Here is a 72089-nt window from a genome sequence, read left to right on the forward strand (position 1 = left end):
TTTCAATAACATAAATCCAGAGTTTAATTGAACATTGGAAGCTCTATTTTCAATACACACAAAGTGGTAGAAAGAATATGTGATTCTTTTCAGCAAAATCCTTTGTTTATGGTTTGAACTTGTGCCAGTTCTTTCAGTGTCAAATAAACAAAACGTTTTTTTGCAAAAATGACCTGATTAACCAATACATGATTTCAAGTAGCGAGCCCCTCTCCTGGGTACTTTCAATAGAAGAGTGTACAGGGAACTTGCTAGTATGTGTTGTACTGTCCTGCAAGGGGCTGGCGTGGCAGTTTGTTTTCAGTATATCTGTGCTGTAACAGTCCTAATGTTACGTTGAACAATCTTTGAAATGAGCTGCACCCTGTATCTGTCCTGCACTACACTGCCTAGAGTTTACTTTAGTTTAGTTTAGAGATACAGCGTGGAAACAGGCCCTTCGAGTCTGCACCGACCAGCAATCCCCGCACACCAACACTATCCAACACACACTAGGGACAACTTACACTTTTACCAAGCCAATTAACCTACAGTAGGTAGACCTGCAGTACTCCCCCCCCCCCCCCCCCCACATCAGTCTGAAGAAGGGATTCTGCCAGGAACGTTGCCTATTTCCTTTGCTCCATAGATGCTGCCTCAACCGCTGAGTTTCTCCAGCACTTTTGTCTACCTTTGATTCAATTAACCTTCCTCAGCCCTCGGGCTCCTCCTCCTCCTTTTTCCTTTCTTCTCCCCGCCACCCCCCATCAGTCTGAAGAAGGGTTTCGGCCCGAAACGTTGCCTATTTCCTTCGCTCCATAGAAGCTGCTGCACCCGCTGAGTTTCTCCAGCATTTTTGTCTACCTTCAATTAACCTACAAACCCGTACGTCTTTGGAGTGTGGGAGGAAACCGGAGATCCCGGAGAAAACCCACGCAGGTCACGGGGAGAACGTACAAACTCCATACAGACAAGCCCCTGTGCTCAGGATCGAACCCGGGTCCTTGGCGCTGTTAGGCAGCAACTCTACCGCTGCGCCACCCAGTGTTTGAAGGCACTTCACCGCAAGTTTATTATTTACTCCACATTATTTAGTCTGATTCACCACTTCAAGTGAAGCAAGTGCAACAATGCAGTTTGGGAGGGACTTCCAAGATTTAGACCCACAATGGTAAAGGAGCAGGAATATATTTCCTACTGAAGATAGACTTGGAGGGGATGATGTAGATGATGTTCCAATGCGGTTAGAAGGTCCTTCAAGGAAGAGGCTCCAGTCATGGTACCTTAACTACATCTTGTATATATTTGTGAGGCTGACTAGCTGAGTTCCTGATCAACGATGACTCCAAGGATATTGATAGTTGGGAGTCATGATAATGTCTTTCAAGGAAACATGATGTGTGGGAAGGAACTGCAGATGCTGGTTGACACCGAAGATAGACACAAAATGCTGGAGTAACTCAGTGAATCAGGCAGCATCTCTGGAGAAAAGAAATAGATGACGTTTTGGGTCGAGACCATTCTTCAGGTCTGAAGAAGGAAACATGATCCATTCCGAATCCGACCTTTCTGTCCTGGGCCTGATCCATGGCCAGAGTGACGGCCACTGTAAATTGGAGCAGCATCGAATTATTTCGCTTGGGCAGTTTGCACCCCAGCGGTATGAACATTGACTTCTCTAATTTCAGGTAGTCCTTACTTACTCCTCCCCTTCTCAACTCTCCCTCAGCCAGTTGGCTCCTCCTCTTCCTTTCTTCTCCCCCCCTCCCTCACATCAGTCTGAAGAAGGGTTTCGGCCAGGAACGTTGCCTATTTCCTTCCCTCCATAGATGCTGCCTCACCCGCTGAGTTTCTCCAGCATTTTTGACTACCTTTGATTTTCCAGCATCTGCAGTTCCTTCTGATACATGATCTGATTGTTGTTGGGGTGGTCATTGCTTAGCACACACTGCGGCCACTCCTCGACGGTGGGGATAGGATTCAATGTTTCAGATAATGGATAGAATGGCAATCAAAGGGTTGCTTATCCCTGGACTGAAGTAAGGCCTCTTGACTGTTGTTGCAGCTGCTTTACCCGGGTATCCCATCACTTACAGGGGCAGCAGAGTGGCGCAGTGGTAGAGTTGCTGCCTCACAGGGCCACAGGCCCGGCTCCAATCCTGACCACAGGTGCTGTCTGTACGGAGTTTTACGTTCTTCCTATGACCACGTGGGTTTTCTCCGGGTGGTCCGGTTTCCTCCCACACTCCAAAGGCGTACAGGTTTGTAGGTCAATTGACTTTAGTAATATTATAAATTGTCCCTAGTGTGTGTAGGAAAGTGTAAGGGTGCTGGGATCGCTGGTTATAGACAATAGACAATAGACAATAGGTGCAGGAGAAGGCCATTCGGCCCTTCGAGCCAAAGTCGCCATTCAATGTGATCATGGCTGATCATCTACAATCAGTAGGCCGTTCCTGCCTTCTCTCCACTCGGAGAGACTCAACTCGGTGGGCCGAAGAGCCTGTTTCCGTGCTGTATCTCTAAACTAAACTAAACTAAACTAAACTAAACTAAACTCTCCTGTCTTGCATCAGAGGATACCTTTCCTCTGACTGCATCTTGAAGCTGTTTAAGAAGCTGGGCCAGTTGAGATTCTGATTAATAATGTTCCCAGGATATTGATGGTCAGAAACAGCCATGATGGTGCCAATGAATTTCAGGGGCAGGTGATCAGACTTTTAGTTTAGTTTGGGTTAGTTTAGAGACACAGTGCAGAAACAGGCTCTTTGTCCCACTGAGTCCTTGCCGATCACTGACCACCCCATATACTAATCTACACACACTAAACACAATTTTACATTTTACCAAAGCCAATTAACCAACAAACCTGTACGTCTTTGGAGTGTGGGAGGAAACCGGAGCACCCGGAGAAACTCACGGGGTCACGGGGAGAACGTACAAACTCCGCTCAGACAGGACCGAACCCGGGTCTCTGGCGCTGTTATGCAGCAACTCTACCGCTGCGCCACCGTGCCGTCCCGTGGTTGACCATTGTACATTGCCTGGCAGATTTGTGGCGTGAATCTAGGCAGGTCTTGATCTCACCAGGAGTGAATTGAATTCGCTAAAGGCCATCTCTGTGTTGTGCTGGAGAAACTCAGCGGGTGAGGCAGCATCTATGGAGCGAAGGAAATAGGCAACGTTTCGGGTCGAGTCCCTTCTTCAGACTGATGTAGGGTGGGGGGGGGGGGCGGGAAGAAGAAAGGAAGAGGAGGAGCCAGAGGGCTGAGGGAGAGCTGAAAAGGGGCGGAGACAGCAAGGGCTACCGGAAATTGGAGAAGTCAATGTTCAAGCCGCTGGGGTGTAAACTGCCCAAGCGGAATATGAGGTGCTGCTCCTCCAATTTATGGTGGGCCTCACTCTGGCCATGGAGGAGGCCCAGGACAGAAAGGTCGGATTCGGAATGGGAGGGGGAGTTGAAGTGCTGAGCCACCGGGAGATCAGGTTGGTTATTGCGAACCGAGCGGAGGTGTTGGGCGAAGCGATCGCCAAGCCTACGCTTGGTCTCACCAATGTAGAGCAGCTGTCACCTAGAGCAGCGGATGCAATAGATGAGGTTGGAGGAGATGCAGGTGAACCTCTGCAATGTTTCTTGGTGAACATAATTATAAATGTTTCTGACTTATGGTGTACAATCTTATACTGGGCCCACCATCAATGACGTGTTCTTGGGGACAAATACCTGCAGTTGGCTGCTTAACTACCCCTCACTATTCATGACAGACACAAAGTGCTGGAGTAACTGAGCAGGTCAGGCAGCATCCTTGGAGAACATGGGCAGGTGATGCCTGATGCTGCCTGACCCGCTGAGTTACTCCAGCATTTTCTATCTTTCCCTGTTAAACCAGCATCTGCAGTTCCTTGTTTCACCATTCATGACGGGGCACGGTAAAGGGCCTGTCCCACTGTACGAGTTCTTTCAAGAGCTCTCCCGAGTTTAAAAAAAAATCAAACTCGTGGTAAGCATGTAGAATGTACGTAGCGGGTACATCGGAGCTCGGGACGTCTCTTAGCTGCTCGTAACGCTAACGGCAGGTACTGGGGAAACGCGGTAAGCTCGTGAAGACTCATAGAGACTCGTGAAGATTTTTCAACATGAGCAGCTATCACCGTAATTCTCCGAGTTCGAATCAGGGGAAACTCGGTAGAAGTCTTGAATTAGCTTGTACAGTGGGACAGCCCCTTAAGACTGCAGGGCTTTGTTCTGCTCTGTTCCATCTGAAGATCGGTCTCAACCCGAAGCGTCAGTCACCCATCATTCCTTCTCTCCAGAGATGCTCCAGCGTTTTGTGTCCGTCTTTGTCCTGCTCTGTGAGTTGAGGGATTGCTCAGGCCCTTGCTCTGCCCTGCCGTGTTTATTCTTTGCAAATGTGTAGCCTTTCAGCGACCTGGCACATCCAGTGCTCCTCATTGAACCTGGCCTGATCACCGGGCCTGATAGTAATGGTGGAGTCAGGAATGTGCCCCTGACTGTGGAAGACATCCAGGGAAAGGGGTTCCCAATTAGCAGAGGGATATGTCCTTCCCCTCGGGCCCTGCCATGTCTACGATTCCACGGCACTGCCAGCTTTATTGGGTTGACGTTAGATGGCCCAGCCTGCCGTTAAGTTGCATGCTCTGTTGTTTAAGCTGAGTCTTGGCATGGGTATATCGTACCTACCTTTGAACAGGGGCTGTTCTTTGTTTGCAGTGTGATAAGTCCAGACGGTCGTGCTGACCAGGGCTGGATTAAACAAACCTCATCCATGCACTAGTGTGCCTCTGTCTTTTTGGTGCTGGGCACGACACAGACACGGATGTCCATTTTAAAGGCTCATGTCCGTGTTCTGAAGCATTCTCAATAGGAGTTTCCAGAAATTGGCTGTGATGTATCGCAGAATCCCGACCTTCTGTAAATCCAGGCTGGTGTTTCTGTTTTTGATTCTGATCAGCCTGATTCTGCACGTCCTGATCGCCCTGCTGCCGGCTCAGGAGGTGTACGTCAACGTATGCGCCCGCGACACGCAGCACGAAGATCACGCGGGCCACGCGCTCCCAAAGCAGCCGGCGTTGAAAGGCAGGACGCCGAAGAAGAACAGGGATCTACAGAATGTTGCCGGCAGCGAGACCCGGAGCCGTGCGTCCCAATCCCTGGAAAAGGCGCGGCGCTCTTCGAGTGCCAGTGGGCAGCCGTTCACCAGCAAGTGGTCCTCAAAGTCGGGCTCCGGGCCCGACAGTAACCTGCAGAGGGACGGCTACAGGCTGAACACGTCCAAGCTGGCAGCACTATTTCAGCACCCGCTCTACAAAACCCCTCCTCCCCCTCTCACACCGGACGACCAACTCTTCTCAGTAAACTCAGCAGAGAGGTTCACCGCCAGGAGCAGCGACAGTGACGGCTGGTGAGTTGGACATTGTTCAGTCAAGATAAGACACAAAAAGCTGCAGTAACTCAGCGGGACAGGCAGCATCTCTGGAGAGAAGGAATGGGAGACGTTTCTGGTCGAGACCCTTCTTCAGAAGAAGGTTCTCGACCTGAAACATCTGAAGAAGAGTCTCGACCCAAAACATCACCCATTCCTTCCCTCCAGAGATGCTGGGTCTCGAGAAGAAGGGTCTCGACCTAAAACGTCTGAAGAAGGGTCTCGACCCGAAACGTCACCCATTCCTTCTCTCCAGAGATGCTGCCTGTCCCGCTGAGTTACTGCAACATTTTGTGTCGATCTTCGGTTTAAACCAACATCTGCAGTTCCCTGTCCCACGGTAGGAGTTCATTCCAAGAATTTAAAAAAAATCAAACTCGTGGTAAACACGGAGAATGAACGTGACGGGTACGTCGGAGCTCAGGGACGTCTCTTAGCGCTAACGGCAGGTACTCAGGAAGACTCGCTAACGGCAGGTCAGCTCGGGAAGACTCGTGAAGATTTTTCAACATGTTGAAAAATGTCCACGAGAGCCCCGAGTACCGACGAGTGGCCATTACCGTAAATCTCCGAGTTCGAATCAGGGCAAACTCGGGAGAGCTCTTGGAATGAACTCATACCGTGGGACAGGGGTTTAACACACTGTTCAGTCAATTCCAGGGATCACCAGAGAGGAAGGGACAGCAAGTCAAGTCTACTGTTAAGTGCACGTATGGTGAGGTGCGGGTACAATGAAAATCTTGCTTGCAGCAGCATCACGAGCGCTTAGATTCAGCCAACACGCAGAACGTAAATTATTTAAAAATTACATGTAGATTTTACAAAACATGGCAAAGGAAAAGATTGTACAACAAAATAATCAGGACATTAGTGCAAAAATACAAACTAGAAACAATTTAGTTTTAGAGATACAGCGTGGAAACAGGCCCTTCGGCCCACTGAGTCCGTGCCGACCAGCGATCAGCCCGTACACTGCTTCTATCCTGCACACACTAGGGACACTTTACTGAAGCCAATTAACTTACAAACCTGCACGTCTTTGGAATGTGGTGGTAAACCGGACGCGGTCACGGGGAGAACGTACAAACTCTGTACAGACAGCACCTGATGTCAGGATCGAACCCGGGTCTGTGGCGCTGTGAGGCAGCAACTCTACCGCTGCACCACTGTGCCTCCACAATGGACTATGGTAATGTAAGAGATGTTCCTCTTCACCAATGTTCCTTCACTGAGGAAGAACGAGGGTTGTGCGGGTCAGTTGAAAATCCAGCGGCGACCAGAAAGACGCTACGACTCTTTGGGCGACTGAGGAGACGACTCACGACCGTACAGGCGACACCCCGGCAACCATATAGTCGCCTCAAAAATCACAAGCCCTTTAGGCAGCCAACATTAAATGATACCTGTAAAACAAAGCACACAGATATCATATTTCACCGTGTAACCCAAACTCCATTTGAATGCATATCCTGTACAATGGACTATACAATACAGTAGAGAGCTGGTTGAATTGGTTATATATTCTGGACAATACCCTAAAGTAGGGACTGCTTTAATACAAAGACTGTACAATACTCTCAGGGAACACAAAGCACTCAGTAATACGACAAGCTGCCAAATATTCGGATCCACATTCCACACAGTACATAAACTGTACTCTATTTCAATTGAGATTATAGCAAACTGCAATTAAACACAAGAAATGTAAAATAATATTAGCCTGGTGGAATTCTTTGTGCCATCTACAACAGTGGACTAACTATTGTATAGTGTGTAATGCTGTAAGATATTGTACACAGATCATACTGTGAACCTATGATGCAAGATTCCAAGATGGACACAATGGGTAGGAAGGAACTGCAGATGCTGGTTTACACTGAAGATAGACACAAAATGCTGGAGTAACTCAACGGCTCAGGTAGCATCTCTGGAGAAAAGGAACGGGTGACCATTCAGCTCGAGACCCTTCTTCAGAGTGTATTCCATTCAGCTTCAAGCAATATTCCAATCTGGGCATCATATCAAACTCCGAAGGAAGACCAAAATGCTGGAGAAACTCAGCGGGTGAGGCAGCATCTATGGAGCGAAGGAAGAGGCGACGTTTCAGGACGAGACCTTTCTGAGTTTCTCCAGCATTTTTGTCTACGATTTTTTCAGCATCTGCAGTTCTTTCTTAAATATATCAAACTCCGATATACACATATTGTAAAATGCATTCTAATGTAATAAACACTGTAATATATTAAATTCACAGATTTAATATTCAGTTCAGTTCAGTTTCGTTTATTGTCACGTGTACCGAGATACAGTGAAAAGCTTTTTGTTGCGTGCTAACCAGTCAGCAGAAAGACATGATTACAATCGAGCCATTTACCATGTACAGATACATGACAAGGAAATAGCTTTTAATGCAAGGTGAAGCCAGCAATGTCCGATCAAAGATAGTTCGAGGGTCACCAAAGAAGTAGATAGTAGTTCAGCACTGCTCTCTGGTTGTGGTAGGATGATTCAGTTGCCTGATAACAGCTGGGAATAAACTGTCTCTGAATCTGGAGGTGTGTGTTTTCACACTTCTGTACCTTTTGCCTAATGGGAGAGGGCAGAAGAGGGAGTGGCCAGGGTGCGACTCGTCCTTGATTATGCTGCTGGCCTTGCCGAGGCAGCGTGAGGTATAAATGGAGTCAGTGGAAGGGAGGTTGGTTTGTGTGATGGTCTGGGCTGCGTCCACAATTCGCTGCAATTCCTTGCGGTCTTGGATGGAGCTGTTCCCCAATGAGGTATAAATGGAGTCACTCACACTCTGCACATTATAAGTAGACGTATAATATTCAAATAATATACACCCCTTTCAATAATTTTAATATGATGGAACATTAAACCTCCACCCTCTGTCTTGATCTATCGTTGAACTGCTTGCATTTTGCTCTCTCAGGGTCAGCCATGAGCAGGAGTATGTCGTGCCAGACGGTGAGTCTCCTGCAGATACATACCCCAACTGGCTGAAGTTCTACATTGGAATTAACCGATATGAGCTCTATGCACAGAACAGCAGCCTCCTAGCTTCCATGCTGAACGAGCTTGCAACCTTGAAGATAGTCCGTGTCGGTAAGGAGGTTTTTATTTCTCATCTCTCTTTTGTGTATTTGGTTTTATACCTGCAGACGTTCTAGGAGCAGAATCATGCTATTCGGCCCATCAAGTCTACTCTGCCATTCAATCATGGCTGATCTACCTCTCCCTCCCAACCCCATTCTCCTGCCTTCGCCCCATAACCCCTGACGCCCTTAAAAGGCCTGTCCCACTTTCACGACCTAATTCACGACATTTTTACTCGTGGACATTTTTCATCATGCTAGAAAAAACGCCCCGACCTACTTGATGCCACGAGTACCTACGACTAGCATCACAACCTGCTACGACCTACCTACGACCTCCTACGACTTCCTATGACCTCGTGATGACCATGCTGCGAGTATGAGTCAAGGGCAAACTCGGCAGAGGTTGCGAATTATGTAGTGAAAGTGGGACAGGCCCTTAATAATCAAAAATGTGTCAATCTCTCCACCTTGTATATATCCATTGACTTGACCTCCACTGCCTTCCATAGCAATGAATTCCACAGATTCATCTCCCTCTGACTGAGGAAATTCCTTATCATCGTTTTTCTATAGGCACGTCCTTTTATTCTGAGGCTATGGCTCTGATCCTAGACTCTCCCACCCGTGGAAACATCCTCTCCACATCCACTCTATCCAAGCCTTTCACTATTCGAGCAGACGTGATGTGTACCATTTCAGACAGGTGTGTCAAGGTGCACAGATATGCACCTTGTGGAAGGTCCACACCATGGTGTATTTGATGGTGTGTACACAAAGGATGGTACATGTTTGCAGGTGTGTGCCAAGAAGAATGACATAGAGCATGGGACACATGTCTTTGGCCCTACTCGCCCATGCCGATGAAGATGGCCATCTATGTTAGTCCCATTTGCCCGCATTTGACCCAATACAGTAGCTGCCTATGTAGAAGCAAAGAACTGCAGATGCTGGTTTATACCAAAGATAGACACAAAGTGCTGGAGTAACTCAGCAGGCCAGGCATGGTGTTTAAGAAGGAACTGCAGATGCTGGAAAATCGAAGGGAGACAATAGTGCTAGAGAAACTCAGCGGGTGCAGCAGCATCTATGGAGTGAAGGAAATAGGCAACGTTTCAGTCTTTGGAGAAAAAGGATAGGTGAAGTTTTGGGTTAGGACCCTTGTTCAGACTGAAGCTAAAAGAAGGGCCCCGACCCAAAACGTCACCTGTCCTTTTTCTCCAGAGATACTGCCTGACCCGCTGAGCCACTCCAGCACTCTGCGTCTATCGACAGTAGCCGCATCGATGTGCATGGAACGGAATGGAAAGCACTGCTTCAAGAGTATACACTCGTGTGCACTGGATGGACCATGTGCAGAGTTGTGCACCCTTCGGGAACTAGTGTGCAGTGTAAGGTGTATGTGTATGTGCTGAATGTGTAGGTGTGCTCTTGGCACAACTGCCTTGCTCAGGAGTGAACTGCATGCATGGCATGCTGATATGTGTCCGATGTTGGGGTGTAGATGGATGGCGTGTAGAAACATAGAAACATAGAACATACAGCCCTCTTTGGTAGAGAATCACAAAGGTTCACCAGCCCCTCAGTGGAGAAAAATACATAGAAACATAGAAAATAGGTGCAGGAGGAGGCCATTCGGCCCTTCTAGCCAGCACCGCCATTCATTGTGATCATGGCTGATCGTCCCCTATCAATAACCCGTGCCTGCCTTATCCCCATACCCCTTGATTCCACCAGCCCCCCTAGAGCTCTATCTAACTCTCTCTTAAATCCATCCAGTGACTTGGCCTCCACTGCCCTCTGTGGCAGGGAATTCCACAAATTCACAACTCTCTGGGTGAAAAAGTTTTTCCTCATCTCAGTCTTAAATGACCTCCCCTTTATTCTAAAACTGTGGCCCCTGGTTCTGGACTCGCCCAACATTGGGAACATTTTTCTTGCATCTAGCTTGTCCAGTCCTTTTATAATTTTATATGTTTCTATAAGGTTCACCCCTCATCCTTCTAAACTCCAGTGAATACAAGCCTAGTCTTTTCAATCTTTCCTCATATGACAGTCCCGCCATCCCAGGGATTAATCTGGTGAACCTACGCTGCACTGCCTCACTGTGTACATTACATGGCGTGTACTTTAGATGGTGCCAGTGCCCATCAGATGTAGCTTGTTCACCCGATGGGGCTCATGTGTGTCTATACACCGAGGAAGCATGGGCGCTGGATGTATGTTTTGTAATTGAACTAGGTGTTTACTTTAGCTTTGTTTAGAGATACAGCGGGGGAAACAGCCCCTTTATCCCACCGAGTCCGCGCTGACCAGCGATCCCCGCACACTAACACTATCCCACACACATTAGGGACAATGTTTTACAATTTTACCAACCCAATTACATTCTCCACGCAATCCCATCAATTTCAGCCAGATCTGAGTGTTTCGTTTTGTTTAGTTTAGACACACAGCGAGGAAACAGTCCCCTTGGCCAACTGAGTCCGTGCCGACCAGCGATCCCAATACACTAGCTCTATCCTACACACTAGGGACAATTTACAATCTTTTACCAAAGCCAATTACCCAACGACCCTGTAGGTCTTTGGAGTGTGAGAGGAAACCGGAGCTCCTGGAGAAAACCCACGTGGTCACAGGGAGAACGTACAAACTCTGTACTGACAGCACCCGTAGTCAGGATTTAAGCCGGATCTCGGGCGCTGCATTCACTGTAAGGCAGCAACTCTATTGACATTTAGCTTGACTTTGACATTTTCAAATTGACATTGAATTTGAATTCCACGGAGCATTTTGAACGTGTGTGTAGATTGTGAGCTGAGGCGTCGGGATTATTTAATTGATCCACTGCACCATCATTATCCGCATGTGCGTGTTGGTGTGTACCAGACAGAGTGTGTGCGCAGCTGTACACGGACTGGTTTGCATGTGTATGTGTGAACAAGATAGAATGTGCGCACAAGTATACCTTGTGTGTGCATGCGATGGAGTTTGTACGTAAGTGTGAACCATTTTGTTGTGTGCTCTTAGTGGACTGTGTGTGTGTGTGTGTGTGTGTGTGTGTGTGTGTGTGTGGGTGTGTGGGTGTGTGGGTGTGTGGGTGTGTGGGTGTGTGCGGGTGTGTGTGTGTGTGTGTGTGTGTGTGTGTGTGTGTGTGTGTGTATGTATGCGTGTGTGTGTGTGTGTGTGGGGTTGTGGGTGTGTGTGTGTTTGGGTGTGTTTGTGTGTCTGTGTGTTTGTGCGTGTCAGATTGTGCACGGACCTGCATTCTGTGGAATTCTCTGCCTCGGAGGGCGGTGGAGGCAGGTTCTCTGGATGCTTTCAAGAGAGAGCTAGATAGGGCTCATAAAATAGCAGAGTCAGGGGATATGGGGAGAAGGCAGGAACGGGGTACTGATTGGAGATGATCAGCCATGATCACATTGAATGGCAGTGCTGCACGAAGGGCCGAATGACCTACTCCTGCACCTATTGTCTATTGTCTATTGCATTATTAAATGGTGCATGAGGTGGTACGTGGCTGCAGATGTGCAACAGTGTATGTGAACGTGTGCATGTTCATGTGTGTCGACATGCATGACCTGCTGCACCGGTAGAGACAGTGCGTGTGGTTGTGTGCCACAGTAGTGTGTTTTGCACGGGTTATACTGGTGAGTGGCTGCACGGATTTCTGCAACGGATCCAAAGTGCTGGAGTAACTCTGCGGGTCAGGCAACATTTCTGGAGAACATGGACAGGTGATGTTGCAGGTCAGGGACCTTCTTCAGACTGATTGTGGGGGGGAGAGGGGGGGGGGGGGGGGTAGAATGTTGGGAGAGAGGAGAGGCAAGATTAAGCATGGCAGACCATCGGTGAACACAGGTAAGGGGGGGGGGGGGGGGGGGAGTTGATATGCAGATGATTGGATCAAAGATCAGAGACTAAAACAGAAGGTGTGAGACAAACGGATTGAAGAGTTGCAACTTGTGAAGCCAGTGGAAGAAATGTGTGTGGAGGGAAAGAGTTTCTGCACACATAAATTCTGTGAAGTTAAGGGCCTATCCCACTTTCACGACTTCATTCTTTCATCCAGACCATTTTTTAACCCGTGGACATTGTTTATCAGGTTGGAAAAAACGTCCCGACTTACCTGATGCCACGAGTACCTACAGCTGGCATAACGAGCCGCAAGGAACTCGTACGACCTCGTTACGAACATTCTGCGAGTTTGAATCAGGGGAATTACTCGGGAGGATCCGTGAATTACTCGTGAAAGTGGGACAGGTCCTTTAGTGTCCTCTAATGATACAAAATTGTTCTATTTTGTTCAACAGAACACTGCAGAATATGTGTTTAAGAAGGAGCTGCAGATGCTGGAAAATCGAAGGTACACAAAAATGCTGGAGAAACTCAGCGGGTGCAGCAGCTTCTATGGAGCGAAGGAAATAGGCAACGTTTCGGGCCGAAATGTTGCCTATTTCCTTCGCTCCATAGATGCTGCTGCACCCGCTGAGTTTCTCCAGCATTTTTGTGTACCTACTGCAGAATATGTACCTTTCTGCCGATGGCTCAATTTCTTTCGCCAGAGGGGAGTGAATCTGTGGAACGTTGCCACAGGAGGCTGTGGAGGCAAAGACATTGGGAAATTTGAAAGCAGAGATTGAAATGTTCTTGGATAGTAAGGGAATCAAAGGTTTTGGGGAGAAAGCAGGGGAATGGGGTTGAGAGGGAAAAATAGATCAGCCATAATTGAATGGTGGAGTAGACTCGATGGGTCGAATGGCCTGTGTCTTATGATCTCACCTCACGAGCCCTCCTCACTCACCACTTCTAATGGGCAAGGTTACAAGACTGGTGGCCTAACCGCCAGACCACTAGGCTTGCTCCTTTCACTGCATGGCTACAGTGTGTATTTGCTACAATCACATCACTGCAGCACCAACCCCAACCCTCTACTCTCTTCGGGCAGCAGGGTGGCCTAGTAGTAGAGTTGCTGCCTCACAGCGCCAGAGACCCGGGTTCAATCCTGACTACGGGTGCTGTCTGTACAGAGTTTGTCCATTCTCTCCGTGACCTGCGTAGGTTTTCTCTGGGAGCTCCAATTTCATCCCACGCTCCAACGAATGCAGGCTTGTAGATTAATTGGCTCCGGTAAAGATTGTAAATTGTCCCCCATGAGTGTAGGATCGTGTTAGTTGGCGGGGATAGATAATAGACAATAGACAATAGGTGCAGGAGTAGGCCATTCAGCCCTTCGAACCAGCACCGCCATTCAATGTGATCATGGCTGATCATCCACAATCAGTACCCCGTTCCTGCCTTCTCCCCATATCCCCTGACTCTGCTATTTTTAAGAGCCCTATCTAGCTCTCTCTTGAAAGCATCCAGAGAACCGGCCCCCGCTGCCCTCTGAGGCAGAGAATTCCACAGACTCACAACTCTCTGTGTGAAAAAGTGTTTCCTCATCTCCGTTCTAAATGGCTTACCCCTTATTCTTAAACTGTGGCCCCTGGTTCTGGACTCCCCCAACATCGGGAACATGTTTCCTGCCTCTAGCGTGTCCAAGCCCTAATTCACAACCTAATTCACGACCTTTTTTACTCGTGGACATTTTTCATCAGGCTAGAAAAACGCCCCGACCAACTTGATGCCACGAGTACCTACGACTAGCATCACGGCCTGCTACGACCTCGTGACGACCATGCTGCGAGTATGAGTCAAGGGCAAACTCAGCAGAGGTCGTGAATTAGGTCGTGAAAGTGGGACAGGACCATATGTTGCCCTCTCATCCTTCTAAACTCCAGAGTGTACAAGCCCAGCCCCTCCATTCTCTCAGCATATGACAGTCCCGCCATCCCGGGAATTAACCTTGAGAACCTGGTGGGCGCAGAACCGGTGGGCCGAAGGGCCTGTTTCCGCACTGTATCTCTAAAGCAAACAACATGAAAAGCACACAATATCACTCGCAGGATCCCCTCTGAAATGAACCTGGCTACTTTGAAATGAACTGTTTTTCCCCATCAGTCGGTCTACTACTTGGGACATTGTTCGCCAACAAGTTCCCTGGAGCATCTTCACTCAAATGACAACACTGGTCCCAAGGTATTTGGGGATGGATCATACTACCTGGGCTGGCATCTTGAAGCTGGGTTTGAAATAATCAAAGTTCACCGGACAGTAACTAGTGACATTTGTTTCCTTAGTTCAGAAACTCGGTGGGACCCAGTTGAAGCTGATGATGACGTTGAACAACTTTGGCAAGGCCTTGTTTAAACCATTAAAGTAAGTGTGAGATTCTGACACTGAACTCATTCTCTTATAGGGAGCGTTTAAGAAGGAACTGCAGATGCTGGAAAAATCGAAGGTAGACAAAAATGCTGGAGAAACTCAGCGGGTGAAGCAGCATCTATGGAGCGAAGGAATAGGTGACGTTTTGCGTCGAGACCCTTCTTCAGACCAATGGTCCCTGTTCTGAAGAAGGGTCTCAACCCGAAACGTCACCTATTTCCTTCGCTCCATAGATGCTGCCTCACCCGCTGAGTTTCTCCAGCATTTTTGTCTACCTCTTAAAGGGAGCAATGGGCAGGAGCATTCTTCTGATGGTGTTCTTCAGATTTTGTAGAATAAAAGGAGATTTCATTGAAACAGCAAATTATTACAAGTTTCAACAGGATGGAGGCAAAGAGGAGGTTTCCCCGGTGAGGTGGCTGGAGAAAGGGGCACTGCCCCAGGGCATTTAGAACTGAGATAAGGAGAATTTTGAGGAAGGACATCCTTGTGATTGAGACAGTGCAGCGTAGGTTCACGAGATTGATCCCTGGGATGGCGGGACTGTCATATGAGGAAAGATTGAAAAGACTAGGCTTGTATTCACTGGAGTTTAGAAGGATGAGGGGGGATTCTTATAGAAACATATAAAATTATAAAAGGACTGGACAAGCTAGATGCAGGAAAAATGTTCCCAATGTTGGGCGAGTCCAGAACCTGGGGCCACAGTCTTAAAATAAAGGGGAGGCCATTTAAGACTGAGGTGAGAAAAAACTTTTTCACCCAGAGAGTTGTGAATTTGTGGAATTCCCTGCCACAGAGGGCAGTGGAGGCCAAATCACTGGATGGATTTAAGAGAGAGTTAGATAGAGCTCTAGGGGCTAGTGGAGTCAAGGGATATGGGGAGAAGGCAGGCACGGGTTATTGATTGGGGACGATCAGCCATGATCACAATGAATGGCGGTGCTGGCTCGAAGGGCCGAATGGTCTCCTCCTGCACCTATTTTCTATGTTTCTATGTAATTTTCTCCACTGAGGGGCTGGTGAGCCTTTGTGATTCTCTACCAAAGAGCACCTATTTTCTATGTTTCTACGTTTCTACGTAATTTTCTCCACTGAGGGGCTGGTGAACCTTTGTGATTGTGGCACGGACTAGAAGGGCCGAGATGGCCTGTTTCCATGCTGTAATTGTTATATGGTTGTTATATGGTTATATTCTCTACCAAAGAGGGCTGCAGTAGTTGTGTTGGGTTCACCTGAAGCCGAGTTTGACATTGAGGAAGAAGCGGGCACTGCAGGAACATGGAGCTGAAGTCGAAGATCAGCCTGTGTCGTGACGTCAGATCGAGCAGACTTGGGTGGGGGAGGGGATCAAATAGCCCACTCCTGCTCCCTGCTCCTGCGTCCGTATTGCCTCACTTGTCCTCCCTTCAGGTCCATTAACGAGCTTTGTCACCCAACAGGCAGACCCGGGAAGAGGAAACGTCCCCAGATCTCTTCTACTTCTCTGATTTTGAGAGGCACAACGCCGAGATCGCGGCCTTTCACTTGGATCGGTGCGTATACAAGACCAACGTCGTGAGCTGGGAAATCAAACATCTTCAGTCACATCCACTGAACTTTCACTCTTGTTGCCTTCAGTATTAATCAAGCTGTCCTGCCTGCTATAAAATCAATACTGTGATATCTTCTCTTCTAGCACCTAGTTCACAAGTGATAGGAGCAGAATTAGACCATTCGGCCCATCATGCCTATTCCGCCATTCAATCATGGCTGATCTATCTTCCCCTCTCAGCCCCATTCTCCTGCCTTCTCCCCATAACCCCTGACACCTGTACTAATCAAGAATTAGTCCATCTCTGCCTTAAAATTATCCATTGATGGCCTCCACAGCTGTCTGTGGCTCGTCTCTCCCAACTAGATAAGAGGCAACTGTAATTTAATGTTCCTACGTTATACTGGCGTATCCATGCCTCTTTCTGAAGAGACGTGCCATTTGGCAAGCTGATTGTAGAGTGTTTTTAGTTTTTAGTTTTAGAGATACAGCGAGGAATCAGGCCCTTAGGCCCACCAAGTCCGCACCAACCAGCGATCCCAGCACACTAACACTATCCTACACACACTAGGGACAGTTTACACACACACCAAGCCAGGGGTGGGGAACCTTTTCAGGTCGGAAGGCTGCATTAAGTTAGCTGTAATCTAACAAGGCCGCATCCAAGAAACCTCAATTAGATATACTTCAAAATGTTCATTATTGTGTTAAAATAGCCCTCATGACTTACTAATGTTTTAATTGTGGCCGTCAGTCGGGGAGGATTATTTTGTTGAATCTTATTTTACGCTTTGGTATTTTAAATACGTTCATTTTAAGATTAAAATAAAAATAATAAAAGATGAACAAAAACATATTAATAAAAATAAAAGGATGATTTGTTCTACAAAATTTGGATTCATTCAAAAGGCCGCACTTAATGGCCTAGAAGGCCGCAGGTTCCCCACCCACCGAGCCAATTAATCGACAAACCTGTACGTCTTTGGAGTGTGGGAGGAAACCGAAGATCTCAGAGAAAATCCACACAGGTCACAGGGAGAACATTCAAACTCCGTACAGGCAGATGGAACCCGGGTCTCTGGCGCTGCAAGCGTTGCAGCTCTACCGCTGAGCCACCGTGGCCATTACAGTGCTTGCTTTTCCTTTCCCTTGTGTACAAACTGTCAGGACTAAGTAAGTTATCCGTCACGTTTATAATCAATAGACAATGGACAATAGGTGCAGGAGTAGGCCATTCGGCCCTTCGAACCAGCACTGCCATTCAATGTGATCATGGCTGATCATTCCCAATCATTCCTGCCTTCTCCCCATATCCCCTGACTCCGCTATCTTTAAGAGCCCTATCTAGCTCTCGCTTGAAAGTATCCAGAGAACCGGCCTCCACCGCCCTCTGAGGCAGAGAATTCCACAGACTCACAACTCTCTGTGAGAAAAAGTGTTTCCTCATGTCCGTTCTAAATGGCTTACTCCTTATTCTTAAACTTAATCAGACTGGGCACTGAATATCCTGCACCTTACTCCAGCGATTCCTTCAGCTTTCCCATGGTAAGGTTTCTTAACCTTCTCAGTTCAAGTTCAAGTTCAAGTTGCATTTATTGTCACATGCCCCAATTAGTACAGTGAGGAATTGGAAGCTGCCACTTCAATTAATCCCACACTATTTTTATCTCTACTTGCTTTATCTAATTACAATCAATGTTCATTCTATTCCAGCCCTTCTGATAATGATGACATGCAGGGTTTTATAATGTTCCATTTCATGCTGTTGGCAGCATCGTTCTGTTCGTTGACTGCTTTTTCCACTAATATGGATAATTGCCCATTTTATCTCATCATAATTTCTCTCCACATGCCTGAAGTGTTTATCCTTTTGTGTAGGAGGGAACTACAGAGGCTGGTTCACTCCGAAGAGAGACACGAAAAGCTGGAGTAACTCAGCGGGTCAGGCAGCAGCTGTGGGGAGAAGGAATGGGTGATGTTTCGGGGCCCAAAGTGTTTCAAAGCTCAGTGTGAAGAAGGGTCTCGACCCAAAACGTCGCCTATTCCTTCTCTCCAGAGATGCTGCCTGTCCCGCTGAGTTACTCCAGCGTTTTGTGTTTTTCCTTCTCCCACTCTGGCTTCAGTTAGTTACCCCAAATTTCAGGCCATTGTCATAGCGTGACTTTGACAGAAAACTTAAATGTAGCAGTACTGAAACAGCCCGGGTAAAGGTGAAGGGTCGAGGGTAAAGAGTAAAGGAGCAAAAAGGTCCTTCTGCAGTTGTACAGGGCCCTAGTGAGACCACACCTGGAGTATTGTGTGCAGTTTTGGTCCCCTAATTTGAGGAAGGGCATTCTTGCTATTGAGGGAGTGCAAGGTTAATTCCCGGAAAGACTGCTTGGGTCCTTGAATGGAGTCAAGGGGGGAGGGAAAGCGACAAGTGTAGCATTTCTTGCGGTTGCGAGGGAAAGTTCCCGGAGAGGGGGTGGTTCGGGTGGGAAGGGACGAATTACACACTTCTACTGCCGCCCTTGGGACATCGCGAATGCCCCGTTCTGATCTGCCGAATCTCCTCCCAGTCCATTCCGTTCACCAAAGCTCATGGTGTGAATGGAAGCTGCCCCCAATGGGCATGTGCGGCAAGTGTGGTCTGTGGAGGCTAATCTCATTGTCTCTCCGTTGAAGAATTTTAGGTTTCCGCCGGATCCCCCCAGTCGCAGGCCGCCGAGTCAACGTGGTGAAGGACATCCGAGACTTGACGACGGATAGTCACCTCGAGCGGACATTCTTCGTCTCACCAGGTACCTGGGAAATGTGGAGAGGTGGGGACAAGTCGGGGGGAGGACACGGTGTCATAGTCCATCATCGGCTCTGACCTCCCCACCATCGAGGGGATCTACCGCGGTCGCTGCCTCAAAAAGGCTGGCAGCATCATCAAGGACCCTCACCATCCTGGCCACACACTCATCTCCCCGCTACCTTCAGGTAGAAGATACAGGAGCCTGAAGACTGCAACGTCCAGGTTCAGGAATAGCTGCTTCCCCACAGCCATCAGGCTATTAATCTCAACAAACAAAAATCTGAACTTTAATAGCCTATTGCCCTTTATCTGCATATTTATGTGTGTATATATATATTCAATGGTATATGGACACACTGATCTATTCTATATTTATTTACACCTACTATATTCTGTTGTGCTGAAGCAAAGCAAGAATTTCATTGTCCTATCTGGGACACATGACAATAAACTCTCTGTAACTTGATCTTGAGAAAACCCACGCAGGTCACGGGGAGAACGTACAAACTCCGTACAGACAGCATCCGCAGTCGGGATCGAACCCGGGTCTCCGGCGCTGCAAGAATGTTGGGCAGGAACCTCTACCGCTGCGACACTGTGCCCGTTACAAACTGTGCTGCTTGATGTTCCCTCTCACCCATTCCTTGTGGACAACATTGACCCTGCAGACCCGACATCCTTCTCACTGACCGGCCAGCTCCCCTATTTAGTTCAGTTTAGAGACAAAGCATGGAAACAGGCCCTTCGGCCCACCGAGTCCATGCCCACCATGGATTAGCATATCCTAGTTCTATGTTATCCCAATTTTACATCATACTCACTAGGGGCAATTTACAGAGGCCAATAAACCTGTACGTCTTTGGGATGTGGGAAGAATCCGGAGCACCCGGCGGAAACCTATGCGGTCACAGGGAGAACGTGCAAACTCCACACAGACAGCACCCGAGGTCAGGATCGAACCCTGGTCTCTGACACTGTGAGGCAGCGAACTTTACTGGCTATATCTTGCACTAAACATTCTTCACATTATTCCCTTTATCATGTATCTGTACACTGTGAATGGCTCGAATGTAATCATGTATTGTCTTCCCGCTGATTGGTTTGCACGCAACAAAAGCTTTTCGCTGTACCTCGGTACACGTGACAATAAACAAAACTCAAAACTGTACCAGTTGTGGCCAGATGAGGCATTGAGACCTCATCACCTCTCATGCACCTCATCAGTGCTGTCAGCATATTGCTGCCCTCTCTTATGCTGAACACACCCACCCCATTCTCAGAATCAGAATCAGAATCAGAATCAGAGCCGAGGATGGACTGGGCAGTGTTTACAACTTTTTGCAGTCTTTTCCGCTCCTGGGCGCTCAGGTTGCCGAACCAAGCCACGATGCAACCGGTCAGCATGCTTCCTATTACACACCCTTCCTATTGTGTGGGACAAGCGCAGTCTAACCAATGTTTTGTACAGTTACGACTTGTGTGCTCGGAGGGCAGGCGGTAGTTGAGGGAGGCGGCAGAGGGGAGGAAGAGGGAACTCGCAATTACAGTTGAAGAACCCACTACATTGAACAAGGCAAAACCAGGAGGTTGACAGCTCGGCAGGTGCACAGGTGTGTTGGTGCGGGAGTTAGACCAGGAAGAAAGTTATGAATGTACAGCAAAGAAAGGTGTTGGAAAAATATTATCAGGTCAGCCTGGTGGCGCAGCGGTAGAGTTGCTGCCTTACAGCGCCAGAGACCCGGGTTCATTTGAACCCGGGTCTCTGGCGCTGTGAGGCAGCATCTGTCTGTACAGTGCTTGTCTGTACGGCGTTTGTACGCTCTCCCCGTGACCTGCGTAGGTTTTCTCCGAGAACTTTGGTTTCTTCCCACACTCCAAAGACGTACAGGTTTGTATGTTAAGTGTTCAAGAAGGAACTGCAGATGCTGGAAAATCGAAGGTACACAAAAAGGCTGGAGAAACTCAGCGGGTGCAGCAACATCTATGGAGCGAAGGAAAAAGGCAACGTTAAACGTTGCCTTTTTCCTTCGCTCCATAGATGCTGCTGCACCCGCTGAGTTTCTCCAGCCTTTTTGTGTACCTCAGGTTTGTGTGTTAATTGGCTTGGTATACATGTAAAAATTGTCCCTAGTGTAAGATAGTGTTAATGTGCGGTGCGGTGCAGACTCGGTGGGCCAAAGGGCCTGTTTCCGCACTGTATCTCTAAGCTAAACTAAAGGAAAAATGTGCAGATGGTTGATTTTTCAGTTTGCCTATGTAAAACTACCCCTAATGTGTAATGGCGAGTTCTCACGGTGCGACCTGAAGCAAGATGTCACCCGAGTGAAGTGGTCGTGGTCCAGCACGAGTTCCACACGATAAAGTGTTCCCACGATAAAGAGTTCCCACGGTACTCGGCAATTCTGTCATTTGTGCGACTGACTTGTCCGTCTCCCGATCTTTCCCGTTAATCGTGAATGAACATCGTGGACTGTAGTGTAGTTAATCACGTGGCACAAATAATGTCACTTTTTTTTCACACGCTATATAAATATCCTCCGTTCGTAGAATTGTCTCATTTGCAGACATGCCTATACAACGTTGGTTCGAGTACAGGCTGGTTGTTATTTTCATTGACGTGCTGTATGCATTAGCGCAACATGTGCATCGAAAACGCTTGCGTGAAGGCAGAAGGGTGAGATTAATTTAAAAGATAATTAAGAGGAAGTCTCACTGGGTTAAGCCCATGTTTCAACGGAGACCTCAATTAGGACAATATGAGCAACTGCTTAATGTGCTGTGCGAAGAGGATAAAAGTGCATTCAAAAACTTTGTCAGAATTTCACCCGAGCTCTTTAATGAGTTAAAGAATAATTTGGGACCTCATGCATTATTTATTTTATGGCTCTAAAAGAGACATGATTCCCACCAAACGAAGAGGGTGTAAAAGCTGTCTGCCACTACTTTTACATTGCAGCTGCAGGGAACAGACAGACTTATAAGATAAATTAAAGGTGACTGCAAAAACAGCACTTTTACATCTGTAGCATTGTATGTTTTAAAATCATGGATAACATTAAATTGTTCTCCTGTACATAAACTAATATATTGTTATAGTTACTCACATGAGCACCGGGGATACTCAGCAGCCTTCGTCTCCAGCAGGTTGCGCTTTCTCTCCCTATTTCTATAATCCTCTCTGGATTTGTCATAGAGAATCTCATTGAATTGGTGCCACTCCACCAGTTCACCCTCTTGTTCCCTGTTGAAGTTATATGGCCTTACCTTCTGCCATCTAACCCTTATGTTCTCGTCTGCTGAGAATATTGTGGAGGCAACAGCTACTGGGGAGGCAATCTCAAATACACCCTGATCACCCTCTCCCTGCTCCAAGGAGCCCACAGGCAGTGGTATCTCTGGCATCTCCTCTTGCCTCTCCACCTGTCTCGCTTGCTGAGTTTCCTCCTCATTTACCTGCATGGCTAAAAACTTTCCGACTTTCTTTGACCCCTTTCTTTGCGATTTTCTGAGAGGCATCTCTGCAAGTCTTACTGTGAAAAAGATTCTCAAACAATGACAATTAGGTGGGACGTCCTCGATGGACACATGGTCCATTGGCGATATTGAGACCACCTCTTTTACTCACCTTATGTCCCTTCTGTCAAGCTTCCGGGTTTACCGTTCGCAGGAGTTCCCACGGTATTCGCAAGTGTCATTACGGATATCGCACGGATATCGCACTGGCATCTGCGTCCATACAATGTTGCAACGCTGCTCAAGACACTCTTGGAGAAATTCAAAAATGTTTGAATTTTCTCCCGACCTTACCAAGTCACACGACTACCTGCCGTTAGCGCCACGGAGGTCCTCGGTGGTCCACGAATGCCGTACTGCTATCGCAGAAGGTTCCCACGATGTTAAATCTTGTTAGGTCTTGCTTCAGGTCGCACAATGAGAAAGCCCTTTAAGGAGTGGTTGTAAATGTGGGATAACATAGAACTAGTGTGAAAGGGTGATCTATGGTCCCGGTTGGCTGAAGCGTCTGTTTCTCTGCTTCTTCTCCAAAACTAATATTGTGCAGGTCAAAGGTCAAAAACTTTATTTGCCATTTGTGCTTACACACATAGAAACTCTTGTGCGGTTGTTCAGAGTCAAGTCAAGTCAAATTAAAAAGACACACAGAAAGACACATAATCTATAAAAACATATACTTCTCTAGAAATAAAAAAAGAAAGTGCCTAAAACCCTATATAAAGGGGAAAGTGAGAGCATTGTAACTTGCACAAACCCTATATAAAAGTGTCGATTGCATTGTAAATTGCACAGGCCCAGGAGACAATATAATATGATATAATATGATATGCTATGAGGTAGGTCAGGACATTAGTTCATTTTGTTTTGGCCAAGAGTCTCACTGTGGCAGGGAAGAAGCTCTTAAAAAAGCGTGTTCTGTTTGTGGCGATGCTGTCCGCTCGTCTCTGTGCCTGAGGTTGTATGTACAGTTTTTGTGTTTGAGCAGGGAGTGAGCTGGATGTAGTGTAGTGCTGTTGTCAAATGAGAGGGAAGTTGTTCACAATTAATTGGATGATTTAAAAAAAAAAAAAACATTTAATTCCTGTTGTGGTTGCATTGCCAAATGGTGATCGAGGCCAAGATTTTAATATTTGACGGGAAGAGATGACTTCTCAAAGCAGAGTGAAGGTTTTGTGAGAGAGAGGGATGCAAAGAGATATAGCAAAGTGAGGGAGGGAAAGGACTGAGGGAGAAGGGAGAGAGAAGGAACTATGTGAAGAAAGAGTGAGTCTGTGAGAGAGATGCAGAGAGTGAAAGATTGAGGGACACCGCACACTTAAGGGCCTGTCCCACTTACGCAACCTTTACAGGCGACTGCTGGCACCCGTGATAGGTCGCCGAAATTTTCAAATGTTGAAAATTCAGCGGCGACCAGAAAGATGCTACGACTCTTTGGAGACCTCACACAACCATAGGAGACCTCTCACGGACGTAGGAGACCTCTCACGAACATAGGAGACCTCTCAAGACCATAGGAGACCTCTCACAACCATAGGAGACCTCTCACGACCATACAGGCGACCCCTGGCGACATGTCGTGGGTGACCTCTCAGGACCATTGGAGACCTCTCACAACCATACAACCTGTATAGTTGTGAGAGGTCTCCTATGGTCGTGAGAGGTCTCCAAGGAGTCGTAGCTTCTTTCTGGTCCCCGCTGAATTTTCAACGTGTTGAAAACTTCGGCGACCTATCACGGGTGCCGGCAGTCGCCTGTAAAGGTCGCGTAAGTGGGACAGGCCCTTAACACTACCCCACACACACAAGGGACAATTTACAATTCTCCAAGCCAGTGAACCGACAAACCTGTACGTCTTTGGAGTGTGGGAGGAAACCCAGGGCACCCGAAGAAAACCCACGCAGGTCACGGGGAGAACGTACAAACTCCGTACCGACAGCACCCGAAGTCGGGATGGAACCCGGGTCTCTGGCGCTGTGAGGCAGCAACTCTACCGCTGCGCCACCGTGTTGCCCGGGAGGGAGGCATGTGGAGAGAGGGAGAGTGAGGAGAGAGGACAAACGGAGGGCTATTGAGAGTGCACTCACGTGCACGGCCGTGGAAACGGTTTCTAAATGAATACTCTGCATTCGCTCACAATAGAACGAAGAGGACATTGTCGCCATTGTTGCCAAGCAGGAAGATAATGGATATAAATTGGGTGGCAGGAGAGCGAGGGGAGACTGGGGTCTGGGGTGGTCCGAGTGGGAGAGGGGAGCCCATACTAGGCAGATGATTTAGGTGAGGCAATCTGGAGATGGGGCCAGCATGTGGCTTTTGGACAGCCACTGTCTTCTGAGGAGTGTTCACCCGACGCCGGAGTTCCAGCTTCCCGGCAAGAGGGCCTAAAAACATCGGACTGGCTGCGGAGGCCACAAATAGGCCCCGACCTCGGGTGATCACAGAGGAAGAGGACTGAACTTTCTGGTGCCTTTCCCCACACAGTGGGACATTTTTGATTCTGTTGTGTGGGGACGTTCAAGTCAAGTCAAGTTTATTCGTCACATACACATACGAGATGTGCAGTGAAATGAAAGTGGCAATGCTCGCGGACTTTGTGCAAAAAGACAAACAAACAAACAACCAAACAAACTATAAACACAATCATAAACACACACATATTCTTTTACATATTAAATATTGGAAGGAAAAACGTTCAGTAGAGTTAGTCCCTGGTGAGATTTACAGTCTGAATGGCCTCTGGGAAGAAACTCCTTCTCAACCTTTCCGTTCTCACAGCATGGCAACGGAGGCGTTTGCCTGACCGTAGCAGCTGGAACAGTCCGTTGCAGGGGTGGAAGGGGTCTCTCATGATATTGTTGGCTCTGGAGTTGCACCTCCTGATGTATAGTTCCTGCAGGGGGGCGAGTGAAGTTCCCATAGTGCGTTCGGCCGAACGCACTACTCTCTGCAGAGCCTTCTTGTCCTGGGCAGAGCAATTCCCAAACCAGATGGTAATATTTCCGGACAAGTTGCTTTCCACAGCCGCTGAGTAGAAGCACTGGAGGATCCTCGGAGACACTCTGAATTTCCTCAATTGCTTGAGGTGGTAAAGGCGCTGCCTTGCCTTACTCACGAGTGCTGCGGCGTGTGATGCCCATGTTATATCCTCAGAGATGTGGACTCTCAGATATTTAAAACAGTTCATGTTAAATTCTATAATGTGTTGTGTCATTTTTCTTTTTTTTAAATTTTTCTATGGATGTACGGAAACTTAATTATTTCTTTTATTTAAAGCACTTTGGTTTCAACGCGAGTTGATTTAAACGTGCTATATAAATACAATTTACTTACTTAGTTACTTCTATCTCTCTCAGTGAAGAATGTTTGTTTCTACGGCGGCTGCTCATACTACTGTGACATGGAGCACCCTCTCTGTGGGAAGCCCGAGTTGATGGAGGGCTCCATGGCTGCCTATTTGCCTGACGTTACTCTCGCCAAGCGTCTGTCCTGGAGGAATCCTTGGAAACGGTCGTACCACAAGAGCAAGAAAGCCAAGTGAGTGCACGATATACGATAGAAGTTTCTTTATCCCAGGAGGGAAATTGATCAGCCAACAGTCATAAAATACAGGATATATGACGAGTGTATGAGGAATACATGTCAAAATTAACATGAGAGGAAAGGATTGGGGATGTGCAAAGATTTGAGGATGGGGGGAGTCTTTATAACAAGAGTACAGGAGCAAAGAGGTCCTTCTGTAGTTGTACAGAGCCCTAGTGAGATCACACCTGGAGTATTGTGTACAGTTTTGGTCTCCTAATTTGAGGAAGGACATCCTTGTGATTGAGGCAGTGCAGCGTAGGTTCACGAGATTGATCCCTGGGATGGCGGGACTGTCATATGAGGAAAGATTGAAAAGACTAGGCTTGTATTCACTGGAGTTTAGAACGATGGGGAGGATCTTATAGAAACATATAAAATTATAAAAGGACTAGACAAGCTAGATGCAGGAAAAATGTTCCCAATGTTGGGTTAGTTTTGGTCCCCTAATTTGAGGAAGGACATTCTTGCTATTGATCGAGTGCAGCGTAGGTTTACAAGGTTAATTCCTGGGCTGGCGGGACTGTCATATGCTGAGAGTATGGAACAGCTGGGCTTGTACACTCTGGAGTTTAGAAGGATGAGAGGGCATCTCATTGAAACATATAAGATTGTTTAGTGTTTGGACACGCTGGAGGCAGGAAACATGTTCCCGATGTTGGGGGAGTCCAGAACCAGGGGCCACAGTTTAAGAATAAGGGGTAAGCCATTTAGAACGGAGACGAGGAAACACTTTTTCTCACAGAGAGTTGGGAGTCTGTGGAATTCTCTGCCTCAGAGGGCGGTGGAGGCAGGTTCTCTGGATACTTTCAAGAGAGAGCTAGATAGGGCTCTCAAAGATAGCGGAGTCAGGGGATATGGGGAGAAGGCAAGAACGGGGTACTAATTGGGGATGATCAGCCATGATCACATTGAATGGCGGTGCTGGCTCGAAGGGCCGAATGGCCTACTCCTGCACCTATTGTCTATTGTCTATTGAGTCAGTCTACCCCACGACAGATGGGGGGAGAGTTTGATAGCCACAGGGAAGGTGGATCTCCTGTACTGCATCTTTGTGGAACCAGCTTCACAAAAAGGCAGCCAACATCATCAAGGACCCACACCATCCTGGCCACACACTCATCTCTCCTTTGCCATCGAGAAGAAGGTACAGGAGCCTGAAATCTGCAACATCCAGGTTCAGGAACAGCTGCTTCCCCACAGCCATCAGGCTATTAAACACAACATCAAACAAGCTCTGAACAATAAGAATCTATTGTGCTTTATTTGTTTATTTATTGTGTATATATATGGTCTATATCACTGAACTTTTCTCTCCTGTTCTGTATTTATGCCTACAATATTCTGTTGTGCTGCAGCAAGCAAGAATTTCATTGTCCAATCTGGGACACGTGACAATAAACTCTCTTCACTGTCCTGACCTCCAGACCTCGACTGTAATGTCCGCTACTTCAGAGTCCCTGCGCTGTTCCGGTCAACGCGAGGCTACGCTCACTGTCTCGCGGCTCAGGGCTGCGCCACAGAGTCTAACAACGTGACCAAAGATCGGCTCTACGGAGATGCCACAAGCCATGAAGTCCCCTCACTCACCACAACCCACGTCTGACACAACCCAGCTCCACAAACCACAGTGAAAAGCCCCAGCGCTTTCTCCGCCTCCCTGTTCATGCACTCACACAGCTCCAGCCTGTCAGCTGAGATCATAAATTCATAAGTGATCGGAGCATTTTTTGCCATCAAGTCTACTCCACCATTCAATCATGGCTGATCTCTCTCCCCCTCCTAACCCCATTCTCCTGCCTTCCCCCCACAACCCCTGACACCCGCACTAATCAATTTATATTGAATGACCATTGAAGAGCTCACTCCCCCAACACCCTCTCTTGTTCTCTCCACCGTGCTTCAACTTGCCATTGCCTTCTCCACGTGCTTCTCTCTTCCCCTCCACCTCTCCTCACTTACCCCCTTAACTTGTTCCCCTCACCTCTCTTTGATCTTTCCATCCACTGGCACCCCATACCCTCTGCTCTGCCCCTCTAACCCCAGCCTCATCACATCACAATAACCTTTCCCAACTTGTCTCTCATCAGGTCATAAGTGATAGGAGCAGAATTAGGCCATTCGGCCCATCAAAAGTCTACTCCGCCATTCAACCATGGCTGATCGATCTCTCACTCCTAACCTCATTCTCCTGCTTTCTCCCCATAACCTCTGACTGCTGTACTAATCAAGAATCTATCTATCTCAGCCTTAAAGATATCCACAGGTTCACGAGGTTAATTCCCGGGATGGCGGGACTGTCATATGTTGATATAATGGAACAGCTGGGCTTGTACATTCTGGAATTTAGAAGGATGAGAGGATATCTTATTGAAACATATAAGATTATTAAGGGATTGGACAAGCTAGAGGCAGGAAACATGTTCCCGATGTTGGGGGAGTCCAGAACTAGGGGCCACTGTTTAAAAATAAGGGCTAGGCCATTTAGAACGGAGATGAGGAAACATTATTTCACCCAGAGAGTTGTGAATCTGTGGAATTCTCTGCCTCAGAGGGCAGTGGAGGCCAATTCTCTGGATGCTTTCAAGAGAGAGCTGGATAGGGCTCTTAAAGATAGTGGAGTCAGGGGATATGGTGAGAAGGCATTAACGGGGTACTGATTGGGGATGATCAGCCATGATCACAGTGAATGGCTGGCTCAAAGGGCCGAATAGCCTACTCCTGCACCTGTTGTCTATTGTCTATTGACTTGGCCTCCACAGCCTTTGTGGCAAAGAATTCCATCCACTCTCCTCATCTGTCGCTATCAGCACCACCCGCTGCTCGTCCGAGTCCTCACTCTCTTTCTATTGCAGGTGGGAAGTGAACCCCCGATACTGCGAGAAGGTTAAAAAGATGGCACCGTATAAGACCGGAACCCGTCTGGTTGATCTGATGGACATGACCATCCTGGACTTCCTGATGGGTGAGGGAACATTCCCGTGTGTCTTGGCCGGTTGTGCTTGTTGGTGGTGGTGGTGGGAGTCGGTTCCTCCGGGCAGGGTTCAGGATGGAGACGTGGACTGGGCAGGGCGGACATGGGGAATGGCAGGACAGGGGAGGGTGGAGTGGAAGGCCACTCTGTGGAATTCTCTGTGGAATTCTCTGCCTCAGAGGGCGGTGGAGGCAGGTTCTCTGGATACTTTCAAGAGAGAGCTAGATAGGGCTCTTAAAAATAGCGGAGTCATGGGATATGGGGAGAAGGCAGGAACGGGGTACTGATTGGGGATGATCAGCCATGATCACATTGAATGGTGGTGCTGGCTCAAAGGGCCGAATGGCCTACTCCTGCACCTATTGTCTATTGTTTATTGTCTAAGGCGAAGGAGGGGACTGGGCTGAGCAGGGAGCCGAGAGTGGATGAATGTGTGGCCTAGACCAGGGTGTGAGCAGTGAGGATTGTGACACAAAAAGCTGGAGTAACTCAGCGGGGCAGGCAGCATCCCCGGAGAGAAGGAATGGGTGGCGTTTCGGGTCGAGAACCTTCTTCAGAGTCTCAACCTGAAACGTCACCCATTCCTTCTCTCCAGAGATGCTGCCTGTCCTGCTGAGTTACTCCAGCATTTTGTGTCTATCTTGGATTTAAACCAGCATCTGCAGTTCCTTCCCACACAGTGAGGATTGAGAGTTGTGTGTTTGGGCGGAAGGGACAGAGAGTGATTGTAACGACTGTGCTTGGAGGGGCAGGTTGTGTGGAACGGGGGTTGTGTTGTTTATGGTGACCTTGGTGCATGGGGCAAATGCTGGGCTGTGGGGCAAGCCCAGCTCGTCAAGCTGTGATAATGCAGTTAAAGAACTTGAGCCAATATTGTTTGAATTCACACCAGTCTCTGCGTTCTTTCCACAGGCAACCTGGACCGACATCACTATGAAACATTCCAGAAGTTTGGTAATGACACCTTCCTCCTTCACTTAGATAATGGCCGAGGGTGAGTGACCATGAATGGCCCAATGTCAAAAGCAAATAATATTGGATGAACATATAAAGGGAACTATCAGTAATGGGGCAAAATTCAGAAAGGAAAGGGTAATGGCCCTGTCCCATTTTCACAACCTAATTCACGACCTTTTTTACTTGTGGACATTTTTCATCAGGCTAGAAAAAACGCCCCGACCTACTTGATGCCACAAGTACCTACGACTAGCATCACGGCCTGCTACGACCCACCTACGGCCTCCTACGACCATGCTGCGAGTATGAGTCAAGGGCAAACTCGGCAGAGGTCGTGAAAGTGGGACAGGCCCTTAAGGCGGCTTTTTAGGCGACTGCCGCAACATTTTCAACACGTTGAAAAATTTTCAGTGACAATGGTGACAATTTTTGTTGTCGTAGGTTGATGTAGGAGTTGTCGTAGGTTGTCGTAGATGCTGTCGCCAGGTGTCGTAGGTGAATTCCGTTAAAACTAGTCCCTGGCAGTCGCCTAAAAAGTTGCCTAAGTGGGACAGGCCCATAAGGAATGAGTAGATTTTAGTTTAGTTTGGTTTAGTTTAGTTTATTGTCACGTGTACCGAGGTACAGTGAGAAGCTTATGTTGCGTGCTAACCAGTCAGCGAAAAGTCAATACATGATTACAATCGAAACGTCCAACGTGTACAGATACAGGATAAAGGAATCGCGTTTAGTGCAAGTTAAAGTCCAGTAAAGGCCGATTAAAGATAGTCTGAAGGTCTCCAATATAGGGATGAGTAAAAGGATAGAATAAACGCCTATCGTGTTTAACCTGGGCAATGGAGTTAAATCCGTGCAAGAGTGAGATGCTGCTCTTTAGATGATCAGATATAAAAGGAAAGTATACAGTTAATGGCAGGACCCTAAACAGCATTGATGTGCAGAGGGATCTTGGAGTCCAAATCCATAAAGGGGCTGTCCCACTGCGGCAGCCTAATTGGCGAGTTTAGAAGAGTTTGCCCTTGACTCATAAGCGTAGCATGGTCGACATGAGATTCTAGGAGGTCTTTGTAACTCTCCTTCATGCTCGATAGTAGTCCCCGCGTACTCGAGGCCTCAGCTAGGTTGCGGCGTATTTTTCAACACGCTGAAAAATGCCCGCAAGTAAAAAGAGGTCGCCATGGAAAAAATCGATACATTTTTTACTCGTAGGTTCAGTCGAATTAGGTCGTAGTAGGTCGGCATGTTAGTCGTAGGTTATCGAGGGTAGTTGAAGGTAGTTGTAGATAGTCTTCATCATAGTCGAAGGGAGGTCGAAGGAGATCGAAGGAGATGGTCTTCACTCTCCACTATTCGGTGTCCAATATTCCCGAAGCTAGTTGAAGCTAGTCTTCAACATAGTTGAAGGAGATTGAAGGAGGTCTTCAACATGACATTTTTTTCAAACTCTCCCAAACTCTTCTAAACCCGCCAATTTGGTCGCCGCAGTGGGACAGCCCCTTAACTCCCTGAAAGTAGCAACGCGTAAATATAGAGTGGTAAAAAATGAATGTTGCCTATTCTTTCTCTCCATAGACGCTGCCTCACCCGCTGAGCTTTTCCAGCATTTTGTCTACCTTCGATTTTTCCAGCATCTGCAGTTCTTTCTTAAAAAATGGATATGGTCTGTTTAAGATAGACACAAAGTGCTGGAGTAACTCAGGTCAGGCAGCATCTTTGGAGGAGAAGAGGTAACATTTTGGGTCGGGACCCTTCTTCATGTTTCGTTTATTTTACTGCCAGGAGTACCTAAGGTGCAGTGAAAAGATTTTTTGTTGCGTGCAATCTAACCAGTGGAGAAACTATTAATGACGTTTGCCTTCGTTGGTTGGGGTGTTTGTAAAAGAGTCAGCAGTTTCTGTCGCATCATTGTTACATTTGGTTGGGCCACATTTGAAGTAATGTGTGCAATTCTGGTCACCCCATTACTGCAAGGATCTGGAGGGTTTGAACAGTTTGCAGAAGAGTTTTACCAAGATGCTGCTTGGATTAGAGAGCGTTAGCTATTTAAAAAAAAGAGGTTGCACAAATTTGGATGGTCTTCTCTGGAGCACGGAGGCTGAGGGGAGACCTGTGCATTCTCCCCGTGACCACGTGGGTTTTCTCCGTCATCTTTGGTTTCCTCCCACACTCCAAAGACGTACAGGTTTGTAGGCTAATTGGCATGGCGTATGTGTAAATTGTCCCCAGTGTGTGTAGGACAGTGTTGATGTGCGGGGGATCGCTGGTCGGTGCGGACTCGGTGGGCCGAAGGGCCTGTTTCCGCGCTGTATCTCTAAACTAAACTAAACTTTCCTCAAGTAGTAAATATAAACAATACATGTACCGTGCAAAAAAACTTCATCCGACATTCTCGGAGGCTATACATACATTCAACACTGAAGAAGGATCTCAACCCTGAAACGTCACCCATTCCTTCTCTCCGGAGACGCTGCCTGTCCCGCTGAGTTACTCCAGCTTTTTGTGCCTCTCTTCAATACTGAATTTACTGAATTCACGACCCAAATTGCAATTTTACCCCGCACCCGTGCCACTCATGTGGCCCACTGGCGTGGAATGCCTTCTCTTATTTTGAGGGGGCATCTCCACCACACCCTGCCCCCCATGTCCAGCAGCGGAATGACCCTAGACTGTGGCCCTCCCCCACCGAGCCTTGGCTTTGGCTGCACCGAGCTTCATTGCGTCCCTCAGCACGTTCTCCTGCAATCTGCAGCGGGCCAGTCGGCAACATTCCCTGATGGACATCTCGCTCTGCTGGGTGGTGAACAACGCTCGGGCAGACCAACGAGTGTCTTTCACCGAGTTGATGACCCTCCAGCAGCCCTCGATGTCAGTCTCTGAATGTGTCCCTGGGAACAGTCCGTAAATCACAGAGTCCTCTGTGACGGAGCTGTTTGGGATAAACCGTGACAGGGACCCTTGCAGACCTCTCCAGACTGCAAGCAGAGTGTGGATTCGCAAAGAGAGTCTGGAGAGGTCTGCAAGGGTCCCTGTCGCGGTATATTCCTCCCCCGCTGAGTTACTCCAGCATTTTGTGTCTATCTCCTGTCATCCAGAATTCTGTTCCCTGGGTGGAAAAGTCAAAGACTAGAGGGCGTAGCTTTCAGGTGAGAGTGGGAACATATAATTGAGATGGGCGGGCAAGAGTTGCAGTTGCATGGAAATGCTGGCAGGGAGGGTGGTGGAAACAAAAATAATAGTGGCATAGAAACATAGACAATAGGTGCAGGAGTAGGCCATTCGGCCCTTCGAGCCTGCACCGCCATTCAATATGATCATAGCTGATCATCCAACTCAGTATCCCGCACCTGCCTTCTCTCCATACCCCCTGATCCCTTTAGCCACAAGGGCCACATCTAACTCCCTCTTAAATATAGCCAATGAACTGGCCTCAACTACCTTCTGTGGCAGAGAATTCCACAGATTCACCACTCTCTGTGTGAAAAATGTTTTTCTCATCTCGGTCCTAAAAGATTTCCCCCTTATCCTTAAACTGTGACCCCTTGTTCTGGACTTCCCCAACATCGGGAACAATCTTCCTGCATCTAGCCTGTCCAACCCCTTAAGAATTTTGTAAGTTTCTATAAGATCCCCCCTCAATCTTCTAAATTCTAGCGAGTACAAGCCGAGTCTATCCAGTCTTTCTTCATATGAAAGTCCTGACACCCCAGGAATCAGTCTGGTGAACCTTCTCTGTACTCCCTCTATGCAAGAATGTCTTTCCTCACATTAGGAGACCAAAACTGTACGCAATACTCCAGGTGTGGTCTCACCAAGACCCTGTACAACTGCAGTAGAACCTCCCTGCTCCTATACTCAAATCCTTTTGCTATGAATGCTAACATACCATTCGCTTTCTTCACTGCCTGCTGCACCTGCATGCCTACTTTTAATGACTGGTGTACCATGACACCCAGGTCTCGTTGCCTAATCGGCCACCATTCAGATAGTGGCATTTAAGAGGCTTTTTGATACCACATATAAAGGGAATGGAGTCCGTCCAGGCAAAAATATTTATTTAATTCTCCATCATGTTCGACGTACATATTGTTGTCGAAGGGGCTGTTCCTGTTCTACATTATTCAACAATAAGAGAGACAGCTTCAGTAACAGAGGCATCTGACACAAAGGTGGACATAGGTTTCACATCAAAGATAGGATTCAATAAAAAACTGAAGAAATCAAAGCCTGAGCAAGTCGGGGTGGCCCAGGGGCACAGGGGTAGAGTTGCTGCCTTACAGCGCCAGAGACCCGGGCTCCATCCTGACTACGGGTGCTGTTTGTATGGAGTTTACGCATTCTCCACGTGACTTGTGTAGGTTTTCTCTGAGATGTTTAGTTTTCTCCCACACTCCAAAGATGTACAGGTTTGTAGGTTAATTGGCTTGGGTTTTTATACTTGGTATGTGTAAATTGTCCCTAGAGTGTGTAGGCTTGTGTTAATGTGTTAATGATCCTGGCCGGTGCAGACTCGGTGGGCCGAAGGGCCTGTTTCCGCGCTGTATCTCTAAACTAAACTAAATAAAGTCATTTGCCCCCTTGTACTGACTCAGTCACACCACTTTCCTCAATTATTTTAATATCCAAAATCTATTAATCACCATTAGTGACTGAACCCGAGCAGCCCTTTCGAGTATTGACTTAAACGATTTGTCACCATCTGGGGTAAGATAGTGTGACACAAGGTGCAACTAGTAGAACTGTTGCCTGACAGTGCCAGTGACCCCGGGTGCTGTCAGTGTGGTCCATGCATGTTCTGTCTGTGACCGCGTGGGTTTCCGCCCACATCCCAAAGACGTGCTGGTTTATCGGTTAATTGGCCTCTACTAATTGCCCCTAGTGTGTTGGGAGTGAATGCAAATGTGGAATAACTTAAGGGCCTGCCCCACTTGCATGCGATTGCATGCGTTTGGCGTGACCAAACGGAAGCGGAGTTCACGCGAAGTTCGCACTAAGTACGCGCTATGTTCACGCTAAGTTCGCTAGTGATGTCATTTGTGTCATACCTACCAATCAGCTGGGCAGGAGGTGGGTCGCCGGATTTTCGGCGTCGGGCTGTGACGTCATCACGCAACGCCACGCCTGGCGGTGACGTCATCGCGCAACACCACGCGCTAGGCGTACTCCGTCAATATGCTGCGTACGACGTCAAGATGCTGCGTACGCCGTCAAGACGCTGCATACGCCGCAATGCGCCTGCGGGCATACAGGCCGTTGGCGCGCGAAATTTTCAGACATTGCAGGATTTTCGGAGTCCCGCGCGATTTCGGGACCAGCCCCGCACAACTCCATACGCCTCCGCGCTTCTAAATGGGACCGGCCTCGCGCGGCCATACGGTGCCCGTACACCTCAAGCGACCACGTTTGGTCGCGCCAGACGCATGCAATCGCATGCAAGTGGGACAGGCCCTTTAGAACTAGTTTGAAAGGGTGATCGATGGTCAGTGTGGAAGTGGTAGGCCGAAGGGCCTGTTTCCATGCTGTATCCTTGAACTAAATTTCTTCCCACCTCAGCACACTTGGCCTATCCATGTACCTGTCTACATGGATAGGCGCTACAGGCAGGAAACATGTTCCCGATGCTGGGGGAGTCCAGAACCAGGGGCCACAGTTTAATAATAAGGGGTTGGCCATTTAGAATGGAGATGCGGAAAAACCTTTTCACCCAGAGAGTTGTGAATCTGTGGAATTCTCTGCCTCAGAAGGCAGTGGTGGCCAATTCACTGGATGCTTTCAAGAGAGAGTTAGATAAGGCTCTTAAAGATAGCGGAGTCAACGGATATGGGGAGAAGGCAGGAACGGGGTACTGATTGTGAATGATCAGCCATGATCACAGTGAATGGCGGTGCTGGCTCGAAGGGCCAAATGGATTACTCCTGCACCTATTGTCTATTGTCTATGGATATGGTAACTCCTGGTACTGTATATCTAAGCCAAACAAAACATCATCCCCACTCCACCATGTCAGAGGCCCCTTAAATACTAAATACATTTAAATGATGTCATCTTTCACTCCTCTCAAATCAAGAGGATTGAGGAACAGTTTGGTAACCTCTCCCCATAATGTAAACTCCTCCATCTTAGGAAGCAATCTGTTGAACCTTTGTTACACTTCCTCAGTCACAAATATATCCTTCCTTCGTTTGGGAGATCAGACCTGTGGTCACTCTTCCAGATGTGTATTCTTACCAGGATTCTACATATTAAGTTCAAGTTCAAGTTCCAGTGAGTTTATTGTCATGTGTCCCTGTATAGGACAATGAAATTCTTGCTTTGCTTAAGCACACAGAAAAATAGTAGGCATTTACTACAAAACAGATAAATGTGTCCATATACCATGATATAAATATATACACACATGAATAAATAAACTGGTAAAGTGCAAATAACAGAAAGTGGTTATTAATAGTGGTTGTGGGGAAGTAGCTATTCCTGAACCTGGTTGTTGCAGTCTTCAGGCTCCTGTACCTTCTACCTGAAGGTAGCAGGGAGATGAGTGTGTGGCCAGGATGGTGTGGGTCTTTGATGATACTGCCAGCCTTTTTGAGGCAGCGACTGTGATAAATCCCCTCGATGGAAGGAAGGTCAGAGCCGATGATGGACTGGGCAGTGTTTACTACTTTTTGTAGTTAACAGAAGAATGTTAGTATTCCTGGACTCAAAACCTTCTATAGTAAAAGCCAACACACATTATGCCCTTTCACTTAATGCTTGTGCCTGTATTTCACTATGGTTCACCCAGATCTTTCAGAACAAATCATGAGAGGAATAGATCGGGTAGATACACAGAGTCTCTTGCTCAGAGTGGGGAAATCGAGAACCAGAGGACATAGATTTAAGGTGAAGGGGGAATGATTTAATAGGAATCTGAGGGATAAACTTTCAAAGGGTGGTGGTTGTATGGAACGAGCTGCTGGAAGCAGGGAGTTGAGGCAGGGACTATCGCAATGATTAAGAAACATTTAGACAGGTACATGGATAGGACAGGTTTAGAGAGATATGAGCCAAACGCAGGCAGGTGGGACTAATGTAGATCGGACATGTTGGTCGGTGTGGGCAAGTTGGGCTGAGGCACTCGATTACACGCTGTATCACTCTATAAACATCTTTCAAACCTTTACATTAGAAACATAGGTAGAAAAAAGTGCTGGAGAAACTCAGCAGGTGCGGCAGCATATATGGAGCGAAGGAAATAGGCAACGTTTCGGCCCAAAACGTTGCCTATTTCCTTCGCTCCATAGATGCTGCTGCACCCTGCTGAGTTTCTCCAGCACTTTTGTCTCCCTTCGATTTTCCAGCATCTGCAGTTCCTTCTTGTACATTAAAAACATTACTGCTCTTGTTTTTCTCCCTTCTAAAATAGATGACCTCAGAATTTATTTCATCATATTTCATCAACCATGTCCTTGCCCATTCATTAAGACTTCCTGTATTCCACTGAAGGTTGTTTTTTGCATCCTTCTCACAGGGAACAATGCCGCCCAACCTTGTATCATCAGCTAATGCGGGGCAAGCAGGCATGTTAGTGGGGATGGGCTGCAAGGTGCACTCCCAGAAAAGTGATTGGGATTGTGATTTTCCATAATGCCGAACCGTGTCACCTGCGCAGACATTAACAAATGCAAGATGGGATTTGCAATTTCCCACACAAATCCCATGAGAGCACATTTTATTGCGTACGGTAAATCTTCGGGTAGTGATGTGTGAATTCTGTAAGGCAATTTTCCATTACCCAAATGGCCATATTGCAGCGGTCACCCATATTGCACTTAACCTTCTCGACCAAATCCTTGAAACACATTGAAGTGCCGATGCCCGACAGCAGTTCCTTCCACGCTCCACTAGTTAAGGGGCTGTCCCACTGCGGCGACCTAATTGCCGAGTTTTGAAGAGTCTAGGAGAGTTTGAAAAAATGTCATGTAGAAGACCTCCTTCGACTATGTAGAAGACTAGCTTCGGGAAAATTGGGCACCGAATAGTGGAGAGTGGAGACGACTTCCTTCGATCTCCTTCGACCTCCCTTCGATTATGTTGAAGACTATCTACGACTACCTTCGATTACCTTCGACTACCCTCGATTACCTACGAATAACATGACGACCTACTACGACTAAACCTACGAGTAAAAAAAGTATTGCGGGCATTTTTCAACATGTTGAAAAATACGCCGTGACCTAGCTGAGGCCTCGAGTACGCGGGGACTACTCTCGAGCATGAAGGAGAGTTACAAAGACCTCCTAGGACTCCGTGTCGACCATGCTGCGAGTATGAGTCGAGGGCAAACTCGCCAGAACTCGCGGATTAGGTCGCCGCAGTGGGACAGGCCCTTTATTGGGGATGAACAATAGGGAGATCATGTGAACACTGAACAGTACAACATAGGTACATGCCCTTTCTCTTGTTTGAATAAACAGCATGGTCGACACAAAGTCGTAGGAGGTCTTTGTAACTCTCCTTCATGCTCGAGAGTAGTCCCCACGTACTCGAGGCCTCAGCTAAGTCGTGGCGTATTTTTCAACATGCTGAAAAATGCCCGTGAGTAAAAAAAGGTCGCCATGGAAAAAATCAATACTTTTTTTACTCGTAGGTTTAGTCGTAGTAGGTCGGCATGTTAGTCGTAGGTAATCGAGGGTAGTTGAAGGTAGTCGAAGGTAGTCTTAATCATAGTCGAAGGGAGGTCGAAGGAGATCGAAGGAGGTCGTCTTCACTCTCCACTATTTGGTGTCCAATTTTTCCGAAGTTAGTCGAAGTTAGTCTTCAACATAGTCGAAGGAGGTTGAAGGGGGTCTTCTACATAGTCGAAGGAGGTCTTCAACATGACATTTTTTCGAACTCTCCTCAACTCTTCTAAGCTCGCCAATCAGGTCACCCTAGTGGGACAGCCCCTTAACTGCCCAATTACATTATTATTCTCAAAGTGTCATGTTACCAGTTCCATATTAATAAGTTCAAGCATTTTCCTTACAACTGATATCAGAACAACAGGTCTACGGTTCACCGTTTTCTCTCTCCCTCATTATACAGCGGAGTTACATTTTCTACCTGGAAACTATTCCGGAATGCATGGCAAATTTGGATGATTATACTCTGGTCATCTGGTATCTCCATCGCCGCCTTTCCCAAAACGTTAGGATGCAGGTTATCAGATCATAGAGTCATATAGCACAGAATCAGGCCCTTTGGCCCATCGTATCCATGCTGTTATCGAGTAATCATCTATACTGATCCAGTTGCCAACACTTGGTCCATTGCCTTTATGCCATGGCCACTGAAGTGTTCATCCAGATATATCTTAAATGTTGGAGATACACCAGCTTTCCTGAGAGACCAATGCTAATTTATTTCAGCTCTTTAGTCTCCGTTGACCTGTTACCCATGATATTTGGGATGATTTCTACTTTCAGACACCATGTATTTGTTTAATTTCTCTACAATTTCTTTATTTCCCTGCATGTTGTCTCAGTCTCAGCCGGTAAGAAACATAGAAACAGAGAAAATAGGTGCCGGAGGAGGCCATTCGGCCCTACGAGCCAGCACCGCCATTCATTGTGATCATGGCTGATCGTCCCCAATCAATAACCCGTGCCTGCCTTCTCCCCATATCCCTTGACTCCACTAGCCCCTAGAGCTCTATCTAACTCTCTCTTAAATCCATCCAGTGATTTGGCCTCCACTGCCCTCTGTGGCAGGGAATTCCACAAATTCACAACTCTCTGGGTGAAAAAGTTTTTTCTCACCTCAGTCTTAAATGGCTTCCCCTTTATTCTAAGACTGTGGCCCCTGGTTCTGGACTCGCCCAACATTGGGAACATTTTTCCTGCATCTAGCTTGTCCAGTCATTTTATAATTTTATATGTTTCTATAAGATCCTCCCTCATCCTCCTAAACTCCAGTGAATACAAGCCTAGTTGTGCAAACCTGCACTAGATTTGGATAGTCTACTTTTTAACATATGTGTGTTTTTACAATACTGGGTACAACAAGTGTGACACCTATACATAAAACTGAAGTTCACAAATAAATTATTTCAACATGATTCACATTAATCAAAAACCCTCACAGCAGCAGTACATGACAGGGAGAGATAGTCCATGGAGTTTGAGAAACTTTCATTAATGTACAAAATTCCTTGCGTTCCTATGCGTTTTTTTACTTTATGTTTGGTGTCCACCATAACAACCGTTACATGAAGTTTAGAAAGTCTTTTTTTTCTAAAGCTTGATCGCTGATATCTTCACTTTTGCTGTTTTCCAAACATATTAATGTACTTTCTTGCTATAAACATGTGACCAAAATGAACAATATTCCTCTTATCTACTGTAACGTGTGCTATGCGTGTTACACAGTGTCCAAGGGTGGACACCAACATGGGAGTCGCTCCTGTTTCTTACGGTATTTCTTTTTTTGTAATTTCTTTCTCATGTTTTGAATAAACTTTATGGAAGTACTTGTCCATACATAAGAAGGGACTGCAGGTTCATCATTTGATGGAAATATAGCTACTGCAAAATGCTGGTGTTACACGTGTGATGATGGACACTAAAAATATTCACTAATTTTGGCATGCAGCAGCTTTTACAGAATCTTGATATTATGGTTACTTTCTTCTCATCATTTCATTATCTATTGAGTTCTTCAATCTAGAACATTTTCAATCTGCTTGGGAAGTTCTTTGGTCTAAATTTACCATTGTGGTGTAACAGTGGTTACGCTACAATAGGGTGGACACCAAGAGTAACTAATGCCCCTGTCCCACTTAGGAAACCTGAACGGAAACCTCTGGAGACTTTGCGCCCCACCCAAGGTTTCCGTGCGGTTCCCGGAGGTTGCAGGTGGTTGCTGGAGGTTGCAGGTAGTGGAAGCAGGTAGGGAGACTGACAAAAACCTCCGGGAACCGCATGGAAACCTTGGGTGGGGCGCAAAGTCTCCAGAGGTTTCCGTTCAGGTTTCCTAAGTGGGACAGGGGCATTTTACACTCTTTGAAATATGGCCATTCAGAGCACTTAATGCCATCATTCATCAAAAGTTTTGCTTATTACTGTGAAACATGCATCTCTGCAAAGCAACAAACTTGAAAATGTTTTGAATTATAATGAAGTTAATGCAGAAATTGAGTCTTTATTTCATTGTGTCAAAGCATGTCACATTTTTGGTGTCCTAAAAATTGATATTTTTGAGATATAAACTAGTTGAATCAGGGAATTAATTTAATTCCTAACTTGATTTTATCTCTACTATCTCTTGCACATTTGAGTAACAATCCCTGAAAAAATTAACACCATACGATTTGAAACGGTGGAGATATGACATTTTTAATGTTCTGTGCTGAAATCTCTCCAGTATTGTAAAAATACACATATCTATTGAAGCTTTTATAGCGTTTTTACTCATTCTTGCTGGATTGTTCCCATATTTCCTTTTCCTTATCAATTTATTGTTTCTTCTCTGCTGCATTCAGATTTGTTCCTAATCTCCTGGCTTAATGCTTTTTCTGGAAAATACTGTAAGCTTTTCTTTTCACCTAAATCTATCTTTATCTTTTCCAGTTGCGTTTCTGTGCCTTAAAGGGATATAAATCTATTATAAACTTTGTATTAGTTCTTTAAATGTTAAGCATTGCTGGCTTACTGCCAAACCTTTTACTATAGTTTCCCAGTCCACCATGGTCTGAAGAATCTGGTGTATTGTGTACAGTTCTGGTCTCCTAATTTGAGGAATGACATCCTTGTGATTGAGGTAGTGCAGCGTAGGTTCACGAGATTGATCCCTGGGATGGCGGGACTGTCATATGAGGAAAGATTGAAAAGACTAGGCTTGTATTCACTGGAGTTTAGAAGGATGAGGGGGAATTTTATAGAAACATATAAAATTATAAAAGGACTGGACAAGCTAGATGCAGGAAAAATGTTCCCAATGTTGGGCGAGTCCAAAACCAGGGGCCACAGTCTTAGAATAAAGGGGAGGCCATTTAAGATTGAGGTGAGAAAAAAACGTTCTCACCCAGAGAGTTGTGAATTTATGGAATTCCCTGCCACAGAGGGCAGTGGAGGCAAAGTCACTGGATGGATTTAAGAGAGAGTTAGATAGAGCTCTAGGGGCTAGTGGAATCAAGGTATATGGGGAGAAGGCAGGCACGGGTTATTGATTGGGGACGATCAGCCATGATCACAATGAATGGTGGTGCTGGCTTGAAGGGCCGAATGGCCTCATCCTAGCACCTATTTTCTATGTTTCTAAGAACGGTCTCAACCCGAAACATCGCCCATTCCTTCTCTCCATAGATGCTGCCTCACCCGCTGAGTTACCCCAGCATTTTGTGTCTACCTATGGTCAATTTATTGTTCTGTTCGGAATTAAGAATTAAGGTCCAGGTTCAGGTCGCCTGCTATAGGAAATAGTACAAAGAAGATTTGCTAGGATGCTGCCTGGTCTCAAGGGCCTGAGCTATTGGGAGAGGTTGGGCAAGCTAAGACATTATTCCTTGGAGCGCAGAAGGCTAAGGGGTGAACTTATAGCGGTATTAAAAAATCATGAAGGGAATTGACAGTCTTTTACCCAGGGTTGGGCAATCAAGAACCAGAGGACATTGGTTTAAGGTGAGAGGAGAAAGATTTAATAGAAACCTGAGGGGTCATTTATTTTCACTCAGAAGATGGTGGTTATGTGGCAGGAGTTGCCAGAGGAGATAGTTGAGGCAGGTACAATAACAATATTTAAAAGACAATTGGATAGGTGCATAGTTGGAAAGGCTTAGAGGGAAATGGACCAAATATGGACAAATGGAACCATCTTAGATGGGACATCTTGGTTGGTTTGGATGAGTTTGGCCGAAGGGCCTGTTTGTGTGCTCTCTGACTCTTAAGTAAACCACTTTCAGGAACCACTGTCAGTAATTGAGGGATGTTGATAGGTGAGTGAAGGCATTGCAGGGAGATTTGTGGGGGAATGAGACTGATGGGTATGTCCAGATAGCTGGCATGAGATGGATGTGGAGACAGACACAAGCGATTGCAGATGCGGTAAAATATGCAAATAAAGTTACCCCGTCGGTTCGGCAGCATCTCTGGAGAAGAAATAGTTGACAGTGAAGGTTGGGTCAGTTCTTCACATTGATCTGATGAGATGGGATGACATTATTCCATGGAAGAGATGCAGGATCCAGTTATGAATAAAAGTTCAAACCCACAATGTCCATGCCACCCAAGTATTCAGCTGCCAAGATCCTTGCTGCATCCAGCTCTTTAAGCATTCATCCAGGGGTCACGTCCTTAGAGTTTCGGCCCTCACCATTGCTATAGCCCTCACCATTCCTATAGTTCCTGACCCACACTGTTTAGAGATACAGCACGGAAACAGGCCCTTCGGCCCACCGGGTCCGCGCCGACCAGCGATCCCCGCACATTAACACTATCCTACACCCACTAGGGACAATTTTTACATTTACCAAGCCAATTGACCTACAAACCTGTCCGTCTTTGGAATGTGGGAGGAAACCGAAGATCTCAGAGAAAACCCACGCGGTCACGGGGAGAATGTGCAAACTCCGTACAGACAGTACCCGTAGTCGGGATCGAACCCGGGTCTCTGGCGCTGCATTCGCTGTGAGGCAGCAACTCTACCGCTGCGCCACTGGGTATGAAACCAACCAGCAGAGATTTCCCCCCCCCCCCTCTCGCTCCAGTTAAGCCAGTGCTCCTCAATGCCATAGTTGATCGAATGCTATCCTGATATCAAGGGCAGTTATGCCCCTGTCCCACTTAGGAAACCTGAACGGAAACCTCTGGAGACTTATTTCAAAAAATTCAAAACTGGCCGCGACTAAAAATAGGTTGCCGTTTTTAAAATCGGTAATTTTTTAGTCGAAGCTGGTTGCGATGCTAGTTGAAGGTGGTTGCCGGAGGTTGCAGGTAGTGCAACCACCTGCAACCTACCTGCAACCTCCGGCAACCACCTGCAACCTCCGGCAACCACCTGCAACCACCTGCAACCTCCGGCAACCACCTGCAACCTCCGGCAACCGGCTTTGACAAAAAAATTACTGATTTTTAAAACAGCAACCTATTTTTAGTCGCGGCCAGTTTTGAATTTTTTGAAATAATCGCCGGAACATAGAAGAAGTGGAAACCACTTTCGACCATTAGGGAGACTGACAAAAACCTCCGGGAACCGCATGGAAACCTTGGGTGGGGCGCAAAGTCTCCAGAGGTTTCCGTTCAGGTTTCCTAAGTGGGACAGAGGCACTTCACCTGTTGTGCTCAGCTCCTTCATCCATGTTGGGCTGTAATGAGGACAGCAGCTGAGTGGGCCACAATGTTTGTGCTGACATGATGCCCAGCTGATCCGATCTCATTTGCCTGCAAGTAATCCATATCCCTCCATTCCCTGCAAATCAAGTGCCTATCTAAAAGCTTCTTAACTGCCACTATCACATCTGCTTTCACTGCCACCCCTGGCAATGAGTTCCAGACTCCCATCGCCCTCTGCGTAAGAAAACATGCCAATAGACAATAGACAATAGACAATAGGTGCAGGAGTAGGCCAGTTGGCCCTTCAATGTGATCATGGCTGATCATCCCCAATCAGTACCCCGTTCCTGCCTTCTCCCCATATCCCCTGACTCCGCTATTTTTAAGAGCCCTATCTAGCTCTCTCTTGAAAGCATTGAGAGAACCTGCCTCCACCTGAGGCAGAGAATTCCACAGACTCACCACTCTCTGTGAGAAAAACTGTTTCCTCGTCTCCATTCTAAATGGCTTACCCCTTAATCTCAAACTGTGGCCCCTGGCCCCATACATCTCCATTATATTTCCCCCCTCTCACCTTACAGCTACACCCTCTGGTGTTGGACATTTACAGTACACCCTGGGAAAAAGGTTCTGACTGTCTATCTTTTGACAGATGGCACAATGGGCTAAGTGTTCGGCTGGCAACCTGAAGGTGGCCAGTTCGAATCCTGCATGACTGTCGTTGTGTCCTTGGGCAAGACACTTCACCTACCTTTACCTGGGACTAGAGACGGAAATTAGCTACTGATTGGCTACAATCTCGCATATTTACATGCAAATGTTCATTGATATGCACTGTCCCTATAAACAAAACATTATTATTATTATTATTATTATTATTATTATTATTATTATTATTATTATTATTATTATTATTATCCCATCTATGCCTCTCATCTATATTACTAAAAGTCTGTTCTTGACCGGTTTTGGCCATCTGTGCTGCAATTTCTGAGAGAACGCCGCCACCTACGGCCGTCATTTTTGGCCACCTCGCTCAGAGGCCCCCTCCGCCGCATGTGTGCCGAGGATTTTTCCCGTGGATTAAAAATGACAGAGATATTAATGTTTAAAAAAAAATCCCCATTCTCTCTGCTACCCCCGCTGGCGGCAGGGGGGAGGGACTATAGAACCAGGAAGTGGTGTGCCACACAGTCTCTTCAAGATGGAGGAAGGCAGAGGCTCACGTTTCTCTGAGCTGTGAATAACACTGAACAAATGTCTACTCAAATGTAAGTGCCCTTAGTGGTTCTAAAATGCTTGCAGAATGGGTCTATTGGTTCTAAAGCTTACAAAAAAATGTCTATTGGTTCTAAAGCTTGCAAAAAATGTCTATTGGTTCTAAAGCTTGCAAAATGTGTCTCTATTGGTTCTAAAGCTTTCAAAAAATGTCTCTTGGTTCTAAAGCTTGCAAAAAAATGTCTATTGGTTCTAAAGCTTGCAACAAAATGTCTATTGGTTCTAAAGCTTGCAAAACATGTCTATTGGTTCTAAAGCTAGCAAAACGTGTCTATTGGTTCTAAAGCTTACAAAAAAATGTCTATTGGTTTTAAAACGTGCAAAAAAAATGTCTATTGGTTCTAAAATGGTTCATACTAGCGCTCCAGAAAGCCCCCCCCCCCCCCTCTTGTTGGCTTGGCTTGGGTGTGACTTGAAATTGAAAGGCACTACTTACTGCAAATGGTGGCATGAAGTTGAAAGGCACTACTTACTGCAAATGGTGGCTTGGGAGCTTTGGCTTGAAGTTGAAAGGCACTATTACTGCAAATGGTGGCTTGGTTGCTTTGGCTTGAAGTTGAAAGGCACTACTTACTGCAAATGGTGGCTTGGGTGTGGCTTGGGTGTGGCTTGAAGTTGAAAGACACCACTTACTGCAAATGGTGGCATGAAGTTGAAAGGCACTACTTACTGCAAATGGTGGATTGGTTGCTTTGGCTTGAAGTTGAAAGGCACTACTTACTGCAAATGGTGGCTTGGGAGCTTTGGCTTGAAGTTGAAAAGCACTATTACTGCAAATGGTGGCGTGGTTGCTTTGGCTTGAAGTTGAAAGGCACTACTTACTGCAAATGGTGGCTTGGTTGCTTTGGCTTGAAGTTGAAAGGCACTACTTACTGCAAATGGTGGATTGGTTGCTTTGACTTGAAGTTGAAAGGCACTACTTCCTGCAAATGATGGCTTGGGTGTGGCTTGAAGTTGAAAGGCACTACTTACTGCAGATGGTGGCTTGGGTGCAATGGCTTGAACTTGAAAGGCACTACTTACTGCAAATTGTAGCTTGGGTGCTTTGGCATTAAGTTGAAAGGCACTGCAAATGGTGGCATGAAGTTGAAAGGCACTACTTACTGCAAATGGTGGCTTGGGAGCTTTGACTTGAAGTTGAAAGGCACTACTTACTGCAAATGATGGCGGGTGTGGCTTGAAGTTGAAATACACTACTTACTGCAAATGGTGGCTTGGGTGTGGCTTGAAGTTGAAAGGCACTACTTACTGCAAATGGTGGCATGAAGTTGAAAGGCACTACTTACTGCAAATGGTGGCTTGGGTGTGGCTTGAAGTTAAAAGGCACTACTTACTGCAGATGGTGGCTTGGGTGCAATGGCTTGAAGTTAAAATGCATTACTTACTGCAAATGGGGGGCGTGGGTGCATTGGCTTGAAGTTGAAAGGCACTACTTACTGCAAATTGTGGCTTGGGTGTGGCTTGGGTATGGCTTGAAGTTGAAAGACACCACTTACTGCAAATGGTGGCATGAAGTTGAAAGGCACTATTACTGCAAATGGTGGCTTGGTTGCTTTGGCTTGAAGTTGAAAGGCACTACTTACTGCAAATGGTAGCTTGGTTGCTTTGGCTTGAAGTTGAAAGGCACCTCTTACTGCTAATGGTGGCGGGTGTGGCTTGGGTGTGGTTTGAAATTGAATGGCACTATTACTGCAAATGGTGGCTTGTTTGCTTTGGCTTGAAGTTCAAAGGCACTACTTACTGCAAATGGTGGCTTGGTTGTTTGGGCTTGAAGTTGAAAGGCACTACTTACTGCAAATTGTGGCTTGGATGCAATGGTTTGAAGTTAAAAGGCATTACTTACTGCAAATGGTGGCGTGGGTGCATTGGCTTGAAGTTGAAAGGCACCACTTACTGCAAATGGTGGATTGGGTGCTTTGGCTTGAAGTTAAAAGGCACTACTGTAAATGCACTTACTTCCTGTTTGCACTGTATATTGATTTTAGATAAAACGCTACCACTTACGGCTGTGATTTTGGCCATCTTACTCAGTCCCCCTCCGCTGAGCAGATGCAGAGAATTCTTCCCATCAATGAAAAATAAAAGTGTTATTAGTTTTTTTTTTAAATGTTGAGAATCTCTCTCCTGTCAATCACTCCATGAAAGCCACACCTTTTCTGGTGGGGGGGGGGGGGGGGGGGGGTTATAAAACCCGGAAATGTGGGTGTGGCTCAGTCTCTGCAAGATGGAGGAGGGAGAGGTCACGACTCGCTGTCTTTAGTGGCTTTGCACCCTACTTCAAATGGTATGAAACTGCACTTGAATTTGGTGGCCTTGCACCCTGCTAGAAGTGGTAAGAAACTGCACTTGAATTTGGTGGCCTTATACCCTGCTTGAAATAGAATTTCAAGGATTAGCCATGAGTCAACTACCAGCCCACCAGCCGTGAGTGAGTGAGTTGCCAGCACAACAGGCTTGATTGACTGAGACGCCAGCCCAAGAATCCATTTGGCGCACAATTTGCATACTAGCCCTCTGGAAACCAGTCCCTTCAGCCCACAACACCCATACTAGCGCTCCAGAATGCCCCCCCCCCCCCAACTGGCCACCAATATTAGAATTGGTGGAGAGGTGGATTATTGCGTTGGATGACCAGCCCTCCTGTGTGATGCTGGGACCCAACGGGTCCCACTTAGTCTAGTAATTTTATAAACTTGTATCAGGTCTCCCTGCAGCCTCCGACGTTCCGGAGAAACCCTAGTTTATCAAAGCTCTCGCTGAAGATGAAACCCTCTAATCCAGGCAGCATTCTGGTAAACCTCCTCCTCATCCCCCCCAAAGCCTCCACTCTGTTCATGTAATAGGGCGATCAGAACTGCACGCAGTACTCCGAATGTGGCCTGATCAAAGTCCTATAGAGCTGCTTCATTTTGCTGATGACCAATAGTAGACCGACGGGTGGTAATTGACTGGGTTAGACTTGTCCTGCATGTGGATATTACACAGCTGCGTCATTTTAAACATTGTTGGCTAGATGCCAGAGTGGCAGCTGTACTGGAGCAGCTTGGCCAAGGGCATAGCAAGCTCAGGAGCACAAGTCTTCAGTACTATTGCACGAGTGACTTTGCTGTATCCATTGCCTTTAGTTTAGTTTAGTTTAGTTTAGTTTAGAGATACAGCGCGGAAACAGGCCCTTTGGCCCACCAGTTTCGAGCCGACCAGCGATCCCTGCACTTTCTGAGTCATTCGTAACTGTCACTGTATGTCATGTTGTTACTTGTGGGCGGAGCACCAAGGCAAATTCCTTGTATGTCAATACTTGGCCAATAAACTTAATTACTTACTTTACTTAACACTATCCTACTCCCACTAGGACTACACCCACTATCCTACACTCATGAGGGACACACCCACTATCCTACACCCACTAGGGATACACCCATTATCCAACACCCACTAGAAGATTTGCAAGGATGTTGACTGTACTCAAGGGCCTGAGCTATTGCGAGAGGTTGGGCAAGCTAAGACTTTATTCCTTGGAGCGCAGAAGGCTAAGGGGTGAACTATAGAGGTATACAAAAATCATGAAGGGAATTGACAGTCTTTTACCCAGGGTTGGGCAATCAAGAACCAGAGGACATTGGTTTAAGGTGAGAGGAGAAAGATTTAATAGGAACCTGAGGGGTCATTTAATTTCACTCTGTGGTGTGAGACCAGTGATCCCCACATATAAACACTATCCTACACCCACTCGGGACAATTCTTACATTTACACCAAGCCAATTAACCTACAAACCTGCACGTCTTTGGAGTGTGGGAGGAAACCGATGATCTCGGAGAAAACCCACTTGGTCACGGGGAGAACGTACAAACTCCATACAGACAGCACCCGTAGTCGGGATGGAACCCGGGCCTCCGGCGCTGCATTCGCTGCAGGGCAGCAACTCTACCGCTGCGCCACTGTGACCGCCACAGAGATTGATGGCGAATGCATAGCCGGCTTTAGGAGATGAGTATCTGTGATGCATCTGTTTACTGCTTTTGCTTACAAGGTTTGGAAGGTACTCTCGGGACGAGGTCTCTATCCTGGCGCCTCTCCAACAGTGCTGCAGGTATGTCACATGCTCAATCCTCCTGTACATTATCTGCTATGCTGCAGCAGCTCTGGACAATAAGGCCCAGAGGGAAGCAGCCACATACTACGGTTGTCTGTACCCGCCACAGATGCATGAACCAGTGACCAAACTCGCCGTTGCCTGGAGAAAAGGAATAGGTGGCGATTCAGGTCGAGACCCTTCTTCAGTCTGAGAGTCAGGGGAGAGGGAGACTAGACACCACTTCACACCTCTGGTCACCCTCTCCCCTGACTCTCAGTCTTCTTCTTCTTGCGTATGGCGTGCACAGCCTAAAGTTGTAGGACAACTTGTTCTATTTGATCTTTATTTGATTGTGCACGCCAGGTTGATTGCATTCATCGAAACTGGGCGGACCACATGAAGGTTGCAATCTCCCACCCCCACTCTCAGTCTGAAGAAGGGTCTTGACCCAAAACATCACCTATTCCTTTTTTCTCCAGAGATGCTGCCTGACCCGCTGAGTTACTCCGGAATCCCCCCCCCCGTCTCTCCAGTGCCCCCCGTACATCTCCAATTTCCTCTGCCTCAAACCAAAGATCCTATAGCGGAGCAAGATAGACCACGCCTTCTAAATGCAATGGGCTGACGTGTAGTACACAACGGAGCGGAACGTGGGCCTTTACTTCATCCGTTTCAGTAACCCGACCCGACCCGACCCGACCCGCAGTGTAATCAACGTTGCGGGGGAACAGTTTGTGTTAATAAATTTAAATTCTGAAAATGAGGAGAAGCATTTTCCCAAATAACTTTTATTTTTACGAGGATGTTTCCGTAACCGGCTTCCGTCTCCGCACTAGTATCTTTGCTCCGCTATGGGATCTTTGGTGCGGAGACGGAAGCCGGTTACGGAAATGGGGCATAAAATTACCCATGATTCTGCCCATGACTGTAGTACGTCTTTTTCGTCGAGTGGTCTATCTTGCTCGCTGTAGGATCTTTGCCTCAAACCTCAGACTACGGCTGGAGGCAGAAGTGGTTCTACGCCGAGCCGAGTTTCTGTGATGGGTTTTTTGTTTCACAGGATCCGGAGAAGCACCTTCCTCCGGCTGCAGCTTCTGGCCAGCGATGCCTACAGGCTGAGCGACGTGATGCGGGAATCGCTGCGGGCTGACCCGCTCTCTCCCATCCTGGCCGAGCCTCACCTGGCCGCTCTCAACCGCAGGCTGCTCACCGTCCTGCAGACCACCACACACTGCATCAAGCAACACGGTGAACACAGCGTGCTGCAGAACGACATGAAACCTTGGCCAGCAGCTCAGCAGTGAGCAGGGCGGATCAGTCCAGTGGTCTGTGCTAGCAGCCCCCGGGCAAGACGGCCGTAAGCAGCAACCTTCAAGTTATAAATGCTCCATGCACTCAAGCTTTGTAAAGACCCTGCGAGTCATTTGAGGATGAGCTATGGTTTTTATCTGTTTAAATAAAGATTTCCTTTGCTGTTTCATTGCCTGATGTGATATTCTTGCAGCAATGTTGCATAACATGAATACCTGCACTACATCCACAACTAGAGCAGTCATGAACTACGATCTACCTCATTGGTAACCCTCGGACTCTCCTTGATCAGACTGTGCTGGCTTTACCTTGCACTAAACATTATTCCCTTATCATGTAATCTATACACTGTAAATGGCTCGATTGTAATCATGTATTGTCTTTCTGCTGACTGGATAGCACGCAACAAAGTCTTTTCACCAAAGATCCTATAGCGGAGCAAGATAGACCACTCTTTCTAAATGCAATGGGCTGACGTGTAGTACGCAACGGAGCGGAACGTGGGCCTTTTTTCATCCATTTCAGTAACCCGACCCGACCCGCAGTGTAATCAACGTTGCGGGGGAACAGTTTGTGTTAATAAATTATAATTCTGAAAATGAGGAGAAGATTTTTACCAAAGAACTTTTATTTTTACGAGGATGTTTCCGTAACCGGCTTCCGTCCCCGCTCTAGTATCTTTGCTCCGCTATGGGATCTTTGGTGCGGAGACGGAAGCCGGTTACGGGAATGGGGCTGAAAATTACCCGTGAATCTGCCCATGACCGTACTACGCCTTTTTCGTCGAGTGATCTATCTTGCTCGCTGTAAGATCTTTGCTTTTCATTGTACCTCGGCACACGTGACAATAAACTAAAGTAAACTAAACTAAACCACATCCCATCTTCGTATTGTTAGACCCTGCCATTTTGGTTCCCATTCCCCTCCCCACACTTCACTGTTGCAAGACAGCGTTGTCAACAGCGCAGTACTGAGCGCTGCGATATGGAGGTTTGAGTAACAGGATGCTGCATTGTCAGAATTGCAACATAGTGAGGTAGCTGTGTGAATAGCAACATATCCTATTGCACTCAGTAGGGCGTTACTGAGAGCGCATTACATCATTGGAATTGCAACAATTGAAAAGAGGATCAATGAGACTGTGTGAGATGCCAGCAGCAATAGAATTGTATTCTGTCACAACCTGTAATCCCCTGGATCAGTAGAGGGCCTGTCCCACTTATGCGATTTTTTGCCGGCACCTGTCATAGTCGCAGTGGCGACCAGAAAAAATGACAACTCTTTGGACGACTACTCACGGCCATACAGGCGTCACATGTCGACACGTGACACCTGCATGGTCGTGAGTAGTCGTCCCAAAGAGTCGTACCTTTTTCTGGTCGCCGCTGGAATTTCAACATGTTGAAAACTATCGGCCACCTGCTGCGACTGTGACGGGTGCCGGCAAGTCGCCGAAAAAATCGCGTAAGTGCTTATATGAAGCTGCAGAATAATAGCCCTGTCCCACGGTGCGAGTTCATTCCAAGAGCTCTCCCAAGTTTAAAAAAAATCAAACTCGTGGTAAGCACGGAGAATGAACGTAGCGGGTACGTCGGAGCTCGGGGATGTCTCTTAGCGGCTCGTAACACTAGCGGCAGGTACTCGGGAAGACTCGCTAACGGCAGGTAAGCACGGGAAGACTTGTGAAGATTTTTCAACATGTTGAAAAATGTCCACGAGAGCCCCGAGTACCGACGAGTGGCCATTACCGTAAATCTTTGAGTTCGAATCAGGGCAAACTCTGGAGAACTCTTGGAATGAACTCGTACCGTGGGACAGGGCTTTTAGACTAGGTATATGCTAAGAACATGAACACAAATGAAGCCTCTAAAGCCACCTTCATCATCAGTGGGATCATGACTGATCTTCCCCAGGCCTCAACTCCTCTTTATATAGCCCTCAAATCCCTGACCTTATTTTAAGTATAGGATTATTATTGCCACTTGCCTCAAAGCACATTGTTTTGTGTGCTATCCAATCAAGTCTGCTTCTAAACCCCAACCATCGTGTAATGAAGTTCAAGGTGCAAGGTTTCAAGGTCACGGCCAGTTTATTGTCACATGTACCAGTTAAGGTACAGTGAAATTTGAGTTCAACGTGCCATTTGCTTTCCAACCAATTTATACATCGTTGAGCCGCTAAGTTACTCCAGCATTTTGTCTATCTTTGGTATAAATCAGCATCTGCAGTTCCTTTTCATTACAATAGATCTAATTTATGTTGCTGCCCATAATGGGACAACCCGCTCATTTCAGGAATTAGTCTAACAAATTGCCTATAGACTGCCTCCAATGTTAGTATATTCCTATAAGACTAAAACTGTGCGTAGTACTTCAGTTGTGCCTCAACAACACTCTGCACTATTGTAACAATGCGTCTGTTTCTAAACCCGAACCATCTTGTAATGAAGCTCAACATGCCATTTGCTAGAGGCAGGAAATATGTTCCCAATGTCGGGGGAGTCCAGAACCAGGAGCCACAGTTTAAGAATAAGGGGTAAGCCATTTAGAACGGAGACGAGAAAAAGCTTTTTCACACACAGGGTTGTGAATCTGTGGAATTCTCTGCCTCGGAAGGCAGTGGAGGCCAATTCTCTGGATGATTTCAAGAGAGAGTTGGATTGAGCTCTTAAAGTTAGCGGAGTCAAGGGATATGGGGTGAAAGCAGGAACGGGGTACTGATTGGGGAATCACAGTGAATGGCAGTGCTGGTTCGAAGGGCCAAATGGCCTACTCCTGTACCTATTTGTCTATTGCTTTCTAACCACTTGCTGGTTCTGCCTGGTAACTTTTCCAATATGTGTACAAGATTCCTCGGCATTTTATTCATTTGTAGATTTAGAAACAGGAAAGTATCGTTACAATAGTGCAGGGAGTTGTTGAATTGTTAACCCTAACGAATTGCGTATAGACTGCCTCCAATATTAATATATTCTTATAAGATTTAAACCGTGCATAGTACTTCATGTGTGCCTCAATACCACCCTGCACTATTGTAACAATGTTTCTAACTCTACAGATGAATAAGATGCAGAGGAATCTCGGCAAATCTTTATTTACACTGTTAAGGGCCTGTCCCACTTTCACGAGGTAATTCACAAATTCTCCCGAGTTTTCCCCTTGATTCAAACTCGCAGAATATTTGTAACAAGTCCGTAGGAGGCTGTAGGGGTTCGTAGATATATCATAGCGGCTCGTTATGCCAGCCGTAGGTACTCGTGGCATCGGGTAAGTCGGGACGTTTTTTCCAGCCCGATAAAAAAATGTCCGGATAAAATAAATTGCAACTTTTTACTTGTAAAGTAAAGTATCCTTTATTGTCATTCAGACCTTTCGGTCTGAACTGAATTTCGTGCCTTGCGGTCATACATATAATAAAAATGACAAAAACACACAATAAACACAAATTTAACATCCACCACAGTGAGTTCACCAGGCACCTCCTCACTGTGATGGAAGGCAAAAGTCTTAAAGTCTTTGTCTCTTCCCTCCTTGTTCTCCCGCTGCGCCGATGCGATCCAGGCTTCCGATGTTGTGACCCCGCCGGGTGATCGTAAGTAAGTCAGTCCCGCGGTTGAATCCAAGCGCCGCGAACGGGCCGGTGCAAACTCCGTGGCCCGGGGTGGTCGAAGCTGCCGAAGCTGCCGCCCTCCAGTCCAGCGGACGAAGCTGTTGTTGCGGGAGTTCCGGAAAAATAGGTCACCAACCTGGGACCTGCGAGCTCCCGGCGATGTCGTCCACTGGGCCCGCGGCCGAGCCTCCGAGGTCGGGTCCGCCGCCGGAACGCCGCCACAGCTCCGGGGTCGGGTCGGGATGCCGCTGCCGATGCCGCAACCGGAACGCCGGAACGCCGCCACAGCTCCGGGGTCGGGTCGGGATGCCGCTGCCGATGCCGCAACCGGAACGCCGGAACGCTGCCACAGCCCCGAGGCCGCCAGCTCCACCATTAGGTCTAGCCGCAGACGGAGACGGGGGATACGACAAGAAAAGTCGCACCCCCCCGAAGGAAGAGACTAAAAACATGTTTCTCCCCCCCCTCCCCAGCCCCCACCCCCCACACACACACATACACAACCTAATAAACCAAATTTAACTAAAACAGGACAAAAGAACAACACAAAAAAAGAAAAAACAGACGGACTGCAGGCGAGCAGCAGCTGCTAAGGCAGTGCCGCCACTTCCGATGTAAGGAGGGCATCGAAATTGTAATGGAAATTCGTAGACATACTCTTAGGAGTTCGTGAACATTGTCGTGGAAGGTCGTAGGAGTTCGTAGATTACCACAATCTTGATTTGGTTTTAGGTCCTTTAAACTCGGCAGAGATTTTGAATTAAGTCGTGAAAGTGGAACAGGCCCTTTATTTCTTCTTTCTAATATCCTGGCATTCTCCTGTTACGAATGCTAGGCTTACTGTCCTGTCATTCTCCATTTTCTTTCTTCCTCTTTTCTTATACCTTAGCAACCTTCCACTCTGTGGGAATATGGAACAACAACATCCAAAGTATCTGCTCTCTCCACAGACAGCCAGGTCCATGCGCTCTGTGAGAAAGGCTAAGAACACCAGATATAGCAAAGATCGTGGTAATAGCAACAGCCGGCTGTTGTTCGATCGACCTACCCACCAGACCAACCAGCCCCTGGATCCAAGCTGTTCTGGTACAGACACAACATTGGCATCTTCTCCACAACATGAACAAGTGTCCTTTATGGCCTCAAAAGCTAATTACTGTCATATAGCTTGCTGCTCTCACGAGGAATGGAGTCAAGCAGTACTTACGCACCAATTATCTGCTCAGCAATGTTCCATTATGTATTACCAAGTCAAACCTCATCACCTTTGACTCAAACGTGGGCAAAAGGCTGAATTCCAGAGGAGAGGTGAGACTGACCATCCTTGTACATTTGACCAAGCACGGTGTCAGGGAGATTTGGTAAAAGTGTTCAGAAGGAGTTAAGGCAAACCCCCCCCCCCCCCCCCACTGGTTTTTAGGGTCATCTTGACCTCAGGAAGTGGTTGGAGATTGCAACCTTCCTGTTTCAACGAATGCAATCAACCTGGCGTGCACAAGCAAATAAGATCAAATAGGACAAGTTGTCCGACAACTTTAGGCTGTGCACGCCATACGCAAGAAGAAGAAGAAGACCTCAGGACAACATTGCAGGAGGTCCATGGGATCCAAACATCTTCAGGCAGCTACATCAATGACCTTTCCATTACAAGATCAGAAATGAGAACATTTGTTGGAGACTGCCAGATGATTGTGCATGTGGAGATAACGTCCCTGCAGATAATTCTGTGTATGATCCGGCCCTTGTTGAATGGGGATAAATCTGTGCACCATCCAGGCCCAGCTCAATGGGGGCAACTATGTACATGTACCGAAGTACAGTGAGAAGCATTTGTTGCGTGCTGTCCAGTCAGCAGAAAGACAAATATGATTACCATTGAGCCATTTACAGTATATAGATACATGATAAGGGAATAATGTTTAGTGCAAGGTAAAACCAACGAAGTCCGATCAAAGATAGTCCGAGGGTCACCAATGAGGTAGATAGTAGTTCAGGACTGCTCTCTGTTTGTGGTAGGATGGTTCCCTGATAACAGCTGGGAAGAAACAGTCCCTGAATCTGGAGGTGTGCGTTTTCACACTTCTATACCATTTACCTGATGGGGGAGGGGAGAAGGAGTGGCCAGGGTGAGACTCGTCTTTGATTATGCTGCTGGCCTTGCCGAGGCAGCGTGAGGTATAAAGGGAGGTTGGTTTGTGTGATGGTCTGGGCAGCGTCCACAATTCACTGCAATGTTTTTGCGGCCTTGGATGGAGCTGTCCCCAAACCGAGCTGTGATGCCTCCCGACAAATTGCTTTCTGTGGTGCAACTGTAGAAGTTGGTGAGAGTTGCGGGGACATGGCAAACATCCAAAGCCTTCTAAGGAAGTAGAGGCATTGGTGTGCTTTCTTGGTTGTTGCTTCAATATGAGCTTCACTGGGATCACTGTGTGATTAACCCTGTCCCCATTCACTGAGGGTCAGCCTGTGCGTGGCCCTGTCCTCAATCACTGACAATTAACAATACAAACAAGGTGTATTGAACACTTTGTCTGCTCACTATACCCAGCAGGTCTGACCAGGGGCGGAAAACCTGGGGGGGGGGCAGAGGGGACACGTCCCCCCCATGTTTTGAGAGGTGGGGGACATCCCCCCAAGTTTTTGTGACCCCGATTTTAAAATCTCCGTTTTTAGCGCTGGATTGAGCCTCCGAAGCCTCGCGCTTGTGTGTGGGTGTGCGCATGCGCGCCAAAAAATTGTGTCCACCGTCCCCTCCATGTTTTGATAGCGAGTTCCGCTCTTGGGTCTGACAGTATACTGTGAGGACAGAGAATGTGGGGAGGTACAGTGACGCAGCTGGCACAGCACCAGTGACCCAGGTTCGATCCTGACCTCGGATGCTGTCTGTGTGGAGTTTGCACTTCTCATTGTGAACTTGTGTGTTTCACCGGGCGCTCGTTTCCTCACAAGTCCCAATGACGAGCGGGTTTGTAGGTTAATTGTCTTCTGTAAATTGCCCCCTAGTGTGCAAGGAGTGGATTACATGGAACTAGCGTGAATGGGCGCTCCATGGCCGGCAGGGACTCGGTGGGCCGAAGGACCCGTTTCCATGCTGTGTCTCTAAACTAAGTCAATGGCCTTTCATCAAAACTGGAGATAAAAAAGTAGACAAAAATGCTGGAGTAACTCAGCGGGACAGGCAGCATCATTGGAGAGAAGGAATAGGTGACGTTTTGGGTCAAGACCCTTCTTCAGACTGATGTATGGATGTGAGCTTCACTACAACAGTGTTTTGGCTCAGGTCCAGTGGGATGGAGAATTAAAGAGACAGGCAACCAGAAGCTCAAGGTCACTCCTGTACACTAGAAATGGGGGGAAAAAAGACCATGGACCTCGAGCAAACCCACGAGATGGCAACTGCTGAAATGTTGAGCAAAAAACAAAGTGTTGGTGGAACACAGAGGGTCAGTCAGCAGGGAAGGACAGAATCTCTCTGGTTAAAATTAAATCCAAGGGTATAATCATGTGACCAGGTCTGTAAGTTATTGGGGCAAATCCTCCAGAATGATGGAAGAACTCAGGGATAAGGACCTGGACATTTTTAAAACAGACATGCTGGCTGCAAAAGGAAAAAAAACCCCCAAGGGATCACAAAGGAAGAACAAGTTCAAAGCCTGTCTGTGGGCCTGGGCAGCCACATGACTATGCGAGTGGTGAGAACAGGAAAGGCCGGGACAGAGATAACGAGATTATCTTGGAAAGACAAAGTAAGGAACCGAGCCTCAGCAGACGGAGGTAAATAGCCCAGCAGCAAAACAATCACCATCGTAAATGGCCCATCCATCGGGACAATGGGAGCCCATCCAGGTGATGGGATAACGATTAGGCTGATGCATCGTGACATCAGCAAACCCATTATCATCGGAAGCCTATTGTTCATTCCAGATCGAAACAGTCAGTCATCGAAAGACCCTTTTGTCCAGAGGATCACCTGTGAGTTTTCAAGGGAGAAACTCTTGGGTATAAAAAGGAGCAGACAAGCAAGGGGGGCTGCCTTCTTTTTGCTCTATTGGACGGCTCCTGACCCTGCATCGATCTAGCTGTAAGTACCCCAGACGACCTGGTGAAGTTCCCGAAATAGGATAGAAGTTGAGAGAAGAAGGGGAAAGGGGGTGTATTTGTAATTAAAATTGTGTAAAGTAAGTTTTTAACGACATGCCCGATAATTTTCTTTCCATAGTCTTAGTTTAAAGCATAAGTTTAGTCACGTGTTATGTAGTATTGGTGAGATTCGATTTTTCAATTGTTTAATAAAGCCTGTAAATTTTAGACTCGCTTTGAGTCCGTCTTGGTTTCTGTTTTCTCTCATCAGCACGCTCTGGTCAAGTCAACCTTTTATCATATTCCACCATAATTCCGAGGTCTAGAACCCAGGGGAATCCGGGCGCCTCGAAACGCCCACTCTCCCTTTTTTTGTATTCTCTCTCTTGGGAACCGCTCGAGTGGAGTGGTGGCCGGGGTGGCCGTTTGACCCACCGACAAGGGAGAGAGTCATTCGGGCAGTTGGGCACGAAGTGGAGCAAAGGGAACTAAACCCCTGCAGGTCTATATGGTTGGCCACCAAATTGTGACAGAGAGATGGAGGAATGAATATGCAGAAGCAAAGGAAACTGGTCTATTCAGTCACTTGTGGTGTGTAGTGACAGATTTTATATCCTCTCATGGATTCTTTCCTCGATTGTCACTTAATTGATGATCAGAAGGTAATTAATACGCACGCACTCACGGAGACATTCAATGCCGTCAAAAGATAAATCTTCCAAAAATACTCTTGATTAATAGTTTCTTTCTTGTAGTAGTAAAAACAGTAAGATAATTCATAAAAGCTTCTTCTTGTATAAGTACATTTCAATCATACTCGTGGTCCTGCTCGTACATGGTCAAAAACGATGGTCTCTTCCCCGATCTAAACAAAACTCCTTGGGAGTCTGCGCGGGAATCCCAGCCGCAAACCACGCCTCGGACTATGTATAAATCCCACCCACATAATTACAGGCAGATAAAATTTAAAGTCTGAAGAAGGGTTTCGGCCCAAAATGTTGCCTATTTCCTTCGCTCCATAGATGCTGCTGCACCCGCTGAGTTTCTCCAGCACTTTTGTCTACCTAAAATTTAAAGATAACTGTTTCAAGTTATAACATACTGAGTTAAACTTCGGGTGGGCGGCGCGACCGACGTCGCAGCGGCCTCTGCAGTCTGTCTGTCTTTTTCTAATTTTTTTGTCCCGTTGAGGGTATCGTTTGTAGTGGGCTTTTAAATGTGTATGTGTGGGGGGTGGGGGGTGGGTGGGGGAAACTTTTAAATCTCTTCACTGCACGGGGACCAGAACCTTTTCCCTGTCGGGTCTCCGTTGTCGTTGGGGCCTAGCGCCGTGGAGCGGCCTCCAACCGGAATGACCTGGGGGCTCAAGTCACGGAGCCTGCGGAGCTGCGGACCTACCATCGTGGAGCTGGCCGGCTTCGGAGCATGGAGAGTTCGGAGCGTGGAGAGCTGCGGTGGCGCGCGGCTGCGACCCGACTCCGGTGGATGGTGACACCGGGAGCTCGCGGGTCCCCGGTGGGAGACCGCTTTGCGGGGCACCGGCAACGGCGACTTCTCCCGCCCGAATTGCGGGGTTGAAAGTGACCTGGAGCGGGGCCTTACATCGCCCGGCGCGGCTTTAAATGGCTGCGGACTTGCTAGCGCCCGTCGGGGGCTTTGACATCGGGAGAAGAATGGAGAGCAGGGGAGAGGCAAGACTTTGCCTTCCATCACAGTGAGGAGGAGATTCACTGTGATGGATGTCTGTGTAAATTGTGTTGGTTGTGTGTCTTGGTTCTTTTCTTGTATGACTGCAGAAACCAAATTTCGTTTGAACTTCATGTGACAAATAAATGGTATTGTATTGTATTGTATTGTATTGTATTGTAAGCTAAATGGCTACTATATGCTGGTTCAGCCATTCAGTAAGATCACAGCTGATCTTTTACCTCACAGCGACTTACTTGCAATCATTCTATATTCTATGAAACATTTTACATTGTTGGGTGACAGCTGTAGGGAAGTTGTTGAAGAGCAAAGAAAGGGATGAACCAAAGATCTTATCTGCTATAGGATCTTTGGGATGAACCAAGACCTGGCTGGACCTTTGATTCATTTTTTCTCCTTTCGCCATCTGCTGGTTTATTAAAGTACTTGACAACCTCGGTCTACACCAGATTCCCATCCCTCTTCCTCGCTGACTCACAGCAGGCTCATTTTAAGTTCTGAGGAAGGGTTCTTGACCTGATACAACAACTTTCTTTCTCTCTTGACATCCCAAGGACATTCCACCATCTACAAGCCTATGGTAGACAAAAATGCTGGAGAAACTCAGCGGGTGAGGCAGCATCTATGGGGCGAAGGAAATAGGTGATATTTCGGGTCGAAACCCTTCTTCAAGCCTGAAGTCAGTACGCGGGGAAATGCTCTTCATTTGCCTGGGATGAGTGCAGCTCCAACAATTCTCAAGTGGCTTGATACTATCCTGGACAAAACATACTTAATAGGCGGTAGACACAAAATGCTGGAGTAACTCAGCGGGTGAGGCAGCATCTATGGAAAGAAGGAATGGGCGACGTTTCGGGTTGAAGGGCCTGTTTCCGCGCTGTATTTCTAAACTTCAAGTCCGAGACCCTTTATCAGAAGGGGAAAAAGAGAGAAAACTATTATTATTTTAGTAATAAAACAGTACAGGCAGGTTTATCTCTTCCTATTTTAGAATTGCAGCATTCATGTTACTCTTCCATTCATCATAATTCTGGAGAAACCGCTCAACAGCACTAACGGGTCTGTCCCACTTTCACGACCTAATTCACGACCTATTTTACTGGTGGACATTTTTCATCAGGCTAGAAAAACTACTTGATGCCACGAGTACCTACGACTAGCATCACAACCTGCTACGACCTCCTACGACCTCGTGACGACCATGCTGCGAGTATGAGTCAAGGGCAAACCCGGCAGAGGTCATGAATTAGGTCGTGAAAGTGGGACAGGCCCTTAAGGCAGCACCTTCATTACATCAGACTGCACCAACTCAAAAGGTTATCTGACTGTCACCCTTCAGATAGCAACTAGGGACAGGCATTAAATGCTGGTCTTGCTAGTGATACTCAGCTCACACCAATAAATGGTGTAAATGTTACAGGCACTAGGGGAAAGACAGCCTGATCCTCATTCCATGATCCTAATCCTCTGCCCAGGTCTCTCCAACTCCACACCCATTCTCCTACTATTAAGGCAAGGGCTGCCAACCTGGGGTAAACCTACCCCCGTGGGGTAAATTTCACCTACCCAGGGGGTAAATGTGTTGATTGTGGATTTGTACATATTTTATGTGTGTTTGGTTCTGGTATACCAGAGTCTGAAGAAGGGTTTCGGCCCGAAACGTTGCCTATTTCCTTCGCTCCATTGATGCTGCTGCGCCCGCTGAGTTGCTCCAGCATTTTTGTGTACCTTAAGAATAAGGAGTAAGCCATTTAGAACGGAGACCAGGAAACACTTTTTCTCACAGAGAGTGGTAAGTTTGTGGAATTCTCTGCCTCAGGTGGAGGCAGGTTCTCTGGATGCTTTCAAGAGAGAGCTAGATAGGGCTCTTAAAATAGCGGAGTCAGGGGATATGGGGAGAAGGCAGGAACAGGGTACTGATTGGGGATGATCAGCCATGATCACGTTGAATGGCGGTGCTGGCTCGAAGGGCTGAATGGCCTACTCCTGCACCTATTGTCTATTGTCTCATAAATAAGTGAAATAACATTGTTATGAGCTATTAAAGTTGCCAGGGGTAAACAGGACAAAAAGGTTGGGAACCCCTGTATTAAGGCAATCCCCAAAAGCCACCTCTTTAAACAAGAATAAGGTCATCTGGTTAAGACGGAACTGCAGATGCTGGAAAATCGAAGGTAGACTAAAATGCTGGAGAAACTCAGCGGGTGAGGCAGCATCTATGGAGCGAAGGAAATAGGCGACGTTTCGGGTCGAAACCTGAATTCTGAAATTTTTGTCTATCATAAGGTCATCTGGCTTTATATATCCTTACACAAATTTAAAAAACTGCCTAATCTGGTGAAAATGTTGAACGTTTTGTCATCCTATTGTTATTTATAGACTTTTCCTGACAATAGATGTGAGACTTACAGAGGTCTATGATTCCCTTCTCTTCCTCCCTCCTTTGTTAGGTCGATGTGTAATACTCTAATCCAAGGGCACAGTGTCAAAATGAAACAAAACTCACAATATACAAGACAAAGATTCTGAAAGACAGACTAAGTCATAAGTGCGTTGGAGACTGGGCAGAAGATGTTGCTCTCAAATACTGTCCAACACGGGAGGCAGGAGAGACAGCCTATAAATAGTACAGTGGAAAGGAATGTAATAATGGTGTTTTGTTAGAACACGGCCCCTACAATTGTAGTCTGTTATTTAACTGTGGCATTTTTTGACAGGGTGAAGCAGAGTGTCAGGGATTCTGCCAATTTGTGTGTGGCTGTCAAGGTGGCTGTGTTGACTGTGTAATTATGAGACTGCCGGGCAGTATCACTGTGAATGGCGGTGGCTGTGTGTTTTAATACAAGTGTGAAAAGGAGAGCAAATTTAAAGAGACAATGTGAGAACCATCAGGGTTTCATCCAGGAACCAATTTAAAGGCAAGGTTCCATCAATTACAGTATTTTAATTGAAAATCTTACTCTTAATTTTCTTCCTAATTGGGCTTTTTGTGTTCCCTCTTGAACCTTGTGTCTCCCAGAGCCTCTGGGGAGGTACTGGAGATAGAATAATCCAATCTTGAGGCAAATTACCATCTTTAAAACCGGCATTGCCTCTGCCTTTAATTCTACATTCCCCCAGGATGCTGGATTGTTGCGATAATCTCTTGCTACAAGTACAGAAAGGCAGTCAACTGCAAAAAGATCAAAGAGAGGAAAGAGTATGGAAGGGAAAAGCTTTTCAAACGGCAGTTGTGCTACGAATGGTGAACTCCTCTCGGTCTCCAGGCCTATAGTGCTGCACAAATCACTGCACCACATGCATCTATTTATTCCCTTTTCACATGGTTCATGCAGCTGGATATTAACTTGCCGACATGGAAAGAGATGCAGTTAGCATTCAATAGTTCAGACTTATGGGTGAATTAAGGGGCTGCTGGATGTGCTGAGGGTAACCGAGATTGGCTGATTGTCGTTCTTTTGGAAGAACTGATGGAATCTCTTATGGAAAAGCTGATGAATTGTCTACGGGATAAGCTGGTGGGCTCGAGGATTGCTGGATGAGCGTTTTAGAAACATAGAAACATAGAAAATAGGTGCAGGAGGAGGCCATTCAGCCCTTCGAGCTAGCACCGCTATTCATTGTGCTGATGGCTGATCGTCCCCAATCAATAACCCGTGCCTGCCTTCTCCCCATATCCCTCGATTCCACTAGCCCCTAGAGTTCTATCTAACTCGCTCTTAAATCCACCCAGTGATTTGGCCTCCACTGCCCTCTGTGGCAGGGAATTCCACAAATTCACAACTCTCTGGGTGAAAAAGTTTTTTCTCACCTCAGTCTTAAATGGCCTCCCCTTTGTTCTAAGACTGTGGCCCCTGGTTCTGGACTCACCCAACATTGGGAACATTTTTCCTGCATCTAGCTTGTCCAGTCCTTTTATAATTATATATGTTCCAGTCCTTTTATAATTTTATATGTTTCTATAAGATCCCCTCGCATCTAACAAGAGTTTTATTGTCATATATCCCAGATAGAACAATTAATTCTTGCTTGCAGCAGCACAACAGGATATGTAAACATAGTACACTGTAAACAATATGATAAGATCCCCCTCATCCTTCTGAACTCCAGTGAATCAAGTCTTTTCAATCTTTCCTCATATGACAGTACTGCTAGTTTATTTGATGGTTAGGACAGGTTCAGAGGGGTATGGGCTAAATGCCGGCATGTGGGACTAGTGTAGATGGGACATGTTGGCCAGCGTGGGCAAGTTGAGCTGAAGGGCCTGTTTCCACGTTGTGAGTCTCTATGACTAGGTGATCTGTTGAGGCTGGTGGTATGCCATGAGGAACAATGGGCATGGACCTTTGTAAACCACCACCTGCACTCCTTGAGTCACCATCGATGTTGATAACATCAGTCAAGGGTTGATGATCTGCAAAAAACAAGTTGGTCTCATTCTTGTTCTCTCATGCGATACAGGCAGATGCTCTGAACTGCCTGTGTTTGCCCTGTCTTGGTTGTCTTGTCAAATTACGCTGCAGATTAGAGTCACTCCTGAAACAAACAGTGCCTTGTGATCCACAGGGGAAAAAATAAAATCTAAATGCAGAACAATGGATGGTTTAAATCAAAGAAAATGATACAAAGAGGCCATTAGAGCAATACCGATCTAGGAAACTGAGAGCAGATTTTACAATGCATTTAAACCTCTCCCATTTTTATGAGATGCATTCCTGGAATATGTAGGAAGTTTATTGTAACCTAGTGCCCTAGTGGATTAAGGGCGGCATGGTGGTGCAGCGGTAAAGTTGCTGCCTTACAGTGGGTGCTGTCTGTACAGAATTCGTACATTCTCCCCGTGACTGAATGGGTGTTCTCCGAGATCTTCGGTTTCCTCCCACACTCCAAAGACATACAGGTTTGTAGACTTGGTATAAGTGTAAATTGTCCCTAGTGTGTGTAGGATGGTGTTAGCGTGCGAGGATCGCTGGTCAGTGCAGACTCGGTGGGCCAAAGGGCCTGTTTCCGCACTGTGTCTCTCTAAGAAATAGGAGCAAGGATAAGCCATCGAGGCCATCAAGTTCACACCACCCTCAATAAGATTATTGTTGATCCTCAACACCTTATTCCCACACTCTCTCCATTATCCTTCATCCTTTCTGTATTTGAAAAATCTCTCTTCTTTCAAGGACTCGACTTCCACCATCTCACGTGATCAAGAATTCCAAGATTCCCAGCCCTCGAGTGAAGAAACTGCTCCTTGTCTCATTACTAAATATCATGACCCATATTCTGAGACTTTGGCCCTCGTCCTAGATCACCAGACCAGCCGCAATCTCCACCCACGAGTCCAATCTAAACAGAGTTAGACACAAAATGCTGGAGTAACTCAGTGGGTCAGGTAGCATCTCTGGAGAAAAGGAATAGGTGACGTTGCAGGTCGGAAGCCTTCTTCAGACTGCGTTCTGACTCTTCTTCTTCTTGTGTATGGCGTGCACAGCCTAAAGTTGTAGGACAACTTGTTCTATTTGATCTTATTTGATTGTGCACGCCAGGTTGAATGCGTTTGTCGAAACAGGGCGGACCACGTGAAGGTTGCAATCTCCCACCCCACGTTCTGACACGAAATATTGCCTATTCCTTTTCTCCTGACCTGCTGAGTTACTACAGCATTTTGTGTCTATCTTTGGTACAAACCAGCCTCAGCAGTTCCTTCCTGCTCATGCAATCTTACCAGACCTGTCAGAATTTTGTGTTTTGTTTTTCTAGACTCGAGTGAGTAGAGGCTGAATTGACGAAATTCCCTTCATGTGGAGGTCCTGCTGTTGTAAAGATCATTCTGGCAAGTCTTCGATGCAGTCCCATTGTAGTCATGTTCAAGGCCCGAACTGTGAATGTAGTAAACTCAACATCAAGGTCGTGGTAAACTGCACAATCGCGCAAGATGATTCTCCTGCAGGATTCAGTGGAACAGCAGTGTACATTTGCTCAAAACAGCAACCAAGTTATCGCAGTGGCCAGCCCCTAGCGGTGTAGATGTGATCTCAGGACGAGGCATTCTCGGTGGCTGAGAGAAGTTGGAAAGGAGATGAATTCAGGTCCTCCCCCAGCTCATCACATTCCCCTTTCCCAGGCAAAGGCATTCCCTATCCCTGCCATACATCTCCCACAGTCGTCCCACTCCTCCACTAGTCCCCCTCCCCCCACTCGTCTGGCATCAACTCACCCCATTCTCCATCCTCCCCCCCACTTGTCTCATTCTGCAAAACCCACTCCACTCACTCCCCCACCCCCTTCCTCCCATCTCCCTACCCCACTCACCCCATTCCCCATTCATTCCACCCTCACCTCCCCCACATCCCCTTCCCACTCCTCCCCCCATCTCCCTACCCCACTCACCCTCAATCGCTCCCCTCATCCCCCGACCCACTCTCCCCATTCAAGCAACCCCCTATCCCAACCTCCCTCCCTTTCCTCTATATTCTGTACTCTGATATCTTTCTCTGCACTCTGCCTGTTGTACTTCAGTTTGGAATGAATGAATGAATGAATGAATGAATGAATGAATGAATGAATGAATGAATGAATGAATGAATGAATGGTTTATTTCGGTCATACATTAGAAAGACCAAAACATTACAATCTGTGTGAATATGAACCAACACTGTATCCATTTCACACAACGTTCACATAATCAATGACCGAAAAAGGAATAGGCTGACGCCACAAAGCTTATTTTTGCCTATCCTACACAATCCATAAGATAACCCAGAATATCAACATTACAAAGGAAAGAAAAAAAAAAATACTCTAAATTGTAATCCTTATTTTACATTTTAATCATTTTACATTATAATCCTTAATTATTTTACATTTTAAGGCTTTTTTGAAACTCAACAGAGAGCTACAAAATGTCAACATCACTAAGCCCGTTCCATAATTTGTTTCCCAAAACTGAGACACATCTATATTTTACATTGGTTCTCACTTTACATGTTTCAAAAATACACAACCCTCTTAAATTATAATGTCCTTCTCTTAACTTACATTTTTTTTGAATACTAACAGGAAGGCTTTTATTGATTGATTGAGTTTGGATTGATTGCATTCATATTTAGTATTATCCATTGGATGGTAGGCAAACAAATGTACCTCAGTGCATGTGGCAATACTAAAATTAAACATTCACCCTACCCCCTTTCTCCCCACTTGCTCCTCCCTTTCCCACCTCCCCACACCTGAGACTCTCCCCACATCCCACACACGAGCTCATCATCCTCCCAAGCTTTCCCTTCCATCACTTTGTCATTCCCTGATTCACCCCTGTACTTCGCCCACCTCCCGCACTTGCATTGAAACCCGTCCACCATTAAGGCGTGCTCCTCATTCAACTTCCTCTATTCCTGATGGACCAAGGCTGCTGGGAACAGATTCATAGGCAGGAGGCCCATCATTCCCAACAGAGCGGAGGAGAAGGGCCTGGTGTACAAGTAAGTCACAGGTAGTAAGTTACAAGTTACATTTATTGTCACATACACTAATTGGTGCAGTGAAATTTGAGTTACCATGCAGCCACATAAATAAAATAAAATGAACACAACACTATAGAATTTAATATGAACATCCCCCACAGCGGAATCAACGTTTCCCATTGTGAGGGAAGGCAATAAAGTTCAGTCATCTTCCTCTTGTTCACCCGTGGTCGGGGCCTATTGAGGCCTCCGCAATCGCTGCTACGGGCGGCCCGATAATAAGAGGCAAGACATGGTCAAACTGATGGAAAGCACTCAATTGTGCCTTAATGCACTGGTACGCCTCAAACTAAAAGATAGACAATAGACAATAGGCAATAGACAATAGGTGCAGAAGTAGGCCATTTGGCCCTTCGAGCCCTTCGATGCACTGATTGTGGATGATCAGCCATGATCATATTGAATGGCGGTGCTGACTCGAAGGGCGAATGTATAGCAGTCAGAGTGGGGTTAGAATTGATAACGGCGTATTTGCAGATACCGTGGTGTCGTACAAGGACATACATACAAGGAATTTATTGTCCAAGTATTCACATACAAGGAATTTGCCTTGTTGCTCCACCCACAAGTAACAACATGACATACAGTGACAGTTACAAATGACTCCAAAAACACTAAACATTAATAATAATAAAACATTAATGATAAAACACCATTGATCAAGCATGTGAACCAACAAAATGCCAGATCAAAGGGAGGCTACAGATTTTTGGCTGTTGAGTAGAGCAACTACTCGTGGATAAAAACTGTACAAGGTTTCAAAGTAATTGCCAATATTGTTATTACCAAAGGAAGAAGAACTCATACACTGAATACAAAGTACTGGAGAAAGCCAGCAAGTCAGGCAGTATCTGTGGCGGGAATGGGCCAAAGTTTCAGGTCGCGAGGCTTCTTCAGAGTAGAATTGGTAGAAGCTTAGCTGTACCGCACAAGCGGGCAGGCGTGTTGAGAATTGCATTATATGGTGCAATTTAATAAAAGTAATATATTTTATTGTCATTTCACAGAGGTACAACGAGATTTGGTATGCAGCTTCCATCCGATGTCATTACTTAATTAGCTAAACATATAGACACCCAGGGAAACAAGATTGAAAAGAAAACAGTTAAAGCAGTATAAAGTGCAAATAGGTCTGTGCCAGGTTGATGTGCGACGTGACCATCCGAGGGAGACAGATCATGGTGGGGGGGGGGGGGGGGGGGGTACACTCAGCAGGGCCGGTTCAGAACAGCTAGAGCTCTGGGGATGAAGCTGTTCCTGAGTCTGGAGGTGCGGGTGTAGAAGGCCTTGTAATGTCTGCCGGATGGTAGAAGTTCGAACAGACTATTGCAGACTGTTGCATAGAGAGAAATACCCATTGTAGTTTGGATTCTGATGATTATTACAACTGCATCTACTTATAGGATACCAGCACACAGTAAAGGGTGACTAAAGTCTTTGCATCTGGAAATGAAATCAAAAATACTTTGTAAACTGGAACAGAGGGAGCCAACAATCGAGAGGCTCACAAATGATTCAGAAACACATCATGATATAGAACGTGTGGAAAGAATGCCCAGCGCAGTGAATCCTGAAAACAGCCATCATGTTGCTGTTATATTTGGCACAGTCGTGCAAAGAATCAGATGGAACTGTACTGAAAGGTCACGGTGCTGGAAATGAACATTTTATCACGCAATTGTGTGAATCTTTCCAACACACGATTAACAACTTGTATTTTTCAGATTTCTTTTGCAGATTAGTGAAGAAATTAGGGTGGAAATAAAATTAATTATTTGCTCCCAGATAAGGATTTCCAGATTTGTGCAGGGTATCACTTACCAGAAGGTACCACGAGCTTGGTAACCAGTTCCACGAGGAATTAAACTCAGAAAGTCTAGGGTGATGCAGGATCGCATCGTGTGATAGGGAAAGTGAGTTGGAGGGCCAACGAGAAGATGAATAACTGAACCCTTCAGAGTTCATGTCGTATTTCAAGGCAGCTGATCAATGACAATCAATCAATCAATCAGTTTTATTCGTCACTTGCATATAAAGTGCAAGTGACATGAATTTGCCAGCAGCGGTACAATGAAAAAGAACACACAAAAACACAATAAGAATTTAACACAAACATCCACCACAGCATTCATCACTGTGGTAGAAGGCACAAAATTTGGCCAGTCCTCCTCCATTTTCCCCCGTGTTCGGGACCTCAACCCTCCACAGTCGCTGCAGGCTGCAGGCGTCCAGATGAGTAGACGGGTAAAAGTCCAGGTAAGTCCTGGACAAATGAGCGTGAATGCTGACCGATTGTCCACACGCAAGTGCGCATCAGTGTCCCTTCAACAAAGATGTTCACAATAGCTGCTTGCATTGTTACACCAGAATGTAACAGCTTTGGCAGGGTGGCACAGTGGTAGAGTTGCTGCCTTACAGAGCCAGAGACCTAGGTTCAATCCTGACTACAGTTGCTCCCCTTGGGTTTTCTCTCTGGGAGCTTTGGTTTCCTCCCACATTCCAACGGCGTGTAGGTTTGTAGGCTAATTGACTTGGTAAAATTGTATATTGTTCCTAGTGTGTGCAGGATTGTGTTGGTATGCAGGGATCTCATTGAAACATATAAGATTGCTAGAGGCAGGAAACATGTTCCCGATGTTGGGGGAGTCCAGAACCAGGGGCCACAGTTTAAGAATAAGGAGTAAGCCATTTAGAATGGAGACGAGGAAACACCTTTTCTCACAGAGAGTGGTGAGTCTGTGGAATTCTCTGGCTCAGAGGGCGGTGGAGGCAGGTTCTCTGGATGCTTTCAAGAGAGAGCTAAATAGGGCTCTTAAAAATAGCGGAGTCAAGGGATATGGGGAGAAGGCAGGAACGGGGTACGGATTGGGGATGATCAGCCATGATCACATAGGTGCAGGAGTAGGCCAATCGCCCTTTGAGTCAGCACCGCCATTCAATATGATCATGACTGATCATCCACAATCAGTGCATCGAAGGGCTCGAAGGGCCGAATGGCCTACTCCTGCACCTATTGTCTATTGTCTATCGATTGCTGGTCGGTGAAGTCCTAGATTTCATAATCTCTTTCTATAGCTCAAGCTCTTGAGTCCTGGCAGCATCCTTGTAAATCCTCTCTGCACTCTTTCTAGCTGGTGAACAAAACTGAACACAAAGCTCCAAATCTGGCCTCACCAACATCTGGTACAACTGTAACATAATGTCCCAAATTTTATGCTCGATACCCTGAATGATGAAGGCCAACGTACCAAAAGCTGTCTTTACCACCTTATCTGATGCAACACTTCGCACTTATCTGCGCTAACCTCAATTCGCCATTCCTCAGCCCACTTGCCCAGCTGGTCAAGATCCTGCAGTAACCATCTTTACTGTCAATGATACCCCCCCCCCCCCCCCCCTCCAACGTTAGTGTAATCTGCAATCGCACCTCGTACATTTTCATCCAAATCATTTATATAAACCACAAACAGCAGTGGGCCCAGCACCGATCACCGCCAGTCACAGGTCTCCAGTGCGATACACGACCTTCCACCGCCACCCTCTGCTTCCTTCCATGGCAATTCTATATCGAGAATTAGACAGGCAGCATCTGTGGAGAGAAAGGGACAAAACAGGAAATCACACAGAGAGTTGTGAGTTTGTGGAATTCTCTGCCTCAGAGGGTGGTGGAGACCAGATCTCCGAATACTTTCAAGAGAGAGTTAGATAGGGCTCTTGAAGATAGCGGAGTCAGGGGATATGGGGTGAAGGCAGGAACGGGGTACTTATTGTGGATGATCAGCCATGATCACATTGAATGGCGGTGCAGGCTCGAAGGGCCGAATAGCCTACTCCTGCACCTATTGTCTATTGTCTATCGACCGAGGACGTTTCAGGGTTGGGACTCTTCTTCCGACTGAACTTCTCGTTGGTTTTGAAGTTCTCCTCCCATCAACAGTCCCATGTGTCTTCATTTTACTGTTCCACTGCAAAATCTCCTCAAAGTATACATCCATTTTGAAGAAGTTCTGAGGCGTGCCCACCTGAAACATGTCCATTTCCCTCCACACGTGCTGCCTGACCCACCAAAGTTCCTCCTGCGCTTAGTTTTTACTCGAGATTTCAGCATCTG

The 72089-nt window shown here is 46.8% G+C and overlaps 1 protein-coding gene across 1 annotated transcript; it reads left to right on the top strand.

The window, feature by feature from the left end:
• The first annotated feature begins 4779 nt into the window (after positions 1-4779).
• Positions 4780-51180, top strand: LOC116966975 (extracellular serine/threonine protein kinase FAM20C-like). The gene is made up of 10 exons (XM_033013386.1): positions 4780-5402; positions 8356-8528; positions 14701-14779; positions 16228-16320; positions 18984-19099; positions 25965-26145; positions 29046-29155; positions 30077-30158; positions 49713-49772; positions 50818-51180. Exons 1-10 carry the CDS (start codon positions 4888-4890, stop codon positions 51059-51061), a joined length of 1653 nt encoding a protein of 550 aa, XP_032869277.1. The 5' UTR covers positions 4780-4887; the 3' UTR covers positions 51062-51180.
• Positions 51181-72089: the final 20909 nt, after the last annotated feature.

Source organism: Amblyraja radiata, chromosome 38, assembly GCF_010909765.2.
Source record: "Amblyraja radiata isolate CabotCenter1 chromosome 38, sAmbRad1.1.pri, whole genome shotgun sequence".
Taxonomy (NCBI): domain Eukaryota; kingdom Metazoa; phylum Chordata; class Chondrichthyes; order Rajiformes; family Rajidae; genus Amblyraja; species Amblyraja radiata.

Bases quoted from the DNA above. Each gene is read 5' to 3' on its own strand.
- LOC116966975 (XM_033013386.1), top strand. From the start codon at position 4,888: ATGTATCGCAGAATCCCGACCTTCTGTAAATCCAGGCTGGTGTTTCTG. The intron at 5,403-8,355 runs GTGAGTTGGACA...TTGCTCTCTCAG, and splicing joins AGCAGCGACAGTGACGGCTG to GGTCAGCCATGAGCAGGAGT. The intron at 16,321-18,983 runs GTGCGTATACAA...TCTCCGTTGAAG, and splicing joins GCGGCCTTTCACTTGGATCG to AATTTTAGGTTTCCGCCGGA.